The 72,089-nt window shown below is 40.7% G+C and overlaps 4 protein-coding genes across 4 annotated transcripts in view; 3 read left to right on the top strand and 1 right to left on the bottom strand.

The window, feature by feature from the left end:
- LOC144715147 (LOW protein: F-box/kelch-repeat protein (DUF295)) overlaps window positions 1-1,165 on the top strand; it is a 1,470-nt gene extending 305 nt beyond the window's left edge. The window contains exon 2 of the mRNA XM_078590046.1: window positions 1-1,165. This exon is cut by the window's left edge and continues 40 nt beyond it. Within this exon, the coding sequence (XP_078446172.1) occupies window positions 69-1,016 (948 nt within the window). The 5' untranslated portion in view covers window positions 1-68 and the 3' untranslated portion in view covers window positions 1,017-1,165.
- Window positions 1,166-25,105: 23,940 nt separating this feature from the next.
- On the top strand, window positions 25,106-27,928 carry LOC144714782 (diphthamide synthesis DPH2 family protein). Its single transcript, XM_078589563.1, has 3 exons — window positions 25,106-25,813; window positions 26,926-27,577; window positions 27,760-27,928. Exons 1-3 carry the CDS (start codon window positions 25,154-25,156, stop codon window positions 27,786-27,788), a joined length of 1,341 nt encoding a protein of 446 aa, XP_078445689.1. The 5' UTR covers window positions 25,106-25,153; the 3' UTR covers window positions 27,789-27,928.
- On the bottom strand, window positions 27,914-31,184 carry HOT5 (GroES-like zinc-binding dehydrogenase family protein). The gene is made up of 9 exons (XM_078589564.1): window positions 31,028-31,184; window positions 30,794-30,930; window positions 30,294-30,340; window positions 29,844-30,169; window positions 29,653-29,735; window positions 29,495-29,570; window positions 28,542-28,699; window positions 28,287-28,448; window positions 27,914-28,162 (listed from the first exon to the last, which is right to left on the bottom strand). The coding sequence occupies exons 1-9, from the start codon at window positions 31,059-31,061 to the stop codon at window positions 28,046-28,048; spliced, it is 1,140 nt and encodes a 379-aa protein (XP_078445690.1). The 5' UTR covers window positions 31,062-31,184; the 3' UTR covers window positions 27,914-28,045.
- Window positions 31,185-53,134: 21,950 nt separating this feature from the next.
- Window positions 53,135-56,002, top strand: LOC144715081 (LOW protein: ammonium transporter 1-like protein). Its single transcript, XM_078589963.1, has 9 exons — window positions 53,135-53,417; window positions 53,521-53,580; window positions 53,670-53,717; window positions 53,961-54,093; window positions 54,171-54,247; window positions 54,827-54,922; window positions 55,402-55,472; window positions 55,555-55,645; window positions 55,747-56,002. The coding sequence occupies exons 1-9, from the start codon at window positions 53,166-53,168 to the stop codon at window positions 55,858-55,860; spliced, it is 942 nt and encodes a 313-aa protein (XP_078446089.1). The 5' UTR covers window positions 53,135-53,165; the 3' UTR covers window positions 55,861-56,002.
- The last annotated feature ends 16,087 nt before the right edge of the window (window positions 56,003-72,089 follow it).

Genomic DNA, 72,089 nt, shown 5'->3' with positions numbered 1-72,089 from the left:
ACAACGGCAATCTTCCATCATTTGCGACGCTCGAATCGATCTTCAAAACGATCACAAGAGCTTCTTCCATGTGGCTTGTTCTTCCAGAACGTTACACCGATGGGAGCCATATCCGTTACGAGTTACACGCCCTCTGGCACAGAGAGATTCACGTCTTCCATTTCGACGCCACGGCCAATCGTTCTAACAAGTTCCGTCTCATCGGCACGTCGAGAGGGCATATCATGATGGAGGACGCCCGGAGCCACGCCCACGCCTTTGACGTATTCACGCGTACCACCGCGGAGTTTCCTCGCTCCGTCGTCGAACCCGGCCTGACCTTCGGCGTTTACAGAAAAGCCATCTTGGTGCAACGGAAAACGGGCGACGGTAAAAAACCCGTTTTCGCCGTCGTTCTTCGAAGTGGGCGACCCATATCGGAGCTTGCCTTCGCTCCATTCGGCGCTGAAGCCTGGACGGATATCGCGCTTCCTACCAAACGCTATATCACTGACATCGCCGCGGACGACGACGGAAATCTCTACGTGCTCGCTAATAATTGCCAAGTCTTCGTCTTCGACCTTCACACCCTTCAACTTTCATCCTATCTGGTGTCAGCTCCGGCGAGGAGTCCTTGGTTGCACGGCTATTTACCCCGCCAGAAATACCTCGGTATGATGTCTGACGAGCTTATCATGCTTCGTTCTTGGACTTGCCAGTGTTGCCCGCGTACGTTCGAGGTTTTTCGGTTTCGGGCAAGTGAAAATAACGATGGCGAGTGGGTGAGACTGATTCAGCTGTCTGGGCACGCTATCTTGCTCGGAGACGACGGCTTCGTGGCCTTGCACGTCCGAGAATTCCCTGACGTGATGGCCGATTGCATTTTCTACATCGACTGCCCAGACGGCCGAGGCAAGACCTACGTCACAGTGCTGAACTTGAGGAACGGCGCGAGGGCCTTACGCAGGTTATCTACCGATCGAGCTCCGTGGTTCTGGTTCGTGCCTGGTGCCGTCGCCACTGGCAGTCAGGTTTGAAGTAGGATTTCTTGTACTGGATTGCAAGAGGCGAGAGAGAAGGTAGACTGAAGATATTGTAGGGAAAAAAAGCTCTCTCCTTGTTGATTTCCAAAGAGAACAGAGGGAAAAAGAGATTGAGAGGGATTAGACAAAGGAAGAACTGCTTAATCATTCATCTCATACGTGGCATGCACATTTATCATTCACCAGATGCATAAGATTGATAACATGTTATTTACAATATAACTCTCATGCTTATTGCAATTTTGTTTTGTACTGAAATGATTATAATTGCATGTTACGATAGTAAAAATGAAATATATTTGTCTTTAGTACATATTTAAAATATTTTATTTGACTTTTAGTTTCTCTCTTCATTGATTTTGATTTGTGTTCTCTCAAATTGCTTTGACCAGAGCAAAATGTACTAGCGGTTGTCTTGTTACAAGACGAAATTCTATTATCATACTACGAAATTATATTCCTTATTTTCCTCTAAATCCCCATATTATTCTCCAACCATTATTGTTTAAACCCTATATCAAGTACTATCCTTAGCTCATTACACTTCTGATTTTGGATCTTGTTTTGAGGAGCAAGTTGAATGAAGTGAGGGCCTATATTCTACTCATATTCTCTCATCTCTCCTACCTCTATATTCTCAATTATTTTCCCTCATGACCTCTAAGTATCTACCATTTATTTAGAATTTAAATCAATAGAGATTATCCCCATTTAATCTTGGATTATGAAATCTTCACTCAAGATCACATTTAATCAATATTAAAATCTACTAAAACTCCATTCTAAATAGTTTAAATTAAATCCTCGAACTCTGCCTCTTCTACCCACCATGTACATCATAAGATTGAGGGTCACTATGAATATTATTCTATAAGTTGATTAGAACCAACAGTAGTAATTAAACTAGTAAAATTCAGCTTATAAAACATTGACATTTATCGTGCATTGTTAAAACATTTTATACCACCTTTAAGAAGAATCCTTTTAAAAGAAATTGTAAAGAAATGGAATAGGAAATTTCTGAAATTACTTGAAGAGTTGCATCTATTCTGTATGACCTTTAAAGGTAATATCTGCCAATTCTTAAATTCCAATGATCATGATTAAACCCAACGGGGATGAAAAATATTTGCTTTGTGCACATCAAAATCCTCTACCACCAACACATATTACATATTTATGGATTGAACATAATTTTGATGTCATTCTCGTGGAGTTTATTTTAGTTGTCTTCATTTGGGAGATGTAGCTTCCATGGAGAAATGATATCTTAGGGTTTTGGAACAGATGATACATCAGCACAAAAACTTGTTCCTGACTCGATCATTTAAGTAAGCATCTCCCAAACCATTGTCCTCTAATAAATCTACATTATCTAGGATTTAACAAAACATCCAGTACATTAAAAGGCCAACTCCATATTTATAACTTCTACAATTAAAATCCTCACAAGGTGGTAAATAAAGAGGTAACTATCATAGGCTTATGCAGGATTGGTATCACAATCGACATCAGGCAGGTTGTATTTGATTCGTAATTATAATAATAATTCATTGAGTGATGAAGTATTTTTAATTCTGTTTGATCTGACTGTTTAACAAGTTACTGGGTTCTCAAATCTAGTTTATTATCCCATCTCTTCAATAATTTCTGGGTTTGGACATTTAGATCCGATGGGACTGGACCAAATGGCGACAACCAGCCCACAATTTTAGGGTGGCTAGGTTAGTCAGTCTAGATTTGATTAAACATGACAATAACCGATTTAATTTGTAGTTATTTCCTATTTTTTTAAATTCAGAATCAACATCACCCTCCCACCTTGGCAGGTCCTTGCCATGCCTCGGCTGCAATAGATGGTCCAAATAATACTATGGTCAAGGATACAAAACCGAAGATACATAAGAATTTTAAATATGTGATATCAAAATTATGTGATGTCTTGGATCTGTGATGTTTCAGATTCATTTAAACATATGTAACAATCGAACTTAATATATGGTGGGTGAACCTGTTGTCGCAATACGTAGAGTTCCTCGTATTTCGTTTGAGACTCTTTTTCTTTCTCTCCTTGCTTCTCATTTAGTGTCTTCTGAGACTCTTCTTCATCTCGAATTCTTCTTCACTCTCTCTTCTTCAACATGGTACTTGAAGAATGATGAAGATGAACAATCGTGATACATTCAGTGAAGAAATAAGAGAATAAATAGAGAGAAGAAGAAGGAGAGGGGGAGAGGAGATCGTGGAGATAGTGGAGGTGGTTATTGACCATGTTCGCAAGAGAGAGAGAGATGGAGAATTGCTCTAACATTCCTCCTCAAGCTGGAGCGTATATGTCAGATAGGCCCAGCTTGCCTAAGAAGATGTCGTAGGATGTCACACTTAGTCCTTTAGTAAAGATGTCTGCAAGTTGATTTGCAGATGCTTACATAAGGTGTGGAAATAAGTCCTGCGACGATGGGGTGGCGAATCACATGGCAATCGATTTCGATATGCTTGGTAGGCATGGAGAATGTTTGATTGTTGGCAATGAACATGGCTGCTTGATTGTCACACATCATCGGCATAGCTCCTTTGACTGGAAAACCAAGTTCATATAAAAATTACGTACCCATAACATCTCCGAAGACGTCTCAGCCATCGCTTGATATTCTGCCTATGCACTAGATACCACCCACATCTATACAATAGGCCGTCGTAGACTTACGGTCCTAACGGTCACCAGCAAAACCTGCATTAGAGTACCCAACGACTTGTAGATGACCATGTCACCTGAAGATACGTCCTCGGCTTGGAGCATATTTAAGATATGCAAACAAACGTAGAGGCTTCCCAATGAACCTCTCGAGGGGTATGCATAAACTGGCTCAGAACATTTACAGTAAAGGCAATCTCAAGACGAGTCAACGTAGCATAGATAAGCTTCCCAACGAGATGGCGATATTGTTTGGGATCGGTATACAAGGGAGATGTGGTGCTCCAAAGTTGAGGTTTGTTATCTGTCGGAGATGCATATGGCTTGCATCCAGATAAACCAGCTTCTTGTAAAATATCAAGTATATATTTGCGTTGATTAATGACAAGAGCACTCGGTCGAGATGCAAATTCAATGCCAAGGAAATACTTAGGTTCCCCTAAGTCTCGAATATCAAGATGTTGATGCAGGAAGGTCTTGATATTTTGAATACCCATTTGATCACTGGCCGTGATAATCATGTCATCCACATAGACAGCAAGAACAATACATCCGATCGAGGTAGTCTTGCGAAAGAGAGTGGACTCCACATCACAAGCCACTAGTCCATACATTGAGATGATTTCAGCAAACTTCTCAAACCATGCCCGCAGACTCTGTTTGAGCCCATAAAGAGCACGGCGAAGTGGACATACCTTATCATGTTCCCCCTCAACAAAAAAATCAGGAGGTTGCTCCATATAGATACATTCAGAAAGATCGCCATAGAGAAAAGCATTAGAAACGTCGAGTTGATGCAGCGGCCAGTCATGGTTGACTGCCGTGGATAGAAGAATATGAATAGAATTAAGTCGAACCAATAAAGAGAAGGTTTCCTCATAATCGATGCCATGAACCGGCGAGAAATCCCGAGCAACCAATCAAGCTTTCTATCGATAAATAGTGCCATCCGGATGGTACTTAAGGGTGAATACCCAGAGAAAACTAACAATATTTGTAGAGGTTGGTCGGGCCACGAGCTCCCATGTACCACAACGAATGAGAGCTGAGTAATCTTCTTCAATTGCAGCTTTCCAATGGGGAATCAATAATGCAGCCTTAGGAGATGAAGGAATAGACTCCGCAGCCAAAGCAACGGCGAATGCCTGATAAGGAGCGACAGTCTGGCATAGGAGACCACATAAGAGTAGGGATGTAAAGTACAAGAACGTGTACCTTTCCGAAGAGCGATCGAAAGATGAAGATCATCTGACGACGGAGTGGAGGAGGGCGCAAATTGGTCTTCAATAGGGAGCTCGGGGGAGGATGTGCTAGGAGCGGGCAGAAGAGGAAGAGGTGAAGGCGTCAAAGGTTCTGGTAGTAAAGCTAGGATAGGAGCAGAAGGTAGTGGAAGAGGCAAGTCAGGAGGAGGAGGAAGAGTAGCTAGATCAACAGAGGAAGAAGGAGTAGTTCCTACATGTTTACTAGGAGATGAAGATGTCAGAAAGAAAGGGGTCGTCTCAAGAAAGGTAACATCAGCAGATACAATATATCATCAACTTTCAGGAAGATAGATCCGGTATCCCTTCTCTGTGCGAGAGTAGCCAACAAACATTCCCTTAATTCCCCGTGGAGCCAGTTTAGATTTTGTGGCCGAGTGGTCATGAGCAAAAGCCACAACCAAATATATGAGGTGGTAAGGGAAAAAGTTCTCGCTCTGGACGAAGTTGATGAAGAGGGACGGCACCACCAAGAGGTGTAAAAGGAAGGCGGTTGATGAGAAATGTCGATGTCATAATAGCATCCGCCCAGAACTCATGTGGGACGTTCATCTCATATAGGAGCATACGAGTCATGTCAAGAAAATGTCGATGTTTCCTCTCAGCGACGCCGTTCTGTTGAGAAGTATGGGAGCACGATGTTTGGTGAATAATACCAATTGCCGCACACAAATCTTGAACGTCACGTTGAACAAGTTCTCTGCATTGTCCGTGCAGATGATCATTGGTGTGCACGAGTACTGAGTCAAAATCTCCTAAAGAAACCAGCGGATCATTGGAAGAGCATCGGTGCGATCGACGAGGAGATATACCCAAGACACTCGAGAGTAGTCATCAATGAGAACCATCTAATAGCGAAAACCAAGTTTAGACGGTAAGCGCGAAGGTCCCCAAATATCGCAATGAACTAAATCAAAAGCCTTCACACTAATAGATTCAGTATTTTGAAAGGTAGCACGATGATGTTTTCCCATCTGACATGACTCACAAACAAAATCTTTAACAGTAACCCAAGGAAGAGCTTGACGGAGCTTCGTGATCATAGGATGGCCAAGACGACGGTGCCAGTCAAGAGAGGATGAAGAATTGGAGAGGTGATAGTAAAGTCCAGGGGAGGGGTTATTAGAAATGAGCTCGTAAACACCACCATGAGTCCTACGCCCCAAACCAATATGTGCGCCGGTCCTCAAGTCCTAAAATACACAATGATAGGACAAAAACGTCACAGAGCATAAAATAGCCTCAGTCAATGTACTAATAGATATAAGGTTGACTGGAAAGCCCATAATATAAAGAACATCATGAAGCGGAAGCTGAGATATTGGAGATGCAGTGCCTTTCAAAGTAACCGAACATGATCGCCCATCCGCAACAAAAATTGATTCAGGGTGAGGAAGTGTGGCCAGACGAAAGAGAATAGTGTCATCACCCGTGATGTGACTGGAGGCCACAGAGTCAATAATCCAAGACGTGGAAGAAGTAGAAGAAGAGGCAGTACTTGGACCAGAGGGAGAAGTACCAAGTGTAGTAGTGGTAAGGGCTACGAGATTGGCCAGAGAGCCACCATGCGAGGCGATCGGAGGACCACCATGGGAAGAAGAAGAAGAAGACGAGACATGACGAGGATGTCTAGGTCGATAGCCCCACTTCTGATAGCATTTAGCAGACGAGTGCGTTGGTCGAGAGAAATGGATGCAAGGAGGGCCAACATACTTGCTGCGATGACGAGCAGAAGGGCGATGATCTGATGTTTGAGAAGTGCCATAACTTCTTCCAGGAGTGACCAGAAGTGTAGGGGCGGACGCAAGAAGTGCCGAGGAATCAGATGATGCAATAGGGGTGGACGAAGAAGGTCCCCAGGCAGGAGTAAGGCTGTCCACTCGTTGCGCCACACTAAAAATATCAGCCAGAGAAGGAAGAGTCGCACCACTCGGGATAGAGCCTCGTACCTGAGTACTGATTGCAGCGGGAATGGAGTTAAGGAATATAGAAACCTGTAACTCCTCCCGATAACGTCGTTGCTCCGTGAGATCTAGAGTATATGGCTGATAAACCTGAAGTCGAGAATCACATCCTCGAAGAGTTGCATACACCATCTCGAGAGAGCCCTTTGAACCTTGAAGTTTAAACATCCGCTCAAAGATGTCAATGGTAGAGGCGATGTTACTTTTTGGGCCATATATTCTGAAGAGCTCGTCCCATATCTTCTTTGTCGGAGAGATAATTTGAAGTGAGTCAGCAAAATCTGGAGAGAGCATCTTTAATAACCATGCCGTAGCAGTACGATCACGAGTAATCCAATGTGCATACTACGGATTATTGGGTGACGGTGGATCCTCCATCAGAAGGGACTCATGACGATATATTTGGAGAAATCGATGAAAAATCGCCGACCATGTGATATAATTGGAGACCCTTCTGGAGAAAATAGAATATGGCGCCTGCAACTGTGAGATAAACGGATTGACGGGCCCTGTATTAGCCGGTGCAGACATATGATGAGATGTGGGAGAGAGCAGAATATTCCATGAGAAATTTCTGGAAGATGACGCGCTGAGTATAATCACATCTAGAGGGCCGTTGACGTGAGGAAGAGGAGGTAAGCGACGTGAAGATCTTGGAAGAATGAAGACCCCCTTGAAGAAGAATGAGGATAGGGGAATGGGGAAGAGAAGAAAGAATAAGAGGAAAGTAGAATACCCGGTCGGGAGTAAGTCCGCAGCTGGGAAGAGAAGAGAAATAGAAGATGAATGACAAGAAGGATTAGAAGAGGGTGAAGAAGAGAGTTCGGCCGTGAGATGGAGGCACAGGTGGGAAGAGATTAGAAGAAGGGGGGGGGGTGGCCAAAGAGAAGAATAGAAATGACCATAGAAAACGGAAGGTAGAAGAAGAGAAATGGCCGTAGAAGGGGGGGCGGCGGCCAAGGAGAAGAAGAGAAATGGCCGTAGATGGCGGAACAAGAAGAATCAACGAGGAGAAGAAGAAGAAGAAGAAGAAGAAGAAGAAGAAGAAGAAGAAGAAGAAGAAGAAGAAGAAGAAGAAAGGGGATCCGCCGCCTGGAGCTCTGATACCAACTTGAAGAATGATGAAGTTGAACAATCCTGATACATTCAGGGAAGAAAGAAGAGAATAAATAGAGAGAAGAAGATGAAGAAGGAGAGGGGGAGAGGAGATCGTAGAGATAGTGGAGGTGGTTATTGACCATGTTCACAAGAGAGAGAGAATTGCTCTAACAATGGTATCAGAGCCGCTACTCTCAAATCCTCATGAGGATTATGAGTCTAATGAAGCGATCATGCAACGACTGTGCCACTAGAGAACAAGATCCACTGAGCATTTCCTATTGTCGGCACCAAGCCTTAACCTACAATGAGGTCCACACAATATTGATGAATTTATACTGGATATTCAGAATATTGGAAAGTGTTTAAGGTTCGTTGGATGCACATTGAATGAGTGCACAACAAAATTCATACTTCCTCAAGGCCTCATATCAAAATATGAAGCCTTATACATGAGTATCAACCACAACATGTTACACTTATCTTTCAGTACTGATGTTCTGATACTATGGTAAAAAAAAATTCTGCTATTTAGATGAGAAGAAGAAGATTAAACGTCATCTTTGGCAAATCAAGCATACACCAGATGATGGATATATGTGGCCATCAAGAGAACCACACTACCATGTTTATTTAAGTCCATTGAATAAAATATTTACGTTCATTATTATTCCGTGTGATGTTTATAATGAAGTCCATGAATACATGCAATGACTTAGTGAGTTATGATGACATCATAATACAGTGATCTCTAGTTTTTAAACATGTATTCTAAATATTCCTATTCGAGGATAGTCGAGATGGACATCGAATTATCCGGATAGAATAGCACTAGCTGATCTTACTTATTCGATAAGTATAGCTGATCATGTGGCTGTTAGTGTGGCGACACTAAGGACAGATAGTGGGTGCTCTTTGGAGAAAGAGTTCACTGAATTGATCCGTATGAATCCCTGAATGGTATTATACCTAAACGTCAATTAGGATGATTCAAGTCACGGTTGTATAAGTGATCCACTGACCTGAGACACCAAGGACATCTCGTAAGTAGAGGACTACATTTTGACTGTGATATATTGTTGGGGGACCATCCAGATGACGCCAGGACGGGACGACTCCAGCCACGCCGATCTGCTCGTGCTGATGCTCGCCATCCGGGGTTTAAGTATTCCACGTAAGCATCTTATTTTCGTCTTTTATTTGTTTTGTCTTTTTTGTTATTTTCGTTCTTGGATTTTACGGACTGGGCCGATGTTTGGGTCTCGTCCTTGTTATGTTTTTATTTTGCTTGTAACCATTAAAGAGGGGTCGAACCACGTATCGCGACGGTTCGTCCTCTCCACGATCTCACTTGGCACCTATCCTCACTATATAAGGGATAACATGCCCAAGTGAAGGTTGAGGCATTTGTTGAAGAAATTTCCAAGTTGTCTCCACCATATCGTAGATAGGATCTAGAGAGTAGAGAGGAGTGGCTAGCCTCGCCCACGTCGAGATCACTCCATGGTTAGAGCCTGCGCCGTCACGTCGAGATCACTCTGTGAAGACGTGTTTCAACGCCCGTCGAGACTACTCCGGGTCGCTTAAAGATTCAAGAAACCGTCTCTTCTTGAAGCCAAAGAATCCTCCATCGAGATCACTCCGAAGGTTTCTCAAGGATTCAAGAAGACCCCAACGAGGGAGAAGCGTCGCCAGCTGTTCGCGTCGAGATCACCCTAGGTATGCATTGTCTACATTCCTCCCTCCAAGATTCCGCCAAACGCCAACAAGAGTCTGCTCCCGGCTCAAGAAAACCCCTATTCTTGAGGTTCTTTGGTGGTTAATTTTTAAGAAAGTCTATTTCTTGGAAGTACTCACACCGCCGCTGCTGCCACCTGTTGCCAAACGTCACCGCCGGTCTCCACCTATGCGTGCCCTGGCGCCCATCCGCACCCAGCCCGTGGGGCCTGTGCACGCCCGTCATCCGGTGTCCGCACTGCCCTCTACGTGCGTCTGGCGCCCGCGATTCCCATGCGTGCCCTGCCGTCCGGTGCCTGCGAGCGCCCCCGGCGCCCGTACTCACCCTGCACACGCGGCCCCCGCGCGCGCCCGCCGTCCAGCATCCACACGGCCCTCTGCGTGCGCCCATCCGTTCGGCGCCCGCGATTCCCGTGCGCGCCCCGCCATTTGTCGCCCGCGAGTGCCCCCGGTGCACGCCCACGCCCTACACGCGCGGCCCCTGCACGCGGCCCTCCGTTCGGCGCCCACGCAGTCCCCACCCACGCCCCCCCTCCGTCCGGCGCCCGCGCTCGCCTCAAGCGCCAACCGTGCCTCAGTCTGCTGGACGTCCGCGTGTGCACGCTCCACCCACACGCCATACGATCGTGCGCGGTCGTCCGCCTGCTGCCACGTTGGACTATCATCAAATCAGGTACCTATCCGTCTCCCCTCCGTTATTTCCAGCATTATTATCTACTACAGTGCCGTCACCCCTATCACTTCCTCTACTGAGTGTACACGACATTGTCTATAGGATAGCCAGCTTGTCGAGTGATAGGATTCTTCTTGCGGTAAAGGGTTTTAATCATCGACTTAGACGATGAACATCTTCGGGCCGTTAAACGCCCCTTACTCCTTAGACGTTGTAGTTGGTCCCAAGGGTCAACGGGAGTTTAATCTGATCAATATCTTGATTATTGATTGACGTCGACTTTCCCTCCTTATTGGTGGTTGCCCCATTATTGCTCATCCAAGGGTTTTCTCTCTCAACAGGCATTCGTTCATATTAATTACGAACCCTATCATCTTCTCCTGTGACGTAATATGAGCCGCCCGATCCCGGCACACCATCGTATTACATCATATATGAGTCTCTAATCATTGGATTCAAATAAGTTATAGATTGGATGTAGTAAGAAGCTTACAGAGATGATTGAGTGGTCAAGATGGGATCATCCGCCCTCGGTATATGAGGAGATTGACTCGAGGAAGACGATGCAGGAAAATCCCTGGCCAGGGTAGTGAGGATATTGGAAAAAGGCGTTCTCCAATGATCCCCGTTACGCATCAATACTAATCTAATGATGGATTAGGATTTGACGATAAACCTTGCTCTAAGTCATTCAAGAGTCTCGCGCAGATGCTGGATTATACATATACGGTAACCGACGATGGTAAAGGTTCCATGAGAAAGTTAGAGAGTCTCGCTCGGTATCTTGTAGTCTCGCTCGGTATCTTGTAGAGCACGAGGTGTAGCTTGGCACCCTACGGGCTGGAAACCTAACCTGTCGATTGGGTTAAATCGATCCTTATTTATTTAATCTATATGTTGATATAGTTAATTAATAAAGTTGGTCAATAAATATTATTGGGCCCTTAAAGTTATTAACTAGAACGATACATGGGCTACGAGGGTCACACGCACAAGTTCATAAGAAAATTGGTGGATATATTTTTCTTTGGAAGGTTTTTGAGAAAAACCTCAAGTGAATTATAAAGTGTGAAAGGGGTCTCATTTTAAGCACCCATGCAATCCTCATTTAAGCGCCCCTCCCCTCTCCGCTCTCTTCTACACTCATCCAAGGAAGAGTGTCTTCATGGTGAGGAGATATTCAAGATTCTAAAGAAGAAGTGAAGAAGAAGACGTGGAGATCCAAGTGCCGAGCGATCACGTGGACACTTCTAGAGGTCGGACGTGTGAACAGCTTCAGAACGATCTCAGAGAGGCAAAGTCAAGGGTGGAACGAGTTCCCCAAAAGGTACTACAAATATTTTGTTTGATAGATCGATTGAGAATTGATTGACCATGCTTCCGCATCCATCGAACATGTTTTTCATGGATGAACCAAACCACAAAACCCAACACCAGATACGAGCTTCACAACAGGTGCCTAATATCACACAAAGACTTCATTCATATTTTTCCTCAACAATCTTGCACATTACCCCTCACTAGTACCTAGATAATGTTGCCACACACCTTGTTGTATCAGATGCACAACCTCTATTTCAACCTACGACGTACCAGTGACAAGACAAACTATATGTGGGCTATGTACTAGAGTTGCACATTCTATCCAATGACTCTTCATCTATATCCACTCCTAAACACAATTGTGATCTACATAATGTTTTGTACGCCCCAAACATAACAAAGAATCAACTCTCTATATGACAACTTACCCAAGAAATGATGTTTTTATTGAATTTCATCCGGATTACTGTCTCACGAAGGATCACAAGAAATGGTAACACAAAGGAAGGACTATCATATTCACTTATCACGACAATAAGTGTATCTCAATAGGTGAATCTCATCTACTGATTAGCCTCACCATTTTGGACCCTTATTCCATCAATTTCTGAACTCTGTTTTTGTCTTTTTGGGTTTCTCCTTACAAAAATCCCTCAAAAAGATGTGTCATTCCACTGTATGGAAAAAACAAAACATTTACCCTTTTCTTCTTCCAATCAATTCTTTTCATACTTATAGAACTCATTTAATCCAATTTATGGGGGCAAGCACATGTTTTGTTTCTCTCTATTTTACACTATTATGTTTTATTTATTGATACTTACAACACATTCACCTGGTTCTATCCACTTAAGAAGGAAATTTATCTTATTTCATTTTTTCAATTCCAAAAAAACTTAGACAGCGCAGCAGAAAGATCCAAGTTTTGCTATATGATTGGGGAGGTGAATATCAGTCACTTCATTATAGTATCAAAATGGAAGGCATCCAACATCCTCATAGACCATATCAGAACAAAGTTGCCAAACAGAAATATCAACATATTAGAGATACCATGCTCTATGCATCGATACTTAAAAAAAATACAGAATTAAGCTATTGGAACTGCTGCATACCTCATCAACAAAATGTCAACTCCAATGCTACAAAATTGTTCACCATATGACGTGTTTCACAATTAAACACCACATTATAGATTTTTTAATAAAAATTTGGGCACCTGTCTTTTACAAATGTCAATGTTTGTGCTACAACAAAACTATTCCAATGATCAGAACAATGCGCTTTGGTGGGATACAATGCACAACACAAAGGGTACCGATCTGGCTCTAACCTCAAATTGCATTTATGAATCAAATGGTTTCATTTTCAATGAAAAGGTTTTTTGTCTTTTGATTCTTAAATTATTTTCTCCTTAGTGACTGTCATATTCCACTAGCATAAACCTCTTTCTCATTACCAGCATCTGAACCAACACCTAAAATGGCCCCAACTAACATGTTTTTATTGTCACTCTCTAATCTTCACTTTACCCCAGCTAGATAGTCAAACATATTTCAATCACCACCATTATTCACACCTCCCTGTCATTTTGGTCTTGTGTTAGATATCTACTCTTCATATACACATCAAGTTTAAGTCTCAACAAGAATATCATTTATCTTGATTCCTTACATTGTCCAATACACCACCTGAACCAACTTCAGATTATGCAGCCTTTACTGGCCTCGACTTTTACAAAGATAAGCAACATGAGTACGAAGCACCTAAAAAATCATACTTGGGACCTTTTTCATTAAAGATGGCGCTAAAATAAAATAAATAAAAAATGCAAGTGGGAGGCTGGTGTCCACTTAGGAGGGCCTCTCAACAATTAAAAAACGATGAAAAAATAAAATTACATAAAGACACACGACACAAAGTGAGACGACAATGCCGCTTCTCAAACCTGATAATGGAACTATAGATTCTTCACGTTGGCTCAGGCTCTACGACGTCGCTGACGACGGGTCGGGACTTGATCGACAGGATGATCCTCCATCAATAGTCACCAATGCCTCTATACTCTTATGTTTATGACCCTTTAGGCCCATGTATCATTCAAGTTAATAACTCAAGTGGCCCAATAATAATTATTAACCAACTTTATTAATTATCTATATCAACAGATAGATTAATTAAAAAAATATTTATTTAACCCAATCAATAGGTTAAGTTTCAAGCTCGTGGGATGCCAATCTACACCTCATGCTCTAGAAGATATCAAGTATTATTTCATCTCTCTCATGGAACCTTTACCATTATCGACTACTGTATATGTATTAACCATCATCCGCACAAGACTCTCAAATGAATTAGGGCATGGTTTATTATCAAACCCTAATCCGTCATGGTTTGGTTAATACTGATGTGTGACAGGAATCATCAAAGAATTCCTTCTCTAGTATCCTAAATACCCTGACTAGAGATTTTCCACATCATCATCCTTAAGTCAATCTCATCCTATACAAAGGGTGGATGATCCCGTCTTGACCACTCAATCACATCCGTGAGCTAGTTTGAATCCCTGACTTGTTTGAATCCCATGATTAGAGACTCATAAAATAGGCACAATGTAATCATCCATTCACAATAAGAGTGATAGATGATCTACCTAAATATATTTATGAATGATAAATGTAAAGGGAGAGGCTAACATCCAATCCCTATGTTCTGACGTGATCAAGGCATCTTCTTGATGCAGATTAGCCCCCTCTTTTCTCCATTGATTCTCTCCTAGCACTAAGAATACCAAGAACACACTTGATGGACCTTCAAAATTTCCCGTTCTTTCAAATTTTCTCTCTAAGAGGAAGTGAGCTTAGAGATATTGTTTAGAAAGATAGAGAGCTGAATTTATAGATTCAACCATATGGATGGATATAGGATATAGAGACAAAGCTAGCCTTAAAGTTTTAGCAAAATTAGAAATATGCACTGCCAGATATCAAGCCTAGAAGTTGCATAATTCCTAGGAGTTGATTTTATCCAAGGATTTCTCTCTCTTCATCCTTGCCAACGTTGTCACATTGTTCTGTTTGAGTTTTGTCTCCTCGTGGCACTTTGTTCCATAATTGCCCTAGATTTTTCCTCATCATTTACAATGAACACATCTCGTTGCGGTACATGTTGTGTTCTAAAAAAACAAAAGGCAGAATAACAATATTTCATAATAATAATATTTAAATACAAGAGGAGGTGTGGGATGGCGGCATGGTAGGACATGCCATGTCAACATCCTCTCTCTTCTTCTCTAATATACAGATGACACATCAGCACAATGTGTATCCATGAGAGCCATGTGTCAACGTGGCACCATGTGTCTGTAACGTGTCATTGGCACCGTAACTTTTGACCAGTCAAAATTTAAAGGAAAAAAATTAATTCATTTTTGCTTCGATCCATGCAACTCATTTACTCTGAAGAAAAACAATATTTTTTTGATTGGGCCACATCACTCTTACACTTACACATCAAGAAATAAACTGCTAACAACAAATGTCATAACGGTTTGTCATTAATGATTGGTTATCGCCAATCTTCAATGGTGTTTAATGATTTTCTGAAACCATCCATTATTTTAAACAATTGTTTGTTCGTCTTTTGATGAATCAAACAGCGACACTTGGAATTGCAGAGAAATGCTTTAAAATAGTTCAAATTTTGTATTAAATTAAAATATAAGCTTGAAAATAGAAATAAAAATGCATTTCGACTTAGAAAATCATATATTTAGGAATATAATGTCAAAAAAATCACGAAAAATTATATTATGGCTCAAAAATTTATGTTCTTTCAATGTTTGAAGTCAGAAAAGTCATTAAAATGAATTAAAATATCATTATAAAAAATCTAACCATTTTAAGCTTGATAACACATAATTGATTTAACTTAAATAAACATTTAAATACGATCAGGTTATCCTACGAAAAATATGTATTATCAACCTCCTAGTTCATTATAATGTCCTCACCAACACTTCCACCTATGATGACCTCATCATGGTAATGCTCAACCACATTGGCTGCATAGTCGCAGAGATCTGCATCATTGTCACATACCTCTACATCTTAACTGTTTACCCAATGGCTTTTGGTGATGTCTTCTAAGGGTTGCCCAACCAGATTGGTATCCTCTACCAATTATTAGGTCATATCTGTGGAAGTTCCATCCTGTCATCATTACCCAAGTATGCTCCCTCCAAAAGATTGACCCTTTGGCCATCTCCTCCACCTCCATCGCACAATCTATCTTCTTTGTCATATTCTCTTGTGCGTGGGCTGTTGCCAATCCTTGTAAGGGCCAAATCAGCCTCCCAAGGTTTCAATCATGATGTCACTGATGTCCTCAATCACATTTATCTTTCTCTCTTTCTCTTTCCGTCTCTCTTTCTTTATCTCCCTATCACTCAATCTCTCTCTCTCTCTCTCTCTCTCTCTCTCTCTTTTCTCTCTTTCTTTTTCTCTCTCCTCTCTCTCTCTCCATCTCTCTCCCTCTCTTTTCTCTATCTCTCCCTCACTTTTTCTCTCTCTCTAATGGGGGACCATCCAGCTGACGTCTGGACGGGACGAGTCCAACCACGCCGGGCTGCTCGCGCTGATGGTCGCCATCCGGGGTTTAAGTACTATGCGTAAGCATCCTTATTTTTGTCTTTTATTTGTTTTGCCTTTATGTTATTTTCGTTCTTGGTTTTTACAGACTGAGCCGGTGTTTTGGGCCTCGTCCATATTATGTTTTCCTTTGCTGGTAATCGTTGAAGAGAGGCCGAACCACGTCTCACGACGGTTCGTCCTCTCCATGATCTCACTTGGCACCTATCCTCACTATATAAAGGGATAGCATGCCCAAGTGAAAGTCAGGCAACTGTTGAAGGAAAATTCCAAAGTTGTCTCCTCGTGATCTTAGCGTAGATAGGAATTAGAGTGAAGAGAGAGGTGGCTGATCTCGCCCCACGTTGAGATTACTCCGTGGGATAGAGCCCGCGCCTTCACGTCGAGACCACTCCGTGAAGACGTGTTTCAACTCCTCGTCGAGACTACTCCGTGGTCGCCTAAAGATCCCAAGAAACTCATCATTTCTTGAAGCCAGAAGATTCCTCCGTAGAGACCACTCCGAAGGTGTCTGATGATTCAAGAAGTGCCGCCGTCATCCTCTGCCAAGGTCCACCATCCGCCATCAAAGATTCTCCAGCGGATCAAGAAACCGCCCTCTCCTTTGGGGTTTTCTTGGGTCGTTATTCCTCAAGAACTCCCTTCTTGGAGGCTACCGCTCGCCTTGTGCCGCTGATCCTCCACCACCGTCGTCAGCATCGCCGGCGCCCCGCCCCTCCTCGACAACAGCTGCGCCCCCCCTGCTCCGACTCAGCCCGTCCGCGTGTTCGACTCCGCCTTTGCCCTCCTGGTCCGTAGGTGTGCGTCAGCCCCGCCGCGCCCCGGCTCAGCCAGCCTGTGCAGGCCCGCCCGCACGCCCACATCGCCAGTGTGCGTAGCCCCTCCGCGCGCCCCACTCTGCATGCGTGCGCTTGCCGCTCGCGCGCCTCACCCGTCAACGCGCGCAAACCTGTCCATGCGTCCGGGCCCCAGCTCTGCCTGCGCGCTTCGTCCGCTGCCGTGTGCAGGACCACTCGCGCACCCTGCCTGTTGCTGCGCGCAGGTCCGCCCGCGCGTCCCATTCCCTCGCCGCGCACAAGTCCGCCCCGTGCGCCCAGCTTGTAACCGCGCACCAACTCCGCCCGCGTACTGCCCGCTGCCGCGCGCAGGTCCACCTGTGCGCCCTGCCGTTGCCGCGCGCAGATCTGCTCCACACTCCGTCTGCCGCCGCACGCCGGTCCTAGCTGCGCGCCCGCCTCCGCCACCTCCAGTCCCATCGCCCGCGCGATTGGCATGTCCACCGCCGCGCGCCCGAAGTGTCATCCCCTGCACGCTTGACGTCGTTCGCCAATCACCTTCGTGAATACCCGTCGTTGATCTGCTCATCGATCAACTCACATTTCCGTGGACTATCGACAACAAGGTATCTTCTCGTCTCCCCTCCATTAATTCCAGTATTATTACCGGCCTCTAGTGCCGTCTCCCACTATCTCTTCCTCTGCCCCGGATCTCCTTGAATTGTTTAGGATAGCCACCGTGTCGAGAGGTAGGAACTTTCTTGCGGTAGAAGGTTACTTGTTGACCCTTAGACGGGGAACACCTTTGGGCTGTCAAAAGCCCCTCTCTCGTACCGTCGTAGTTGGTCTCTAGGGGTCATTGGGAGTCTCATCAGATCAATATCTCCTCAGTGTTGTCTTTGTCCGTCGTTCCTCACCAGCAGTCATCTAATATTGTTCATCAAGGGTTTTAAAACCAGCATTCATCTAATATAATTAGACCCAAGTGCAACTCATTATCGCTCCTGTGACGTAATGCGAGCCGTCCGATCCCGGCACACTCTTCGTAGTACATCACTCTCCCTCTCTCTTTCTCCCTCTCCCGCCCTCTCTTTCTCTTTCTCTCTCTCCCTCTATCTTTCTCTCATTCTCCTACTCTCTCTCCCCCTCCTCTCTCACTCACTATCCCCCTTTCTCTCTCCCCCTCCCTCGCTCTCTCTCTCTTTCTCTCTCTCTCTCTCTCTCTTTCTCTCCCTCACTCTTTCTCTCTCTCTCTGTCCTTTTCTCTTTCTCTCTCTCTCTCCCTCTCTCTCTCTTTCTCTCAATCCCTCACTCTTTTTCTCTCGCCCTCTCTCTCCCTCACTCGTTCTCTCTCTCCCTCTCTTTTTCTCTCTCTCCCTCACTCTTTCTCTCTCTCCCTCTCCTTCTCTATCTCTCCCTCATTCTTTCTCTCTCTCCCTCACTCTCTCTCTCTCCCTCTCTTTTTCTCTTTCTCTCTCTCTCCCTATTTCTCTCTACTCACTCTTTCTCTCTCCCTCTGTTTTTCTCTTTCTCTCTCCATATCTCTCTCTCCCTCACTCTTTCTCTCTCTCCCTCCCTTTTTCTCTTTCTCTATCTTTGTCTCTCTCTCTACCTCACTCTTTAGATCTCTCCCTCTCTTTTTCTCTTTCTCTCTCTCGCCTTATTTCTCTCTCCCTCACTCTTTCTCTCTCTCCCTCTCTTTTTCTGTTTCTCTCTACCTCTCCCTCTCTCTTTCTCTCTTTCTCTCTTTCTCTCGTTCTCTTTCTCTCAACCACAATATTGAGTACCTCATCAAGTGGAAGAACAGACCATCAGAATCAGTGACGTGGGAGCGACCCAGATTAGTAGCAATTCGACGACTTGCTACGTGCTTATGAAGCTGCACAACTAGCGTCAACGAGTACCTCATCAAGTGGAAGAACAGACCAGCAGAATCAGTGCTGTGGGAGTGCGACCCAGATTAGTAGCAATTCGACGACCTGCTACGTGCTTATGAAGCTGCGCAACTAGCATCAATGAGTACCTCATCAAGTGGAAGAACAGACCAACAGAATCAGTGACGTGGGAGCACAACTCAGATTAGTAGCAATTTGACGACCTGCTACGTGCTTATGAAGCTGCGCAACTGGTCACGACGAGGGCGTCAACAAGTTCAGGTTGTGGGTGTGTGTAAGGCCCCAAAGTATGTCACATTCCTGCACAAAGGCCTGTGTGATAATTGTGGGGACATGTCAGTGTGATGGACTCCCGATTTGAAGATTGAGTCCTTTAATGAGACGCCACAACACACTATGGGTTGCGACGCCCGACCCTGGTCTTTTAGGCTATCACTCTTATGGTGTGCACGCCCATTGGTGCTTAAGCGCGACAGATCAGGGAAGGCCTATTTGTGCTTGGTGCGGGTCACCGAGAGCTGCCACGCACGTTGGGACATGCGTGGGACATGCAAGCTGGACGGAGGTGACGCGATATTGCATGTGGAGTCATGCGGGCAAGTCGCGCGACCGTGCGTGTGATAGGTGTAAACGCGGGTGATAAATACAAAATGAGACACGTAGTTATACATATTTTCAGGGCATTTTGGGATCATTTTATGTGTATTTTCTCAAATATAATAAGAATTTTACATTTCATGCTCTAAATAGAGCGAACGATAAAATGATGCATTTTAATGTCATTTTTATGCATGTTTTAGGCCTTTAACTATTTTTTAGTTAAAATATATTTAAGACCTTTTTAATTTTATAATGCTCTATTTAGTATGTGTGCTGTTGCAGGGAAGAGAAGGAGGATGGAGAAATTAAGAGAATAAATAAATAGAGAAAAAATTAATGAAGAAGAAACATTTATGCATAAATATAAAAATGGGGCTTATTGGGATGACTAAGGAGCGGACCAAGCACACAAGCCCAAGCCAGCCACAGGCCAGCGAGTATGAGGCTCAAGCCAGCCCACAGCCAACAGGACCTGCACGCCCAACAGGCAAGCCAAAGCCGTCCACACAAGGAGATCAAGCCAACAGATAAGCCCATAGTAGTCAAGTCTCGCGCATGGAGGCCTTCTTATTGGTTCGCGGTGATGATGCGGCTGCGGGACCCATTGATAGGCGAATCAGAAGAAGACAAGGAGGCTTATGAGGAGCTGATGTGGTGCTCACGAGGTACTGATGGGGCATGATCAGGGGTACACAGCTGCAACTTAATCGCAGTCGTTGGACATCTATAAAGAGGATCGGACGACCAGGGGTAGTTCCATCCATTCGTACACCTAGCAGTCGACGCCGGCGGGCGGAGACAGTTTTAGGCCGGTAAGGGGGACCGCCAAGCCACCTAACCACCTATGAGGACCCCCGAGGCTATTCTACTCTATCAGACGACATAAGGGACCTGTCCCAAACCATTAAAAGCGGACGGAGAGCCCCAATTTGAGCAACTCTCGTCGGAAAAAGTAGAAAGGGATGGGGGAGGACTCTCGCAAGTGACCAAACAGCTGGTTGAGGTGTCATGACACGTGTAGAGTGATTAATGGACTCTCGAGAAGATCATGAAGGTCAGAGCATCATCGAGTCTCACCCCAAAAGGGGGAGGAGAGCAGGGGTACCACTAAACTGAGGCTCAGCGGCGGTGACCGACGCCGCCACTCCTGTTCTCTGAATCAGGGCATTCGGTAAAATCTGATCATCATTGATAGATCCCTTTTACATCCACTTTGTTATTAACGGAAACGTTTACCAAACATTTCACCACATACTACATTTGGGATTGATTTTGATTTGCGGATTTTGTTAGGGCATTTCATCAATAAACTAATGTGCTCGATGAATATTATTCAAATTACCTAAGTTTGTACTTTCCAATCTTGTAAATATAAAACATATATAAATATCACTATTACAGACTTCTTTTGGGCACTCTGTCGAACACCTCGCAGTCGTTCGACAGAAATATCCTTTTATCTTGGTTTACTAAAGAGAAATCTTAAAATACATTTATTGACTCTATCGGGCATTCATTGAACACCCGAGGGCGTTTGAAAGAAATAGCCCATACCTTTGATTTTATCGATGTAATCGATATGAAAATCAATCAAAACTAAATATTAATTAAATAATATAGATATATTTCTCTTCCTCAATCTTCTATCAAACATTTAATCAAACACCACTTGGGTGTTCGATTAAATCAACCCATTGATTAGCAATAACAATTATACATAACTATATAGAAGATATATAAACCATATAACTATATAGAACCTTATAACTTCAGAAGTCAATTCTAAAAAAATATAAATCATTTTAAAAATGAAAATCTATCCTAATTCAATGTTCTAGAGGGCATTTTGTCGAACATTAAAGGCGTTTGACAAAACTGTCACTTTGCTCCCTATTTTTTAATTATAAGAATAATTGTAAAACTTAGTATGATAGATATACTATCTATATGGTAAATAATTGTAAAACTTGAATATAGGCAATTATATACATTTTACTTCCTCTTTCCGTCTTAATATTTCTCCTTACTTGTATTTACTTAGTACATTATATTTAACAACTACTTAAAACTCTCTCTTTACCTATCTTTGCAGTACAAAAAAATAATACTCTACCCTCTCTATTCTATCTGAATATATATGTATATATATTTATATATATATTTATCTAGCTACTTATTCTTATTCTTTTATCTTATTAAACTACTTATCTTATTCAACTAATATCACATCTACTTATTAATTACTTAGCTCTTCTTATACTTATTGTTTTTAGTACTATTACTATATTTTATTAACTAGCAACTCATCTATTGAATATAAACTTAAAGGCCAGTCCCTCTGGAGATGACCTTACTCACACTATACAGTTGAGTAAATTTCTATACTTTATTGAAAATTTATTTGATTATAGGAAAATTAAAATTACAATGACAATTAAAAATTATTATGCAATTTGCCTCCGTCAGCGGGTACTGGCTGCACGTGGAGCATTAAGGTTGGGATGGACAGCAGACGGCCAAGCGCCATGCCCACGTGCGAGCGGTGCTTAGCGTCAGGGCCGGCGAGCGCAAGCACGGAGCGACGGGCCTCAAGATGCAAGGGAGACACTACCAAGGCACATGACGCCTTCAGCTTTGGATTCACAATCATGACCGCCCTCGGCAACAAAGACCAGCACTGCCTCCCCGCCACCACTATTGACCTCCACCTGAACCAGTCAACTGTCAATGTTACCAATTCACATTCAAATTGATGATACCAAGGACCGATTATGATATCCAATGGTTGACGCAAACTTGTAGTCATCATCAGCTATCAGTTTTCCTTCAACTTTTCTTAAATAAAATAGACAACCATGTCCACGTCAAAGTCATCCTGAAAAGAAGAATTTGCAGAGAATGAGGAAGGACTTCAGAGAAGTAACAACAAGGCTAACGGTTCCAGGACCAAAGACTGCAAAAATTGAACCTGCTTCATGTATAATGGGATACATTTACATTAAAACCTGCTGCCATTGTAGCAAATTATTAACATTAAAACAGTATATAATGGGATACTTATCTTATTTATTTACTTGAATAAAATATACTTATATCATTTTTGTTTATTATCTAACATATCATTTATTATGCATATTATGAATATCTTACTTAAATATTAGGTATTTTTTAAATAACATTTAATTTTTAGTTGGATAATACTGAAGGAGTAAATTTAAGTAATTAAATTATGTGTTTATTGATGTTCACCAAAATAGGATAAATTGAGTGAAATGAAGCTTTTATTTCATTAAGATTTCAAACGAGATTTTGAACTAAAACAGGGTTGGTTTCCTGAAGATCTTTAAGCAGGCCTAGGCTTATTATATACTTACGGATACACGTTGAAATATAGATTGAAAAGAAGTAACCGAAAAGTATCTATTGTGGAGGCATATCCCTATTTAAGAGGGGAACCCTTATAAAATATAGATGCGAGAAAACTGATTTAAATATTATCCACTGGACCAAGAAGCACTAAAAATATATTAAGATTAAATTGAAATGAATAATTCTGAAATGACTTAACATGATGGAGAGTTTCTTTATTTTTTACCTGACGTCTAATAAAAAAACATGAAATGAATTTGCATATTGCATGTAACCCAATTACACATTCTGTCTCTCATTCAACATGTTATAATAAACTTTTATTCACATAATGAATGTGTGATGCTTACCACGAAGTTAAATGATATTTAAAAAAATTAATGGATTCTGCTATAATAATTATATTATACCTTGAATATCATAACATTTTTATTTTTCTACAAGACTTTCTATAAACACAGAAGCCAATAGAGTTGACTAAATTTCCAAATATTTTAGTTTTAACAGGAGTATTTTATGTTATTTTAATTTTAATTTTGCTATATAATAATTGGTGGATGCTGGTCTTATTGGCCTCCATGCTAAAAATCAGTTCATCAATCTTTTCAATAACTCATGATATCAAGAAGTATAACCAAAACTCTTCATTTAACCATTTAAATAAATAAATTAATCATATCAATGAGATCATCGTGAGGTAAAACCATAAATATGCTTCATTTCACATATATTTTTAAAAAAGTCTTATGATCTCAAAAACATTTATAAATTATATAATATAAGGGTAATATAAGCGAGTCTAATAACTCATTCAACGATCCAATTATTCACTTATCAAGTAAAAAATGTGTACACCAAAACATTATGAAGTTAAATACTATGAGATGTAAGAATTAAAAAAAATAATTTATGATATCTGAATATATTAAGAAGCATTTAAAAATTACTAAAATTTTTAAGTCCTAAACACCAGTGGTCGAATTTTGGTCGACATTATGAATAATTTTAAGAATCATATAATTCTTTTATTATATCAGGAGTCTGATTGACCAAATGACTCTTGATGCAACATTTTATCCAACAAATGAGCTTTATTCCCTCTAATTGTTTCACTATTGCTTCATTTCTTTGAAATGTTTGTATGCATATATTTTAAATCACTTGGCATTATTTGAACATAATTCACAAATGTCCCAAGTCACTTGGCATTAAGAATGATTTCCTCTAATCCTGGTTGTCACATTCGCCACCAGATTGCCCTTTTTATCTCCACCTTCTTGTGGCTTGTCTTTCTTCAGTGCCCCATATCACATTCTTAAACCACATTTCAGATGTGTAGATTTGCTGGAATCAATATATTTCCATGTGCTCTAGTTCCTGAGACCCATTAGGATGAACTAGGCAATAATTCCTTACTTTGAAGTTGAGTTGCCTACTACCAATGACAATGACAAGGGGAAGACAGTAAGTTGCCATCACTCTCTCTCTCTCTCTATCTCTTTCCCTCTCTCTCTCTCTTTGTCTCTCTCCCTTGCTCTCTCTTTCTCTCTCTCCCTCTCTCTCTCTTTATCTCTCTCCATTGCTTTCTCTTTCTTTCTCTCCCTCTCACTCTCTCTGTCTCTCTTCCTTGCTCTCGCTTCTCTCTCTCCCTTACTCTCTCTGTCTCCCTTTTTCTCTGTTTCCCTTTCTCTCTTTCTTTTCTCTCTCTTTTACTCTTTCCCTTTCTCTCTTTCTTTTCTCTCTCCCTTTCTCTCTTTATTTTTCTTTCTCCCTTTTCCTCTCTTTCTTTCTAGCACCCCCTCTCCCTCTCCCCCTTTCCCTCTCTCTCTCCTCTCTCTCCTCTCTCTCCCTATCTCTCTTTCCATTTATCTCTCTCTCTCTCTCTCTCCCTATTTCTCTTTCCATTTATATCTCTCTCCCTCTCTTTCTCTATCTTTCGATTTGTCTCTCTCCCTATCTTCCTATCTCTCTCTCTCTATCTCTCTGTGCAAACGCTACCTTATTCAAGCAAGGCCCATTAAACCCCCCTCCCCAAGGACCCCAACAAAACCCCGCCCCCCAATCTTTCTCCATCCCCATTAGCAGCCGCGGCCATGGAAGAAGCGACCGCCGCGCAACCCCCGCCGCCCGCCGCCGCCGCCGTCGCGGCGAAGCCGCCGCCCCGCCGCTTCGTGAAATCGGCGATCCCCGACTCCATCCTGAACGACGCGGCCCTCAACGCGGCCATCTCCCTCCTTCCCCCCAACTACAACCTCGAGGTCCACAAGTGCGTGCACCGCGTCCGCTCCTCCTCCGCGCGCCGCGTGGCACTCCAATTCCCCGACGGCCTCCTCATCTACGCCCTCCCTCTCGCCGACATCCTCCGCGCCTTCGCCGGCGCCGCCGACGTCCTCGTCCTCGCCGAGCCCACCTACGGCGCGTGCTGCGTCGACGACCTTGCCGCCGCCACCCTCCGCGCCGACCTCCTCATCCACTACGGCCACAGCTGCCTCGTCCCCGTCACCGCCGCCCGCCTCCCCACGCTATACGTCCACGTGGACATCCGCGTCGACGTGGCCCGCCTCATCGCTGCCGTCGCCACCAACTTCGCCCCCGCCCGCACCCCCCGGCTCGTCCTCGCCGGCACCGTCCAGTTCAACCCCGCCGTCCACGCCGCCGCCGCCGCCCTCTCCCGGACCCACCGGTTCGACGTGGTCGTCCCCCAGGCCAAGCCTCTCTCTGCCGGCGAGGTCCTCGGCTGCACCGCCCCCAAGGTAGCGTTCCCAATTATAGTTCCAGATCTTCCGGGACGTGGACGGTGGACAAGACGGGACGATTTTTTGGTCCTAGAACTCTGGAGGGGATGGTTTTTTCCTCCGGGCCGATGAAAAACGTCCGTTCAAAGGTCTCGGGATGAATTGCCATCCCGATTTTCGTCCAACCTCACGGACAGGACGAAAATCCGTCCCGTCGGCATCCCAACTCCCCCCCCCATGATGATGACGATGATGATTACCATGTCAACCATTGTTTCTTCGTCAGTAGACGTGGTCGTTCTGTTCTTTTTGTGTGAATTGTTCGTTCTGTTCGGTTTTCCGAACAGAACGAAAATGAATTCGAACAGAACATTGCGCAGACCCATGTGCGGTTCTTTTGTTTGCTTTGGGTGAATTTTGTTCTAGTTTTGTGCGACGTTGTGCGAATGTGCCCATATTGTTGTTCGTTTTTGAAGAAAAAAAGAACAGAACAAAGAAAAATGCCCTGTGCTGTTCTTTTGTGCGAATTTTTTGTTCGTTTCGAACAAACTGAACAGAACAACCATGTCTATTCGTCAGTTTTATAGTGCATGGATGCAGACGGGACCGTAATTTCGTCCATCCAGGACTTCGGAGGATTGATGGGACCATCGTTTCATCCATGGACTAAATAACTGTCCCGCCTGGGGCCTTGGACAGCAGACGGGATGGTTTCTGCATCCTAGAGGAGTCATATATCCGCCTGAGAGGTCCAGCTGGAATTTGACGCGAGCTGTGCCCCGTGTCAAATCCCGAGTGGCCTCATGTACTCTGGACGGAACGGGACGTGGATGATAATATTTGGGATGGGACGAACTCTGGACAGGATGATTCAACAAACTAAGAATTGGGAAGTAGGATGGGATGATCTTTGTCCTGTCCCGTCCATCCCTGTTGTGGACAATCGTGCACTATAATCATTATCACATTGATGACGTTGACATGGTTGTCTATTTTATTTAAGAAAAAATTAAGGAAATCGACTGTTGACGATGATGATAAGTTGTCCACAACCATTGTTTATCCTAGTTTGTCTTTGGTATGGTCAATTTTCAACACGAGGTGATAACGTTGACGGTTGACTGGTCCAGGTGAAGGTCGATGGCGGTGACGGGGAGGCAGTGCTGGTCTTTGTTGCTGATGGACGGTTCCATCTGGAGGCGATCATGATTGCGAATCCGAAGTTGAAGGCCTTCCGGTATGACCCATATCTTGGGGTGCTGTTCAGGGAGGAGTATGATCATGGCGGGATGAAGGCGGCGAGGCGGCGGGCCGTGGAGGTGGCGCGGGCGGCAAGGCGGTGGGGGGTGGTGCTGGGGACACTAGGCAGGCAGGGGAGTTGCAAGGTGCTGGAGAGAGTGGTGGGGAAGATGGAGGAGAAGGGGATGGAGTACACGGTTGTGCTCGTGTCGGAGCTGTCGCCAGCGAGGCTGGCGCTCTTTGGAGAGTCGGTCGATGCGTGGGTGCAGATCGCCTGCCCGCGGCTGTCCATTGACTGGGGGGAGGCCTTCAACAAGCCGCTTCTCACAACCTTTGAGCTGGAGATTGCCCTGGGTTGTGTTCCTGGCTGGTGGGAGAAAGAGAAGCGTTGTGGGCCCTGCGTCACGTGCGGTTCGGGCTCCGGCACGTGCGCAAAGGACGAGGAGGAAGAAGAAGATTATCCCATGGACTATTATGCCCAGGATGGAGGAGACTGGAACAGTTCATACGCCAAGCACAGACTGCCTGCTCGTTCCTCACGAGGTGAATTCTAGCTCTCAATTATTCAACATTTTTTCTATTTTTCCGATTTTCTTCCATGGTTGGATCAGTAACTCATTCCCATCTGGAATTTTTTCTCTTAATTTGTGAAAAAAAGGATTGAGGCTATTTTGTCACCTTTTTTGACAAAGCTTTTTTGCTGTTTCTGGAACTTGTTTGTCCAGGTGCTCCGTCGGATGGGGGAAAAGGTTGACAAGAGCTGCAGCTGTGAAACTTTTGAAGCTTGGAAGTTCCTGGCAGTGTGTTATTTATAGAGGTGGAGCACATTAAATCGGGTGATGTAATTCAGTTTTTTAGTGAGAGAAGTTGAAACAAATATTAGTTTTAAAAGAAGGGTATGCAGCTTCGAAGTTCCAAGTAAGATTTTAAAGAGGAAAGTGCAACATAAAGGATCCAAGCAGTCTCTAGTCTACGCTTGAGATAAAGACAGAGAGATAGAGAGAGAAAGGCCTAGGGATGAAGGTCGAGGACGCAGCGGAGGCAGTTGCCTTCGTGCATGAGATGGAAGGCTTCATTGATTTCTGCCAAGGTCATGTTATGAGTGATGTACTCGTCCACCTTAATTTCCTACAAGAAAAAAACCCACAAGTTGGTTACATTTTATATAAATCTGGCCCATGACAGGGGCTTCAAAGAGATATTAGATATAAAAGTGAATAAGAAGAGAGGGAGATATAGAGAGAGTGGGAACCTTTTTCATGTACTTATCAACAAGCCATGGGACCTGAGAGCGGCTCTTGAAGCCACCAAACGCCGTACCCTTCCAAACACGCCCAGTGACCAGCTGAAAAGGACGAGTGGAGATCTCCTGTCCGGACGCCGCCACTCCGACGATGACCGAAGTACCCCAGCCCTGATAAAAAATGAGATAGAGAGAGATATAAGTGGAAGCAAGGAATAATGAAGTTGTTTTGCAGAAAATCTAGGAATAATGAGATGATTGAACCTTATGGCAGCACTCGAGGGCAGCCCTCATGACAGAGACGTTCCCAATGCACTCGAAGCTGTAGTCAACGCCCCCGTCGGTAAGGTCAACGAGGACCTGTTGGATGGGCTTGTCATGGTCCTTTGGGTTGACAAACTCCGTCACTCCAAAGTTCTTTGCTGAAAAAACAACCTCATTCATCAGCCATCTTCACATTAATCTCTTTAATTTTAGCCTCAAATCTGAAAACCAGAAATAAACCGATAAAAAACCAAAACCACAAAATAAACCATCCTCTAACGTTTTTTTTTAATTTGATTTTTATGTTGTGTTACTCTTATCCCTGACTTCTCTATCGTCCAATAGCCCACGTGGCCCAAACACCTCACCCCGCCACGTCATACAATACCGTACCTCTTCCTTCTCCATTCCTTCAGCTATCTTCCTTGCAGGCCCAAACGAACTCCAGCTTCAAATCAGTCAACTTTAGGCCAACTCTATTCCCCAATCAAAGGAAATTATTATTATGTTTTTCCCAGCCAAGTCATTTCTTCTTTAATCCCCCATCCATCCGTCTTTCTTCCTTATACTTTCCACCACCTCAGCAAGAAAAGAGAAAACAGAAATTGCTGGTTGGATGAGCTGCGTCTCCCTACACAGAAAACAAATCTGCATTTAGTCTCCTCTAACATTCCCCGACGAAGGAACACTTTACCACATTCCAACGATTCATACACTTCATCTGTTCTTGCCTCCACGTCGTCTCAACCCCAGTAGAAAATGGACACGCATATATAAAGTTTGGAAGCAAAATAAAAGGCGAAATTAGACGGTTTCATTCAGTAATTTTTCCTCTTTTTAGGAGAATATGACTGGCAGGAGTTGAGCAGCAATAAGTCACAAGTGGGTCCTCATAATTAATAAAAATTTTAAATTAGGACGCACAGATTAGGCTATTGAGAGTGGCAGAGTACCAATTTCAAACTTCTTGTTATCAATATCAACGCCGATGACTCTTGAAGCACCCGCTGACTTGGCGCCCTCTGCAACCTGCACAATACAAATGAGAGTTAATGAAGGACCCGAAAAGAAGGATTACGCAGAAAACGAGGAAGGATTTAAGCGAACTAACAGCAAGGCCAACGGTTCCAAGGCCAAAGACTGCAACGATTGAACCTGCTTCAACCTTTGCAGTATTCCAAACAGCACCAAGTCCTGAAGAAGGATTGGCCTTAAGTAACATTGCATAATGCAACTGAGCAATAAGAGAAGAGATTGATGAAAATTAATATAAAAAACTATGATTATCGGTTTGAGAATAACCTGTGGGAACGCCACAACCGAGAAGACAGACTTTGTCAAGAGGTGCTGCTGGATCAATTTTGGCAACACTTACGTCATGCACAACAGTATATTGGCTAAAAGTGGATGTGCCCATAAAATGGTAAATCGGTTTTCCATTGATCGAGAATCGGCTTTTGCGATCATTCATCATTACACCAACTCCAGTAGCCATCCGAACCTTTCCGCACAGGTTTGTCTTTCCTGATTTGCAAAATTTGCACTCCTTGCATTCTGCCTGATAACAAGGTATAACGTGGTCTCCCGGTTGAACTTCAGTCACTCCTTCCCCAACACTTTCGACAATTCTGCGCATAAACACAGGAAGAAAATTTTAGCACACATTCGGAGGAATAGGAAGTATAAAAAAAAATTTCTCTGTTTTGTTATTTTATTCAATTTTTTTTTCTTTCGCAGTTGTGCAAAGCATACCCGGCAGCCTCGTGGCCAAGAATACAAGGGAACAGACCTTCAGGATCCTGGTAACAAATGAAGTATTTCTAAAGGGTTAATAGAATGCAATTTAGAAGAGATAGTGGAATAGAAAAAAGAGGAATTTGTCAATGAGAAGTCCAAGAGTAACAATGAAAATACATCATCACTACCTATGAATGGTAGAAGACAATGGCAATCTCGAATTTATTTTCTAGAAAAAGTCACAATTCAGTTTCATAGCTAGTTGAGAACGGCATTCACGAATCTCATGTAACTCAAGCCAAGAACATAAACAGGTATTATAAATAACCTCGAACACTTGTGTCACTCAAATTATAAATAACCGCGAAAATCCGAAAAAGAAAACTGAAGTATCAATCCCCAAATGAACGCCGCGCAAATTGGGTGCGAAATAGATACGACTGTTCAGCTGCCGATGAGAATCGCGCAAATTGAATCCAAGATAACGCGCAATAAAAATCTCAAAATCAACAGACCTTTCCGCTCCAAGTGTAAGCATCAGTGTGGCAAAGCGCGGTGTACAAAATCTTAATCCGGACTTCCCCAGCCTGCGGTGGAGCGACCTGAACGTCTTCGATCACCAGAGGCTTGTTCGCCTCCCACGCAACGGCAGCTGCATATTTCATATTTTCCAGCATCACGAGAATCAATCCCCCTTAAACGAACACGCATAAATCAAATATAAAAAACGATAATCGAGATGAATTCACCTTTGCAAGTAATGATCTGGCCCTGCGTCGCCATAGAAGATGCCGTAAACAATCGCCAACGACGAGCGAGCTCCCTGAACTGCTCGGCTTCACTCCCCTTCTCATCCTCTTGAACCGTCCAGATACATTTATATATCTCTTTCCCCAACAGCTCCTCGCCTCTCTTCCCCGATCCGAACTTCCACGTACCCAAACGTTTCGACAATTGTCAAAGTACTCTCCAAAAAAAGAAAAAAATATATACTTCTTTTGTAAAATTAATCTTTTCACTATTTAAATTTTTAATGATTAACTTCTAGCATGTTTTTCTTTTTATTATTATTTTAAAGTAAACAATCACTCAGAGAAAATTAACCATTATCATGAACCACAATTATCTCAAAGTTAAGGTGACACAAGGTACCTTAGAGATGGGAGCCAATAGCTTGAATGTTCTGATGTTGAATGACCTTGATTGATGTTGATCTGTAGCTCCACGAGCAGATATGGATAACAAGAGGAGAAGGTGGGGGGGAAGCGGATAAAAGGGAATATGAGATTAGATGGGCACGAGAAGATGTTGATGTGTAATGTGAAAGGGGTGGAGATGAAGTGTGGAAAATTGATTTACATATTGGATGGGACAATGCGTGGGAACTAATGAAGTTAAGAAGAAGGGAGACAACGAGAACCAGATGGGGATGAAGAGGTGAGAAGACGGGGTGGTTCAATGATGGGAATGATGGGTATAAGATGATAGAAAAATAATGGAGATGACAAAGCGTGGAGAAAGGGAAAGGAGGAACCCAAGAGGAGTTCACGATGTTGAAGAAGAGCAGCCGCCGTAGTCGTTCTGTTGATGCTCTGTTGCCGTTATCACCAGAAAATAACTAAGGAATCACTCTTTTCTCACAAAAAACTTCACAATAATTCTCAAGCAAAAGTGTCCATACAAGCAGGCTCATAGCCCTTTTAAAGGAAAAGAAAACATACAGTTGCAAACAAAATAAACTGTAGACAGTTTTAAGGGAAATTGGTTTTGTACTTTTGTGGGGAAAGGTGAGGGAGAGAGGTTGGAGAAAAGTCAATTCAGAAGTTATGGAAGAGAGAGAGAGAGAGAAAGAAAATTAGAGAGGGAAGAGAATGGTGGAGTAGTCACCATAGAAAGGAGGAAAAGTGGGGAAGAGAAGTCAAAGAAAAGGGCTGAGTGAGGAGAGAGAGAGAGGAGAAAAGTCAAAGAAAGGGGCTGATTGAGGAGATAGAAGAAAAGAACTTGAAAGATTAAGAGAAAAGAGAAGGGAGTGAAGAAAGAGGAAAATGCTAAGCATTTCCCATCACTCCTAGGTGCATCCATCTTAGACAATCTTGTTAACTCATTAAATAATTATGTATGAAATTTATGGAGTAATTTTTTATAATAAATATTTTGTTAATTGATTTAATGAATATTAAGTGCAAAATGAAGCTCATCAGTAATTTAGATAAATAAATCATAATTTGTCTAAGATGTATGCACCAAGGTTTAACCAAATCTCTTTCATATTATTTTAGTAGCTCGCCTCTTAAATTAATATAAACTACATAATAATGTATCAATTTAACCCAATCAATAGGTTAGTCGCTAGCTCGTTGGGTTCCAATATACACCTCATGCTCTAGAAGGTATATAGAAGTTTGGCAACTCTTTCATAGGATTTTTTGGTCATCACTAAGCTTTATGTGCATAACCCTATTTATGTATGACACTCCTAGGGAGATTAATGGAATGACTACCTAGCACACCCTAATCGAACATCTCAATCAGTACTGAAAGATTGGAAATTCATCAAAGAATTCTTTCTAGACTACTCGTACTACCTTAGTCAATGACTTCATTGAATCCTCTTCCTAGAGCAGTTTCCTCTTATATTGATGGGAGAATCCAATTTTGACCACACAATCATCTTCAGGGACTTGTTGATGCATCCAATCTATGACATCTTTAATCCCTTAGGAAGTTAGATTTACATTGTAAAAACTTCAATTGTCCATCCACAATATGCCTTTGGTATATTGCCCAATTGAAATCCATCCATGTAGTAACACCTATTTTACAGTCTTATATATGATTTCTAGATAAAATTAACAGATAATGTTTTTATGAATCAGCTCCCATGCATAAATTAATCCTATTTTTATTTCTATCAGTCAGTTTGAAAAGCTCAAGGAATATCAGAAGAGGTTCAGGAGGCTTCATCATAGTCCCAGCATGGGGGACAACTGTAGGGGAAGTACAGTGCAGTTAGAGGCAAATATGGACGCACATGTCCTTTTCTCTTGGATATCAGAATGACTTGTGAGTCTCACAACATATCTAAATTGTTATAATTAGCTTTGCGAGTCAATTTGATACTACAATTGGTCAAGCACCTTGAGACATTTGGACAAGCACCTTGTGTTACTTTAAAAATTCCTAATTTATTTATTATTTTATCTTGAATTTTTATACTACAAAACTAATGGAAATAACTTCTTCAACATACATTCTATCTACATCTAACTCTGTTTACATAATCCACCCTCTCCCTTTCCTTAATTCCCACGGTTAAGCTTAAATTTCTACTTATTATCTCTCTTACTACCATTTCTTTATCTTTATATTTTATTTATTTTATCTCTAATTCAAAATTTTGAAAGTTCATTTTCCATTATCTTTCTAAATACTTATACATCTTAAAATACTATAACTAATTTTTCTCTCAACACTTCCTCTATATAAAAAGTAGCGACACTACTATTTTCTCTTCTATCTTTATCCACTTACTATCTCACATCACTCAGTAATATTCACCTATGTGTTGGCGTAACCATTCTTGATGTTATATCTTTAGTAATTACTAACACCTTTATCATAACAATGTAATTAAACTTAGAGGACTAAATAGCTACCCGACTAGTATCTTTTCTTATCAGGTTTCTGATCTCTTATTCTTTACTAACTCGTAATTAAATCCATCTCTAAAAATCACTCCACTGGGAGATGAATTTACTCAACACTACACATTTACCATCTTTTCTTAGTAAATTTAAATTTTGACAAATCTAATACACCAGTTAATTTGCTTTCATCATTTCTCAGGTCGAAGGAACAATTACACGACTATGACATGAATAAACCTCACTGATACTTATGAACAATGCCTTTTAGGCATGCATATTGATGAATTTATTTAGCACTTCCCTAAAGTGCATTCGCTAGCTGTCTTTTATGTTTTTTATATAAATGGCTACGGGATCAGTCATACTCATCGTATGAATTAGAGAATATAGTATTAATAAATCCATAGATTGAAATTCACTCTCAAATATTATATGAATAAGAATATTTTTATTAAATGTTTAAGGATAAGTGATTGCCGCATTATGATCTTATCATACTTGAATAATCATTGCATATTTTGCTGGACTTCAATATATGCTCTTCAGATCCATGATAAATAAATTTATACCAATGAATATTAAATGATACATTGAATGTGTGATTGAATTGTATATATAATTCCATAACTCATTCTTAGTGGACTTAATATTTGTGGTGGGGATGAGAACTCACAACTGTTACAATGACTGGGTTAGGGACACTAGGGTCAGGAGTTTCCCCACTTTTTACTCCATGCCAAATGCACGTTGAATCAAGCCTCATTGCTCTGCCAAAATCCAATCTTGAATAAGAGTCCTGCTCCCTTCAAGTTGAAGTTTTACTTTGATAACCGCATTCCAAAGAATTACTGCAGCTTTCCCACCCTCTTTTGATGATAATATCAAAAAAAAAGTTGATTACTTTTTTCATGCTAAGGAAATCACTTGTAGTGTTGGGAATTTATGATAATGGAAACTCATCATACGGTCTTTTTAACATACAACTCATTGATCAAAAACTAAAATTCTGAACTCCCTTAAATATATAAGCTTGAGTATGAGGATGAGTAGGGATCAAATACATGAACCGTGAAGATACATTATGAACTCGGCTTCACTCCCTTTCTCATCCTCTTGAACCATCCAGATACATTTATATATCTCTTAAAAATAAGAAAAAAATATACTTCTTTTGTAAAATTGATCTTTTCACTATTTTAATTTTTGATGATTGATTTGGAGAAAATTTTATTTTGTATTTAATTTTTATTGTTTAAATTTTAAATGTTTATTATTTTAAAAGGGTTAAGATTTCTTAGTTATAAGCATTTGACCTTTTTTATTTGGACTGTTCCAACTTATTTTAGTTTTCCTAAGTCATTCAAGAGTCTCATGCGAATGATGGATTATACATATACGATGACAAATGACGGTAAAAGTTTCATGAGAGAGTTCAAACATTATCTGATATCTTCTAGAGCACAAGGTGTAACTTGGCACCCCATAGGATGGAAACTTAACTTTTCAATTGGGTTAAATTGATCCGTAGTTAATGAATCTATATGTTCATAGAGTTAATTAATAAGGTTGCCAATAATTGTTATTGGGCCACTAAATTATTAATTAGAATGATACATGGGCCTAGAGGGTCACACGCATAATATCATAGGGACATATCATAGGGGCATTGATGAGTATATTTTACTTTATGATTTTTTTGAGAAAACGAAGTAAAATATAAATAAGAAAGGGGCATTCATTTCAAGCACCCAGGCTAGCCAAAATTGAGAGCCCACACTTTTCTCCGTTCTGATCTTTTCTCCACTCAATCAATGAGAGTGTCTTCATGGTGAGAAGATCTTCAAGATTTTCAAGTAGAGTTTAAGAAGCAGACGTGGAGATCCAAGAGCAATGTGATCATGTGGGTATTTTGGTCAGGCACATGAATGGCTTTAGAACAATCTTAAAGTGAGAAAGTCAAGGGTGGAACAAGTTCCCTGTAAGTTACATGTGATGTAGTGTTTTAAAGATCAATTTACACTCGATAACAAGCTTCCACATCCATGGAAACCATGTTTTCATGATTGAACCGAGGCCCAGAATCCAACATGTATTCGGCTTTTGATATTTGAACATATAAACCATATATTTATCAAATGTTTTCTTATTCTTATTTTTTATCTATCACCGGTTAGTATATGAAGTATAGTAAAGTCATTAAATAATTATATCTGAAATTGTCTAGAGTAATATTTTGCAATTATTATTTGGTTAATTTATTTAATAGGTGTTAAGTGCATAGAGTACTTATCTGGATTTATCATCTTATCTCTATTCACCAATGATTTAGATGAATACATAATTATCTGCCAAAAAAATACACATCAAGGTTTAACTGAATGTATTTAATATTTAATCAGAAATGCAGGTGGATAAAACGTTGAATAAATTATTAATAGATTATTCTTCGAAATTCATAGTATAAAGAACTTTATTTTCATCCTTATCTCATTCTGCCTGTCCGCATCCTCCTCATGGGCATGCTTGAGATTCAAAGTGTCCATGCCATCAAAAAATTAATGATAATGAAGAAATATTGAGAGAACAAAATTTTTCTTCAGTGATGTTGTTTACTAGAGAGAAAAAAAGATTTCCTAAGATGCCAAAAATAGTTTGGGTATCTGTTGGGCATTCTTGATACAAACAATGTGTAGCTTGGCACACCTCTTGTCGCATAGCCTGGCTAGGTGAATGCTTACTTACAACTATGATGTAGCTAGTCACTGGGGTAATTTGGCCCTATTGTTTTATTAGTTTACCTAATTGATTAACATTAACTACATCAAAAATGGATCAATTTAATTCAACCATTAGATTTTTTTGTTAGCTTTTTGGTCTAAAGAAATTTATCAATTTTTTCAAGGAACCTTTCCATCATTGTGTGTACATATAATCTTATTCATGGATCATACTTGATGTACCCAAAATGAGTTATGCAAGCATACATATTTTAAGACCATTTTGGCATCATTTTTAGTGATATTATCTTCATCTTTAATGGATCTTCTTTTCATGCATTAAATAGGCACCTTTGTTAAAACAACACTATTTAATGTAATCTCTGCATAATTTACAGGCCCACTAATTTTTATTGAAATTATGCTTTAAATATTATTACGTTTAATGAATTTAATTCGTACCTCTAGTATTTTAGTTACATATCGGGGGGATGAAGTAAAAATTTAAGAACAAAATAAAAGATGGTTATACAAAGCACTAGGCAGCTGAGCCAAGTGTGCATCAACACTCAAGCCAGCCACAATTAAGCAAGCATAGGGTGCTAAAGTCCAACCATAGCTAGTGAGAAGCTGATGTCCAAGTAGTAGCACCCAACAGAAACACATAGACAAGGTCAGCTAGAGCAGACGTGGGCATAGACCCTACATACGTGGCCTAGCAAAGAGACAGCCCGCACTTGTGCATTGGGAGGAGGTAAGTCAATTCAATTACCATATTTGGATGGGATTTATATGGTAACCAAGATTTCTAAGATTTTTGCAATGACATTGCCAAAAGTAGTCTGTTTCAGATTTGCATCAGGCTAGTATGAGAATGGAGGAGCAAGATCACGGCCCAAAAAGCTGCAATCTTAAGAAAATAAGAAATAACTTATGATCAGGCTTCAAGCTGATCTAACTTGAAGCCCGAGTCATAATAGGCCGAATCATAAGTGGCATTTTAATCACAGCCGTCTGATCTTCATATGGAGGATGGGATGGTCTACATTACACCTGACTCCTATTTTCTCTTATTTATTTTTCTAAGACTCTTATTGGCCACGACGGCAAACGAGGATGGCGGGTGCCTTAGATAGATGAATCAAATGATGGAAAGCTGATGGGGTATATGACTAGGTACTGACAGGGCTGTAGACATAACTCTATGGGTGCACCATAACTAACAGATTTCTACAGCGATGTCTTAATCACAGCCGTTGGTCCTTACGTGAGGGGAATGGAATGAGTAGGGGCAGATCCATCCATTCTTGACCCTAGTCATCGACTAGGTCGCCAACATGGTGCTTACGGCAAGAGGGACCACTAAGGGTGATCCAACAGCCCCGGGAGGCTTAAAGCGCCCCACACACACACTCAAGCATCTTCTAACGGATAGTTTCAGTGGTGGTAGAGGTGACAGGAGAACCAAACTTCTGATGGAAAGGCCAGTCATGGGAGAGGAGTGACACCTCTCCCATTTCTTGGAAAGCTCAGGACGGCACCGTAGGAGTGCTATAGCTCCATTGATTCATGACAGCACAGTGGAAGGCAAGAAGAGATGAACATCAAGTCAAGGGGGTGGTGACCAACACCCCCATTCTTTGACCACCTAAATTAGGGTGATTTAGGTGAGTTTTTGAACTCCATTGGTATATTGTTACTCGATTATATTATTTGGATACTAGAATCTGATTCAACTCAAGGTTGGACATGTTTTTCTCATCAAGCTTGATAGATTTTTTTGGTGAAGCATTTTATCAGATGCCTAGCATGCATTTGAAATATTCTTGATTCATCATATTTTATATTTAGCTTATAGTACAAACGATAAAGTGATTTTGAGTATTTAAACATGGAAATCTTTGAGTCATTTTGTGCATCATTTTTATAATTTTATCTATATTATACTGTAAATTCGCATTCCGTACATTTATTCTAGAAAAGCTTAAAATCACCATTTCTTTTTACTCAAATTCTACATGATGTTTGAAAGACATTTTTATCCCATTTAGAATATGGTTTGAAATATTATTTCTAATGTCATTAGTTCTCGCACAGGTGGGTATTACATATTATAGCACAGAGTAAAAATTCATTAAATTAAAAAGAGGAGAACAAAAAGGGGATCTTTTAGTGGCCAGAACTGCCATTTGAAGGAGAAAGTCGGCAATCCTCAAGCCAGTCACCAGCTAGTGAGCGCACGACACTCAAGCTGGTCAACACTCGGTGAGTGCTGCTGCACATGGAGCCTCCAATGGCTGGCACACACAGCCTACATAAGGTCCATACAATAGCCTGCACACACATGTAGAAGGGGGAAGTAGACTCTTAATTCAAAGGATACATGGGAATGGCATTTATATAGCGTGACTTGTTTTATAATGTTTTGATATGGGATTAATGATGAACTTTTAAGTTGCAGAATGGCACGGGCGGGGGTGAGAATTTTAGAGATGGATCATGGCCCAACGGGCCACGATCTTAATAAATAGAAAAAAAAATTATGAGCAGGCTTTGAGCTGACCCGGCTTGAAGCCCATGTCATACCCATTCGTTTTAAGTAAACAGATATAATCTCAACCGTCTTATCTTATTAAGGAAGATTAGATAGTGAGATCCCCTTTGTATTTTTAACTCTCTTTCTTTTTCATTGGTAGCCTTCTGATTGGCTGGGCTGAACACGTGGATGTCAGTGCCAAGTATTGAGTGAATTAGAGCACAAGCCGGTGACACGGCAGCTAATGGGGCTGTTGACATGGCAAAGAGGGTTGCACCTAATTAAGAAGGGTCTATGTCTATGATTAAATTTCAGCCATTAACCCCTCATATATGAGATACAAAAACCGAGGGGCAGATACGACATAATTTACCCCTTTGGCCATCATCTTTCTCAAATGGACTGTGATTGCTGACCAGGGGGGGAGTGTCATGGCTGTCACAATGCCTTTAAGGACCCTCCGATGGCCAGTTGATGCAATTGACGGCCAGGGAAGATTCCCCCCCGCCCTCCCCCCCCCCTTCCATGTTTTAAAGCATTTCAGAATTTGGGGTATCTTACTAGTGGAGAAATAAAATGGTGAGAGACACATTCTGGCAAGGGGATGAGTGAAAGGAGGGGGATGCTTCTTTAGTGGGCTCAATGGCTGAAGACGGTGATGGGGGACCATCCGCCAGCCGAGCTTCAAGATCGTCCCATCGCGACCCGCGGGCAACCGCGTCGTGAAGCTCGAGCCGACGCAAGGGACGCAGAATTCAAGTACACGGCCTGAGGAGGGAGTTCCCCCGATCACCCCATCTATCTTTTGGCTTTTCATTATCGCATTATGTCATGTTTTCATTTTCGAACCGTATTCTGTTTATGGCTCGATTAGGGGGTTCCCTCCCCTAATTACGAGCCAACCCTTAGGGTTCCCCACTTATTACCCTCCCCCCCCCCATAAAAGGGAGAGGAGGTGCCCTAGAGGTTGTCGTTGTTGTTTTGATGAAGAATGGAGTTTTCCTTTTCTATTGAATGACTGCTCTCGTTTGTGAAGTCTTGAGCCCGTAGCAACTCGCAAGGAGTGAAGATCCCCTCCCGGGGTGGCGGGATTACTAGGTTGAGGAGGACAAGGACTGGCCGACGCCACCGACTCCTCTCTCCCTCCCCGAAAGAGTCGTCGCCTCAGCCTTCGCCCCGCCGCTCGGTCTTCCTCGACGCAGACCGCAGTTGCTCTTCGCCCCTCTCTGCCTCCGCCGTCACCGAACTCCTCCATCCCGGGGTCGCCGCCACGGACAGCCCGCAGGTCTCCGCCGCCCGTAGACCATCCGCGCGGCCAGGTGCCGCCGACAACCCGGCCGCCGACGAGCTCTGCCGCCGGGACCATGAGGGCGCCGAGTCACGGGCGACCTCCTCGACTCGGCCCCGCTTTGACCCGGGGCAGCCCAACCCGCAACCGAGTTACGACTCAGCCCGCCCCCCTCCCCCCGACTGAGTCAACCCGGTTTTAAGTAAGGGGCTGCGTTCGTAATTCCTTCCCGCGGGGAGGGTATTCCGGACCGTTTACGACATCTCCAGGCTAGGCCGAGCGCCGGCGAGTCCCCGCCGCCGCCGACTGGCCGCGTGCCGCCGCCGCGATCGCGCTGAGCGAGGTGTCGCCGCCGCGCTCCTTTTCGGTCCCGTCTCCGCGCCGCCGACCTCGTCTTCTGTACCGTCTCCGCCGGTCGTCTCCGCGCGCCGCCGCGCTCTTCTCCGTGTCTTTCGCCACCGCCAACGAGCCCGCCGCTTCCACGGTCCGTGTCCCGGGTCCAGGGGACGCCGACGGCCGCCTCTCTCTCGCCTGAACGTCCGCACGACCCTAGTGTCCGCCTCGGCCGCCGCTACTGGTGGGGTTGTGCGTATCCACGCCGATCTCGCGCCCCTTCAATCGCGGTCATACGCATCTTGGCGCCCTCCCTCGACGCCGCCGCGGTTGCCACCGCCATTGGTCCGCACGACACCCGTTGGTCGCGAACCCCCCCGAGCCACGGTGCGTCGACCCAGACGGGCCTGCGCGCCGCCTCATCCCGACGCCCCTCTGGCCGCTAGTCGACCCGCCCCGACGCTATCCGAGCACCGCCGGCCGACGCCCACCGCCTCCTCCCGTCTCGGCACCGCTCCTGCACCACTTCCGTCTTCGGTCCACCGCGATCTACCGGACCTCGGTCCGCAGGTCAATTCGCTACCCCTTGCGTGTTAGTATTTCTTCGATATATCCATTGCCCTTACATACCTGATCCGTGGGGTTGGTGAGCGATTATCCCACCCTATTCCCTCCAACCCTACCACCGGGATAGACTGTCCTGTCAGTGATGTCCGCACCCGCGTGTGCTTCATTGCCAACTATCCATTGCCCTTACGTACCTGATCCGTGGGGTTGGTGAGCGATTATCCCACCCTATTCCCTCCAACCCTACCACCGGGATAGACTGTCATGTCAGGGATGTCCGCACCCGCGTGTTCTCCGTAATTTATCGGGTCATCGGGAGTCGAATCGTACGTGGCCCGTACGGATCGCTGGCCAGGCCCTCGTCTTACTCAGTCATGGATTGTGCTTCTCGTTATTTTGTAATTGCATCATTTAACATCGTCGCCGAACTGCATTCACCTATGTCGACGGTCCTTCACCGTGTGTTGCGACACGAGCCACCGATCCCGGCTGACGTGTTGCATCAGACGGCTTTAGGCATAACTGAGGAAGACATGGATCTGCACTATCGTGGAGGAAGATGAGCAGGGACACAAACTAGAGGCTAGGGGGTGGTGATAAGCACCCTGACCCCTGCTTGCCACAATCAGGGTACATACAACATCTCTCATGACTCTATCTGGTTGATAAATTTTGGCAAGAACATGTGAGGTGACATTAGTTTTCATTAAAAAAAGAATCGAGTAGAGTTTGCTAAGATTCCAAGGACAGTTTTCATATGGGTATTGTATCCAAAATCTGGTGTGCACTTGAAGCTTCTAAGCGAATTAAACAATTTTCAGTCAATCTCCTCTTTATATATATATTTCATATATATATATGCTTCCTAAATATATTTCCTATATTAAATGTATTACTATCCATCTAGGATAACCATACATATAAAAATTGTAAATACAAACTAATATTCATCTTCTTAATATTCTTAATCCTTCTACCTCTTCTCTCTTTCTCTAAAACGACCTAACTAACCCCTTAATTTTCTTCTGAATTAGATAACCCCTGTTATTCTTAAATTCTAAACATCCAGTCTATTAATATATACACACATTTCTCTCTCCTCTTATTATTATCTCCTCTATTTAAGTTCTTCTAAAATTTAATGAAAACTTTATTTTCTATCTATCTAGTTAACTGGACTATCTTAATCTTTGCACTATCTTTCTGCTTACTTCTCTTAATAATTAATGAATCCCTATTCTTCTAGTTATTCTTCTAATTCTTCCTAAAAGGATATATATATATATATATATATATTCTTTTAGTCCATACCATTCCTCCACTTATAATACCCACTTTCTTCTATCATAAGTTATACTTCCTCTCTCTTTCATTCCTTTCCTTACGTCTTGCTAAACTAAATATTACTATCCTAAATTCTTACATCTTATTACCATAAAATCTTATTTTATATATAACTATCATCATTATCTAAGTAAAATCTTAATATCTATAATCATTACATCCATCTCTTATTTTATATATAACTAAGCATTAACTAAATAAATAGCCTCATATCTTCTATTAATGATATTCTGTTATTTTATCTATCTCACTAATCTTCCTTACTTCTTCCACAACCTACATTAACATCACCCATAATTACAATACCATTAATTCAATACAAATATCCTACTTCTTTGCTATGTCTAATATCTATAAAGAATATATAAATAAATTCCCATATTATCTCTCTCTAGTGCTTTCTCAAACCATATACCCTCATTACTATTACACATTATTTTAGTTTTCTCATCCATTTAATATTTCATCCACCTACTAATTACTTATCACTTACTATATTGTTCTTATAGTTATTACTTCTCTTTAACTACAACTCAAATATCGATTTCTCTCTGAAGGCTAGTCCCAGTGGAGACAAATTTGCTCCTACTACACGCCTGAGTGAATTTCTATTTTTATAAAATTTATTTGATTTAGGAAAATTAAAATTACAAAGAAGGTTCAGTCAAATACGTAATTTTCCTTTATCAATAAAAAATACTAAAATTCAGAATAATATAATTATAAAATACCCTTAACAAAATGAAATATAATTACTTACCTCTTTGTTACTCTTATTAATCCTCTCTCTATTCTCTCAGGCTCCTCTCGATATCTAATTAAATAAAATCTTATAAATTAGATAGTATATATTCTCACATATCTCTCTCTTAATCTTAAACTCCTAGCATTTATAAATATTTCTATATCTCATTAATCTATTTCTAATTAAATAATCTCTTCATTACTATTGTTAACGTTCTTATCCCCTTTCTTCTTCATGTTTTTTTTCTTAAATCCTACTAAAATAAATACTCCTATTGATTAACCTCTTACCTATTAATCCTCCTTCCATTACTATAATCTATATACTCTATCCCACATATAATCTAAGTATTAATTAAAATAATTAATATCATGATAAATATTCAACTAATAATAGTTCAATATTAATCTCTGTGTCTTATTAGTCTTAATCGATGCTTACACTCTAAAGATAATTCTGCTACTAACTAGATTAATATCATCCTGACTTAAATTTAAATTTTTGTTGTAATTTTAATTTTCCAACAATCAAATAAATTTTTAAAATATAGAAACTTACTCAGATATGTATAGTTGTGAGTAAGGTCGCATCCACAGGGACTGGCTTTTAGGTATATATTCAATAATTGGGTTAATAATTAATAAGATATAATAATAATAATACTAAAGATAATAAGAATAATTAAGTAATTAGTAAGTAGAGAAAATACTAGTTTAATAAGATAAATAGAGAAGAGAAAATATCTAAGATTATATATATATGTACTGGAGATACTAAGAATAATAAAGAATTGAAGAGCTTAGATGTTATATTTAAGACGGGTAATAAGATAGATAAGAATTGAATAAGAATTGAATAAGAATGACTAGTTTACTAAAAATTAAGAATAAGAATATGTTGAAGAAGCTAGATAAATATATTAAGAGAGGATGAAAGGGTTAGAGTAGTATTTACATATACTAAGAAGATAAGTGAAGGGAGAGCATTCATTAATTATTGAACTATAATATACTAAGTATAAGTATAGAGAGATGTTAAGATGGAAGAAACAGATTACTAGAGGCAATGAGGGACTAGATATGTATATAATCACCTATAGTTGAGGAGAATACGTTATATAGTTATAATATTTACTACACAGATAGTATATCTATCGTAATAAGTTTTTTAAATTATTCTTATAGTCGAAATATGGAGTAAAGGGACAGTTCTGTCGAATGCCCTTAAGGTCTTCGACAAAATGCCCTATAGAATATCAAAATAGGATAGATTTTATCTTTTTATATTTTCTATTTTTTATTAGAGTTTATATAATCAATTTTGATAATCAATGGGTCCATTTAGTTAAACACCCGAGAGGTGTTCGACGAAATGCCTGATAGAAGATCGAAACGTAAGAGATGTATAATATACTTAGTTATATTATGATTTTTATAAGTATCTTATATTGGTATTGTAGAGGAAATCAAAGGTGAGGGGGTATTTCTATCGAACCCCCGTGAGGTGTGATAATCTCAATTTTAGGGTTCAAATTTGTCGTTGGTAATTGAGTATATTCAATAAAAATATATTTAATTGTACTTAAAAATACTTAGTTAGTGATGAGTATGGATCATATCCACAGGGAACGATGATTAAGGAATTATTTTCTTATACTAGTGATGATTGACGAGAAGATCGACGGAAACAATATTAGAGGATGTTAGCTAGTGATATCGATAAAAGTTCGTAAGTTATAAGTTAAATTAACTTAAAGAGAAGAGTGAGCGATTGTGATGGATGTCACGATGAACAACGGTATAAATGAGGATTGTTGTTGGATATGGAGTGCTATGATGGCGAGGATGGAGAGACAAGAAGCGAGAGTAAAATGAGAGTGCAAAGTTGATGATAGACCCTAATTATGTTAACTATGACGTCATGAAAGAGACAACGTAAGGCGAGGATACTTACCTTGGATCCTTACGTTTCGCTAGGATCATTGGGATTTATGAGTGACAGTAGGCTCCCCTCTTCTCCAATCTTCTCCCCACACACCCAAGACACCAAGAACACTCTTGATGGATCTCAAAACTCACTATCTTTCAATCAGCCCACAAGAGTAGGAAGCAAGTTCAAGATGATTTTTACAACGATCCAGGTCTCTATTTATAGATCAGAGGTATGGTTAGAAAGAGGAGGGGAAGATGAAGCAACGTTGAAAATTTTAGCTCATTCAGAGTGGTAGATTAAAAGTAATGGCCGTTTGAAGTTCAAGCAATCCTAGCCTTTATTTTCTTCTCTCTCCTCATCCATGTCATCGGTTTTGTGCCTGTTAAGAAGTCAAAGCACTTGATATTCTGTGGCTTTTTGTATTCCGTGGCTTTTTGTATTCCGTGGCTTTTTGTATTCCGTGGCTTTTTGTATTCCATGGATTTTCGTATTACGTGCCACATGTACATGACAAAAGGACAAAAACCAAAGAAAAAACCTCTTTCTCGACGCTGACGTGGCGGCATATCAGCGCGCCACGTCATCCTATGCCATAAAAAGCCAAAGCTACTAAAATTTCATATTAAATAAAATAAAATGCCAAAAAATATGTAATATATATATATTGACTCATAAAAATCACATCTTTCCAAATTTAATGTCAACCAATTCCAGAAAAATCATACTCTGCCTCAAAAATTATATTATTTTAGAATATATTGTTAGAAAACTCCCAAAAAATACAGAACATTTATAAATTTGTTCTAAAAATAGATTTAATCATTTTAAGCTCGATAACATGCAAATATGAGTAATTTAATGCATAAAACACGTAAATATAATAATATAAGGCACTAGAAATGAATGTTATCAAGGTGTTCGACAGAATGCCCAATAAAAGTCGGGTATGAGGTATGTATTTGTATTTTTAACTTTTATAAAGTTTAGATAGTGGAACTTACGTAAAAATCAAGCAAATAATCATCGAACATGTGTAGTGTTTGATGAAATGTCACAAAGAGTTCTCGGTACCAAATTCAACAAAAATACGAGAACTAAGTTGATTCAACTTGAAATTAAGCATATAGAGTGATGGAAAACATGAAAATTAGCCGAGGAAACACATAAAATAACCTGAATTTCCCTTATTTGAAAAGAAGGGGTGGCAGCGCCGATTGCCACTGTCAAGCTTCAATTTAGGGATCCCCTTTCTCTTCTCCTCAGTTTGGTGCGAATTCAGGCTGCTTCTGAGCTTCTTCAGATCCTTCCTTGCTGTCCACAATTGCCGGCATTGTCGTCACGCCGTAGCTTGCTTCCAAACGTGGAAGGGATCTCCACTGTCCTATGGACTTATGGTCAAAAGATCATCAAATTGGGGGCTCTCGGCCCCTTTTTAATTGCCTGGGAGGGATCTCCCAAGCCGTCCAATGGAGGGGGACGGCCTTGGGGGTCCTCTCGGGCAGTTGGATTGCCCAGCAGTCCCCCCTCGCCGGCTGATAACACACGAATTCAGTTGTAAAATGATATAAATATGTGTTATCTAGGGGTATTAAAGTGGTTTAAATGCATATTCTCATATGGAATTATCATTTATCTGCATTAGAACCACTTATTGAGCACTAAATCAAAATGAAGTTAATTTGGCGAGTATATGATTTTTCTGATTTTCTTTGGGTATTCTTCCAATACATTTTGATATCAGATTATATTTATGCATTTCACAAAAGGCTTATTTGAGTCAAAATATTTTAGTTGATATGTTTCAGCAGGAGATTGGACAATTTTGGAGGAAAAAATTCGGAGAAGAAGAGCCAAAACGAGCACAGAACACGAGGAGGCGGAGGAGAGAGAAAATGATAAAGTGGGGAGACAGCCCACTTTGAACCCCATATCTCGCAACTCCACCGTTGGGTCACGCTCAAATTTTGATTGTGAGTTTTTCACTTCATATACTTTCAATCCAACGGTGGAAATTGCCAGAAAATATCTAGAACTCTTGTAATGAAGGGACTGAGGGCAAACGGGAAAGGACTTTACCCTTTCACCCAAGGTACTTAAACCTTTTTTTTTATTATTTTCTCTCTGCCTATTCTAGAGTCTTCCATCCACGGCTGAGTAGACAGAGGAGGAAGTTCTTGGATCAAACAAGGTTCTGAGTTTATTTCATTGCATTTTCTGGTCTTGATTTCTAGATTGTATTCTTCTAAATCGCCTTGGCTCGGGCGAAATGTTCTGGCCCTTTCTAGGAATCAAAACTGATTTTGATTGAGATGAATATTGAGCCCTGAATACAAAAATGAACTAAAAATTAGATAGATTTCATTTCCTTATAGTTTAAAAGTTAGACACCTCCTAAAGCTCTTGATAAAATTGAATCAGCTCCTATATAGATTATCCTTCCCACTTACATTATCTTAGTCCTTACTCTATTTCTGACTTCTTGATCTTGATTTCAAGATCAAGAAGCCTAAATAGATTTCTCATAAATACAATCCTAATTTCTTTTTACCCATCCTGAGGTTCTTGATCTTCTTGACAAGATAAAGAAATCCTATTATCTCCTATTATCTCCTAAATATTCCTCTCCCAACTTCAGCTCAAAATCCACTAATCAGATTGAACATCTCATTACCTACTAAGCCTCTCTTGGACGATCCCTGATATTCACACTATACATATAAGTATTGGGGTAAGTTTATAAATTGAATTGCATATTCTGAATTTCACAATGACTGTAATTAAGGCATATTAATCACTCAAAATTCAGTTTATCACCGGCCAAAAATGGCCTCCAGCCGCCGACGTTGACGACCAGGGATGAGTGAGGATAAAAGTGCCCCTGGCCATCCAATCTTGCTAATCTTGGTCCAACGGCTAAATCAATGTGGATGGGGGGTGCACTAAATCACAACCGTGGTTCCAGATAATTTAGTGCACCCCCCGTCCACATCAGCATTTGTGTAGGAAGCCCACGCCACCTCTGCGTTCTTTGATTTGTTTGCCGAGGGTCTCGTGATCCGTGTCACCCCCCCCTTGCCAATAGGAGGGCCTGAAAAAGAAAGAAATTATACTTTAAATCAATCGAATAGATCTCTATCGTCTGATCTTCTTTAAGAAGATCTGACAGATGAGATCGTATCTGTCTACTTAAAATGGACCAAAAAGACAGGATTCGGGCGGGTTGCCTTGAAGCCCAGTCTTACTTTCTTGTCATTTCCTTTACATCGCGTCCCATTGGGATGCGATCTCTTTATCGTTCACTGGCGCGGTCTGATGAGAGGGTAAAAGACAATGGGGAATCTAATCCTACATTGAAGGTTTTTAAAAGTTGGAACGCTATATAAATGTTAGCTGGGTTAATATTATGAAATCAAATAAAAGCCATACCTCTCCTTTTGAGTGTGCGATCCTCATGGGACTCTTTGTGGGCCTGTGTTTCCCCTCATGTAGCCTGCTTGGGCTTGCCAGCCGGGCGTGCTGCCCCTTGCTGGCCATGGGGGGGCTTGCGTGCCCCTGCGCACTCGCCTGATGTGGCTGGCTTGCGCGCTGGTGCGCCTGGTCGGCTCCCTAGCCGGCCCATTAATAACCCTTTTATTTAATTTTTATTTACTTTTTTTATCATTCATCCTTCTTTCTCCCTTCAACAATTCTTTCTTTTACTTCAACTTCTTCTCTGCCAAAAACATATAACTGAAATACTAGAAAGAGCATTAAAATTACACTGCCTTAAACATATTTTTACTAAGAAATATTTATAATTGTAGAACATGCATGAAAATGACATAAAATGCATTATTTAATAACTTTTTCTATTTAGTGCATTTCATGAAAAATCTTATAAATTTGGACAAAATACACATGAAATTATCCCGAAATGACTTTAAAATATGTATAATTACACGGCACATTTTGGGTTTATCACTTGTAATACCATAAAATCGTTTTAATATCCTACTTCTTATTATCTTATATTACTCTCTCTACTCCCTGGTCTCCCTAACACTATCCACTATTACTTATTATCTGAAATTATCTCTTCTTTTAATTACTTTCTCTCACTTACTAGTCACTCATCTCATTGTATTATTATCCCTAAGCCTAACTAAATAATTGGGCTCACCTCGAAAGGCCAGTCCCGGAGGAGATGACCTCACTCCTATTATACACATATTTGAGTGAATTTACATAATTACAAATTTTCTATGATACATGCAAATTAATTTTTAAAGACAGTTGTACATTGCAGTATGTTTCCATCAACACTTCGAGGGTGACATATGGAGTGGTTATCACATCCTAATAGGTCATATCAGTCAGTACTAATGCATTAGAAAATCATGAGAGCATCCTTCTTCCTTGGGCAAGGACTTGATTGTATCCTCTTCCTAGAGTTATCTCCTCTTATATGAATGTTGGAAAATTGAATTTGACCATCCAAACATTTTCAGGGTACTTAACGATGCATACACTCTACAATAATTTTAATACCGTAGGAAATCAGATGTACATTGTCAAAATTTCAAAGTTTCATCCACAAGATGCCTTTAATGCCTTGAAAACTTGAAAGTCATAAACAGAATTACACTTATTTTACAACCTTACACATGCCAAGGTAATCTAAAGAGAGATTATATCAATTATGGAGTGAAAAAACAAACTACATTGCATGGTAAAGGGTCTTTTAATCACTAGAATTTTTAACACATCTAAACAGCAAAGGTAAATAATATTATGAATTAAACTGCTAATATAAAGAATTTTTATGCTAAATTATCACTCTAAAATTGATGGTAAGTGATTCGAAACAAAACAACTAACCTGATGCAGCCAAAAAAAAGATGGATAAAAGTTCTATCTCAACTTCCAACTGATTCCTCTCCAGGATAAAGCGTTTGATTCAAGCTCATTTTTCTCCATCGTTGAAGTGCCGGTGGAAGTTGAGTTTCATTCAAAATAAAAATATTGGATTTCATATTTCTAATGAATGCAAGCACACTCTTTGGCTCTGCATAGATGTTTCATACAGCACAAAAATTACAAAGTTTATACTGGGGGACTGGAGAATGGGGCGAAAATGCATTCAAATAGGCTCAAACTTTCACCATTGTATTGGAATTGGACAACCATGACTCCCCAATTTTCTCCTTTTTCTTGAGATTGAGGACAAGCTTTCTTGATTTTCATGGGACATGCATGATGATGTTTTCCTTAACTTAAAATGTCAGCTTGGGCTGAGTCAACCTTCATGTCTACGCACACCTACCCAAGCTCTCTAGCATGTTGGCTTATATCGATGTAGTAGTAGCCCGTGCTACACCTGAGGCCCATCGAACCACCTTGCTTGCCTGCTAGCTTGCTACACCTATGACCTAATCTGCTGAAATTGATCATTTGTCTCACTCCTGCTGGCATGTTGGCGAAGTCATCTGACCTGACATTCCCTTTTGTGATCCAATACAGGGATCCAATAAGCCCACTTTTCCTAAAATAAAATGAATATTTAATAATAGATCTGACAAGAAATAATTTGGTTGTGAAATAAATGCTAGAAATATCTATAGGTTATATAAAAATATAGAAACTTATAATAGCTCAAAGGAAAAATTTCATTAACGTCTGATTCATTTTGATGCATTATATTTTCATTATGAGGGGTAAGTTGGTAAAGTATGTGTAGTTATTATGAAATAAAGAGGCAATAATAAAAACAATATTGTTGGATCCCTTTTGCGAGGTTTTAATGCTTGATGAATACTCATTGGCGTTCAAAATCGATTCTTTCGTCATCTTCTTCCAACCTAAATTGAGCTACCAGAAGTGCCAGCCAAGAGCAAAACATATCTTTATACTAGAGGGCTGCTAAGTTAGTGCAACAGACTAACACTAGTTGTTGTCTGCATGTCATCATCATCGCCATCACCACATGCGATGTGGACACAAAATTTTTCAGTACCTAAATGGTAGATGACAGTCCATTAGTTGGTGGGCTTGGGTTGGAACCTTGGCATACCCATTTTTGATGCCCATCAAATGAGAGCTAATATCCAAGTGTGGAACTAGTTTCCCTATGAAGCAACTGTTCTTTGCTGCTCCGATCATTTTTGTGTACAATCAATTGCATCTCACTCTGCATTTCATCGAGCAGTTATTGATAGTGAGGTCCTCGATGGGGAAGGGAAGTGTGATATGGTACAATGCTATCACTGAGAACAATGATGTTGGTGGTGAACTCACATTGTATTGGTTATTATTCTGAATTATATGAATGGATGCTTTTTATTTCAGAGCGTCAATTGATGAACATAATTTTTTCCTGGTTTTTGCTGCTGAAGCTGCTTCATACAGCACTTTAGATGCCCGTGGCTAGCAAAGTTTGAGACTTGAATGATTGTAGTCACCATAAAAACATCAAACAATGGACTAATCTTTTGTTAAACCTTTTCATACCTTACTTGTTTTGAGTGTCTAGGTGATTAGATTTATGGCCGCTCCTGGTTAATTAAAACATTGACATTAAACTTCTCACTCCATATTCACAAATTTCTCATTTTTGTTAGCATAATGATATACCTAGAAATAAAAGGTGAGACCATCTATTTCTATAATGGGTAAAGGTTCATAGTGATGAATATTTATTTAAAATTTTAATTTCCAACATTTAATAATCTTACTTTTATGTAAACATAAGTACTATATTACATCACTAATCTAAACAAAGGTCTAGAGAGTGCACTTGAACTTATAGATATTCAAAAATTACCAATTTTTTTAGATGTTAATATAGCACATTATTATGGCCTATGATTTAAATCAAACAACAATAATTAGATGTATGATAATCATGATTTGAAAAAATCACATTGAACCTCAATAATTACATAAAACGTCTTCTTTGAATTATTAAGTTTATAGTAATTCAACACTATACCTATTATGCTTTCGTTATAATATTTCAAAATTAATTTGAATATAGATTTAAGATAATTAGTAATATTAAAATTCTCAATCTACATCCACAAATGTATCTTATTTGTATAATTATTAAACTTCTTGAAATCAAACACGACATCGGTTATTTGTTAAATGGCCAAATGATCTAATTCATGTACAGTCGTGTATATGTTTCAAACTTCCAGTATTTTAAAAGGCAAGTTATGACTACATAATTATCATATATAATGTAAATATTTTATCGATGATGTCTAGTTTGCGTAACAAATTTTCTGGATATTCCATATTACATCATTAAATTCTCATCTGGTGACATCAATTTATTACGATTCATGATTAACTCAAATCGTTATAGTTCAAAATTCTTATTTCTGAGTTGAAAATTCTTCATATATGTCTTTGCCAAAATAAATTACTGATAAAAAATATACTTGGGGAACATTCTTTATTTCTCCTTTTCTTAATTTCATTCTTAAAGAAGTCATAATTTAATATCAAATTAAATATTAATAGACTCATCTGAAATAAGGTTCATGATTGAAAATTCATAAGTTAGAAATTAAAATTCCAATCGGCGATCGGATCAGCCCTATATACTAGTCAAATCTTTCGATCAGACTCGATTCGATCGGATCGGATCGCCGGGCCAACGGCAAAATGGACGGTGAGGATGCGATCAACTCTAGGGACGAGGGACGGTGTAGATTGTATAATTACAGTAGAGTGGTAGTTATAGGGAGAACAGACTGATATTTTTGGCGGTTGCAGCGAGAGTTCAAGAGCAGGCTATGGCGGCTCTTCGATTTACCCCTTCTTCTCTTCCATGCTCGACGAGCTCTCGATTCCGCTCTTCTTCGCCTCTCTCTGCGACGTGCAGATGGCCTGTAGATGTCATCGCTCACGTTTTCTTGATCAGATCGGTTCGAAGAAGAGCCCCGAGAATTCGACGACGGCCACTGATCGGCTGCGCCTTGGCGGAATCGGACTCGCCGAAGTCCATCGATCAGCAGGGCCTCCGTCCTCTCCTTCAAGAGATCGCCGTGAGAATCAGTTCGTAGTTTTTATATTTTTTTAGTTTGACTGAGGTGGTGAAGGTAATTTTGGATTTTGATTCTAGGGCGGTGTTAAATTTGCTTTTTGCAGGAAAGTTTCAAGCTCCCTGCGGAGTATTTGGAGAAGTTGCCGCAGGACCTTCGGATCGATGTAGGGATATGATACTTTCACGCATTTTTGTGTGTTTTAGAGGAATATTGCCGTTTTCTGCTGACACTAAGTTCCGAATTTGTCGTTAGCTTAACGACGCTGCCTTCGATCTCGCAAATGGACCTGTTCTTGATGAGGTTAGTCTTGCTGTTTCGGAAGAAAGTTGGCTTTATCTGCTTGACCTTTACCCCATTTACCATGTCCATAGTGAAATGTTCAGAAGTTCATTCCAACGGTTGACTATTTAAATTTGCATTAATCCATTTTATTATGGCCCCAGCCTGCATACTTCTCGATCATCTACTCCTCTCATACCTACTGTTTTGGGCTTTGAAAAGCTTCTCAATAGATCTGAAAGCTCCCCTCCTTGATGTTTCCAGTGTGGCCAGGAAGTGGGGGGATTGTTTTCTTCGCTTGCACGATCATGGGAAAAAGCTGAAACTTCGACTTCTTCTAGCATTGCAAGCGAGCTGCCTCTTTTAGAAGCTAATTTAAATGACAGTGTGAAATCAGGCAAGGCCTGGGCAGCCAATTTCCTTGCGTTTCTGGGTATTAATTATGTCCGTATTCATCATTTTCTCGTTCTACAGCAACCGGAAGACGACTGTTGTCGGCAGGAAGGAGATTTCAGGGCATGGGACATTATGGAAATGGGGAGCTCCTAAGGGTACGTACTTATTTAAAGACGGCCCTTTTCTTCATTACAACAACTTTAGAAGTTCATGAACTTCTTTCTGGAATTTTTTTTTTAATTTTAATAAAATCCACGTCTTTTTATAAGATCATACTTAGGCTCTCCTCCGGATCGGGCCATTTGAGTATTGCTTAAATTACAACTGCTGAGGCTTTCTTTGTGTGATTTTCTTTGATCATAGGATCAGTTTTCTCGTCCTCCTTGCTAATACTTAGATTTCAGATATTGGGTTTCTGTTGGTTCAGGAGCTTTGGAGAAGTAAATTTTTATTTGACTTCTGTTCATAAAGGTTCTTGGTCAAGTTTTTTTTGATATTTCATAGATGCCATAATAACCCATTCAATGTTAGAAGTATTTTCTAAACAATTTAAGAATTCATATACTTGATGACAATACTTTTATCTTGAAAAAAAAAAAAAGATCATCTGAGATCAGTAATCAATCCAAAGATAGGAATTCTAATAACGCAAGACTTCCAGAGCCTTGATCCGGAAGTTTTATGCCAATCTTCCACATCTTGGTTTTCGATTCAGATGAAATTATTTTTATCAGATTGGTAGAGCTATGGTCGAGGCTGGAAAAGTCCTATCCGCAAGTCCAGCAACTTCAGCAGGCCAGAAGCCACAAACAGAAGTCAAGATGTTCAAGGTAACCCGTTTCTGCCTTTCTTCTTTGTGTAGCCCACGCATCTTTGATTTGGTGTTCAATATTTTTAGGAGTTTCAGGCTCTCTTATTTTAACCAAACGTCGACCAAGCCATCTATGTATCCATGAATTATACAAAGCCCGACATCAGTCGGGATATTTTTGTCATTTTATTCAGGACAGTTTCCCTTTATATAGTTGTAGGCCTCCCATGAGTCGAGACTCAAGTCAAGAAGATGTAGAGAGTTGGTGGCTTCAGCACGAGAGATCTTCCCTGAGAGGTACAGGGATGATCTGGGGCTGAAGCAAACACTGCTTTGCCATTACCTTTCTATTTTCTTTTACCATCGTTCCATCATTCCCTCGCTTTCTCTTAAAGCATCATCCTTGATAGAGAACTAAATCAATGTCACTATAATTGAAATGACCTTCCTCGATATATTTTTGGAGCCCATTCTTGATGATGGTCTACTGGCTTGCAGTTTGGGGATTTGCAAGTGAAGTTGACTCCACAAAAGGCCAACATTGGCGCTGCTATAGGTTTAGGCTTTGGGTATGTAAACCTTCTTCGTTTTTTTATCAGACTATCATTTTATTATTAGATTATTCATTTTAAATTCATTTTATATTCGTAGCATTCTTTCCTGGGTGCTGGGCCAAGGGGTTCAGAGCATACCTGAGAGCTCATTGCAGTATGCAAATGACAACGCCCTACTGCTGGCCAAAGTAAGCTCTCAAAGTCAACGCTTTCTATCCAATGATGAACATCATTTCTCTTTTGTTTCTATTTTCGGACATCTGTATTGTTTCCTATCTGTCTATTGCAGTCTCTGAGGGGAGCTTTGCTGGCCATGACTTATTCCAGTGCTGTATTGTCTTCGTTCACTGCCGTTGGGTTGGTGCTCTTGAGCAGGCAGTTGAGCGACACCAAAGATAAGTGACATTATATGTTTGCCTTCTAGTTTCTTGTGATCATGTATGGCTTTGACCTTTATCTATAGTCCATACGTTCAGATGGTCGGGGTTTTGGTACATTAGTTTGCTGCAGCTAATATAATAAAGAAGATGCGATTTCTCTCTGAACCACTTTTCTTATTTAAGAAATTTCTTCAATATTCTTATGTTACGACCCCCATCTTATCTAGGGTTATTTTCTTCTTTTTTTCTGCCATGAGCATTTTTGTGCTTTCTGTTTTGGTTAGACTTCCCTTTATATAGATTTAGCCCCCCATATCGAAGTGCAGGAAATAAAAATTTAAGATTTTCATCATGGTGAATGATCTTACTGCCATCATCTCCCTTCCTATACCCTGTCTCCAGATAAGAACACGTTCTTCTTATCAATTTACGATCAATGTTCTAAAAGATTCTTCATTCGGTAAACTTAAAATTCTCTATAAGAACCTTGAAAATTTAAAAAACTATTTCAAAAAGTTGCATCGATTCAAATTTTCAAAATTTTTCATGGAATGGGAAACTGTTGATAATGCCCAAAATTTGATAAGGAAATTTTCCTCTTGTTTGGTTTAGAGTATAGAGCGGTTAGTGACATAGAGTTTGATGTCTTTTTTATGCCCATCTGTTTCACTTCCTATCCGCTCCCTTATAGGATTTCACTAATCCCTTGTGTTTTTCCTCTGATGGGACTTTTATGTGGGCCTTGACTAATATTTTTCTTCCCCTCTTTAATCTTCCTTTCTTCCTCTTTGGGAAATTTCTCCTCTCGAGCCCTCCCCTTGAATCATATTGGGATTCTTTCCTTGTTACTTGTTAGTCTCTCTTTTCTTTTCTTCTTCAACCCCTCAACTAAAACCTCTGTCAAAGTCTCAGCTGATTTCATTTCAGTGCGAGTCATTGGAATGAGATAGGATTTTTTTTTAATATAAGATTACTCCTCGAAGAAGTCTTATTTCTTTACTGGTGTGATCAACTGAGTGAGTAGCCGTTATGTTTATGTCCTTTACTCGAAATTTTTTAGCTGATAATTCCAGCGTTCATATAGTTGTCGACAGACCATTCTATGGTATCAATATCTTGTGGCTGGGAAGCTTGAGACTGGGCATTGGTGACATTTTGCTCAAAATTGAACCCCCAAAACTGATATGTTCATGAAGGGTATTGGTTGATGATAAGCAATTTGATCGATAATTCCAAATGAATCTTGATTGTTGATGGCTGAATAATTCATTGCCAACCTAAGAAGATCATTTTCCTTAGGGTTGAAGGTATGGCATTTTATTATGTGTAAGCGTTTGTATGAAAGTTCCAATTATTGGAATCATAAATGAATGGTCAACCCTCGGTCAAGACCTTTTGAGTTAGGCCAACTCTAGTTCAGCATCAGAAGACGTTAAGACCATCACAAGATTTCAAGAAAGAACAAATAACCAATTTAAATTAAATTTGAAGGTTTCCTCTACCAATGGTTGAGTTTTTAGATCAGCTGAACTATATTTGGGATATAAAATGACATAGAATATGTGCAAATGTATGGTTTGATCCATATTTACAGAAGTATTTAAATATTCTATAGATCCAAAAGTATGTATTCTTTTGTTTTTTCTTATGAGGCTTTTCTTTCTATTTTCTTACGATGCATCTTCTATTTCGTATTGTGATGCTTCTTCCTTTTTCGTTTCTTCTTCATACCGGTCTTTCTTTTTCTTCTAACAGGCTCCCTCTTTTTCTTCTGCATCCTTTCTTTGTATTCTTCGTTTGCTCATTCCATTCTTATTCCTTTATCTCTTTATCCTATTCCTAATTTTTATCTTCTTCTTTTTGATCTTTTTTTTAATATAGCACAATGGTGGATGGGGTTTCAAATGTTTTCATTGGGCATCATTCTGTACTTTGATTGGTTCATGAATATATATAAGGGTGAGTTCTTAAAAAGCATTTTTATTAAATTATTTCAAGCACTAAACTATTTCTTGAGAGGTGATTTTGAGGTATTTTATTATGATAGAATGGAATAAGGTGATTCATCCCGCAAGCTGAATTGGGTACAAGTGTCTAAAGAAATTGAGTTGAAAGAGAGCAGTGCAAATAATAGGAAAGGAAAAATTGGTATGAATACATGCAATGTGTTAAGTGTACTTTACATCTGGGGGATGAGATAAGTACGCCTAGAACATTTTCAATGCCACCGTAGAACTGAAAAAATATAAAAGCATCACTCCATTCTGGAGACATCTTCAAAATTACTATAAAGTGCAAAATAGGCTGAAGGGTGAGGGATTCAAGTGATGACCCAACAGTTTGTAGCATATTTCTTTGACAAGTTAGTCTGCAAAAAGAAATACTTTACTGGCTGCACACCCAAATGAACAAAAAAGAAGAACTAGTGTGGTCCATACGCTTGTCTGATTCGCGTTAAAATATTGTTAGGAAGACGTACTTCCATTATTGAGCCTTTTTATCATATCAGTGCTCTTTTTATGTTCAAACTAACTTTACTATTCTCGGTTCTTATATGCTATCCTTCTACGAGCTAGGCTTGAATTCTAAGCTTCAGCGAGCTATTCTTAAAGAAAGGCTATTACGAGTAAGCCCTCCTTTGGAAATCAACCTTATGATTTCAATTTTTTGGAGTGTTGAACGTGTGTTGAGTTATGAATTGGAACGATGCATGTGTTTTGGCTATAGCTCATTTCATGTACAGAAAAAATCAACAGCCATTTAAAAGCTCAATTTTTTATCAACAACAGTTGTACTGGTCAACATGCTCGTCGTCCCCACTGTCATCTTTCCCATCCACAGTCTGTTCTCCTTCTACGACGGTCGCACTTTGAAACGGGATGAAGAATTTATTATAAATCAAACCATAGGTATTTCATTGGTTAATATGGGTAAACAAAAATCTGAAACTGATAGAAGAAAATTACAAAATATCTTGATGAGAATCAATTGGAGAAATCCATTTCTTGACATAATACTATTCTTGTGAGCGAAGGTAAAAAAATTATTATGATTTATTTGTTCTTGATTACTTCACATCGACTTGAGGGTCCAACTCCACAGCATTGCTGGAGTCCATGTTGTATATTTAATTTTCTTTTCTATCTTTTTTTCGTCCAACAAGCGCAATAAGTTCATAAACCCGGGATTATTTTTGTTACACAGCGCAAAACAAGGAAGATACATCATACTTACACTGGGTAGATCTCGATGAAATAGTTATCTAGCTGCAACAGCGCAAACAAAAAGAGAAAACTCATTTTCTCTAAAACGACAAAAAAGCTCTTCTTCTCCAAGTTATCGAGAAACGCTACAGACGAGCTCCAAAACCTCTGCCTCCTCGATCTGGAATGAGCCAGAACCACGCAGGGAAAGGGGTAGATAACGGTAGAGAGAAATTATCGCTATTCCTCACGTTCACCGCCACGATATCGATATTTCCTTGGCGATACTGGCTGCTAACGAAGTAGACGCAATCAGCCAAAACTCCACAGAATTCTCTCAAATTCAACGCTACGAAGCCGTCTTCTCCAAGCATGATAGCGTGCCCGGCTAGGTCCTTCATCTTCACCCACTCCCTCCCATTATTCTGCCTTCTCGGCAACCAAAACACCTCAAAAATGACCGGACGATATTCGCAAATCCAGGACCGGAGCAGGATAAGCTCGCCAGACATCATGCCGAGGTATTTCTCGCAGTAAGAGTAGCCCCCGCCTCCGCTCCCTTCTCCGGCGGTGGAGCAGGATAAGATGAATGTTCCATGCTGCGAAGATCAAAGACGAAGACTTGGCCATTACTAGCGAGCGCGTAGAGCTTTCCGTCGTCGTCGGAGGTGATATCCTCGAAACTCCATGCATGGCCGGCCATGAGATTTGTCCAGACTGATAGAGTGATCCTCACCGTAGATTCCAAATCCAACGTTTAGTTTCCTATTTCGTGCAGGATTAAGTCGCAGCCGTCGGATCTGTGGAGTTATGACGGCATCCACAAAGCCACGTCTGAGGAAGTGGGGCCCGACGGTTGTAACTGCTATCTTTAGACTTGTGTTCGTTTAAATGCTCCTGTGAAGGATGCTGTGTGTGTGCGAAATACGCTGTGTTTTCTTCTTTCCTTAAGTGTGTGCTTTTGTTCTTGGTTCTCCCTCCGTCTCTGTGTGGCTTGGCTTGAAGCAGGTCGTTCCTTGAGAGCCTTTGTGCTTACAAGTGGTATCAGAGCCAGTCTGATTCCAAGGACCTGTCGCAATGCCGAAGCGTGGAGAACCATCAACTCAAGGAGAGATGAACACGATCGACGACTCGACGAGGAAACTCGAGGTCGTTGTTCCAACACCGCTGACGCAGCTCTCAGCGACAAACTACCAGCACTGGGCTATGAGGATGGAGGTGCATCTCGACGCCCAGAATCTGTGGGATGTTGTAGCCGGAGCGGAGACGAATCGACAGAAAGACAGGCTGGCTCTTTCTGCCATGCTTGCTGCGATTCCAGAAGCATCAGGAGTGCAGCTGGATATCAAGAAGAGTGCAAAGGAGAACTGGGAGATCATCAGATCGTTCCATGTGGGGATTGATCGGCTCGCCCAGTCCAGAGCTCAAGGCTTGCGTCGAGAGTTCGAGAATCTTACCATGAAGAAGGAGGATAAGATCGGTGATTTCACTGACAAATTCACAAGAACAGTGTTCGAGCTAAGGCAATGTGGTGACAACATTGAAGATCGAGAAGCTGTGAGAAAGCTGTTCGTTCCATGCCCCCAGTGCGACACGCTTACGCTCACTCTGGAGCAATTCGGTGATATGGACACCATGTCACTTGTGGAAGCTATTGGATCTCTCAAGATCCACGAGATGCGTCTTGCTGAACGAGATGCAAGGGAAGAAGAGCAGGCACTGTTAACTAGAGCTATGAATCATATGAAGAAAACCAAACCTTCCGAAGGACAGACCTCAAGAGGACGAGGACGCGGAAGGGGCAGAGGCAGAGGTCGAGGCAGAAGCAAAAATTCCCAAAATGACGACCAGAAACAAGATGAAGAGAAGAAACCGTTTGATAAATCAAAGGTGCGGTGCTATAACTGTCAAAAATTTGGGCATTTTGCAGATGAGTGCACGAATGAAAAGAAGCGAAGAGTTCGTGAAGAGGCTGGAAATATAACAGTGGAGGAATCAAAGTTGCTTATGATGTTCACTGAGGCCGTTTTTTTGCAAGAAACCACGGAGGAAAGCCAAGTTTGGTATCTTGACACAGGCGCAAGCTCTCATATGACGTGTAAGAAATCTTTCTTCCACTCTTTGGATGAGAATCACTGTGGTTTGGTGAAATTTGGGGATGGCTCGTCCATCAAATTTGAAGGGAAAGGCTCTGTCTTTGTTCACAATTCAGATGGTGATGCGTTAAAGCTAGAAGAAGTGCTATATGTGCCAGATCTCAGGGCTAATATCCTTACTTTGGGAAAACTGGACGAAGCTGAATTCAAGTGCTCCTTAAGTGGAGGCTTTCTTACCATAACCGATGATGTGGGCAAGCTATTTGCTAGAGTAAAGAAGACGTGTGGCAGTATGTATGTCCTAAAATTATTTGTTTCCGAAATCTGCCAGTTAACACAGGAAGAAGAGAAGCAAGTGTGGCTGTGGCATTCCAGATTGTGTCATCAAAATTTTCGAAGAATAGATGATATGAGAAGAAGCAGCATGGTTATGGGCTTACCACCAGTTCATTTTTCTGATAAATTATGCAGGACTTGTGTTGCTGGAAAGAAAATTCGAAACTCCTTTGCAAAGTCCTCATCTTTCCGAGCCACTAAAAGACTGGAGCTGCTACATGGTGACTTATGTGGACCTATTCAACCATCAACAATCGGGGGCAACAGGTACTTCCTATTGCTTGTTGATGATTTCTCACGTTTAATGTGGGTGGCCTTTCTGAAAGAAAAATCAGAGGCATTCAGTGCTTTCAAAAGATTCATAAGTCTTGCGGAATCAGAATGTGGTGAAAAAGTGAAATGTCTCAGAACAGATCGTGGAGGTGAATTCAACTCTGAAGAGTTTAAGCTGTTCTGTGATGCAAATGGGATAAAGCGACACCTCACTGCTCCATACTCCCCGCAGCAAAATGGAGTTGTGGAAAGGAGGAACAGAACCATCATGTCCCTTGTCAGATGCATGCTGAAAGAGAAACAATTGCCTCTGGAGCTGTGGGCAGAAGCAGTTAACACGTGTGTGTATGTTCTCAACAGATCATCCAACAAAAGTCTCCAAGGTACAACTCCTTATGAAATGTGGTGTGGAAGAAAGCCAAACGTGGAGCATCTTCGTGTATTTGGATCAATTGCCCATGTCAAGCACACGAAGAAATCAGGCAAGCTTGATGACAGAAGCAGTGTCATGATATTTATTGGCTATGAACTGGGTACTAAAGCATACAGGTGTCTGGATCCAAGTACATTCAAAGTGGTTATCAGTAGAGATGTCATCTTTGAAGAAACAGAGAAATGGGATTTTGGTCAACAAGCGAGGGATGATTTCAATCTTACTTTTATTCCAGTAAATAACTCATTGTTTGAGTCTTCCACAGCTGCTGAAGATTCAAATGAAATCATGCCCCAACTTGAAGACATTGATCGAGATCACCCCTTTGATGAAGAAGAACAATCTGAAAGGATGCGCTCCATTCAGTCTATCTATGAAACAACTGAAGAAGTGGTAAATGATGAATCTTGTTTTCTTTCAAGTGACGAGCCTTCATCATACACAGCAGCAGCTCAGAGTGAAGTATGGAGAAAGGCTATGAATGAGGAAATAACAGCCATTGAAAATAACTCCACATGGGAACTGGTGAAGCCAACTTTGAAGTGCAAGCCAATTGGAGCAAAGTGGGTGTTTAGAATCAAAAGAAACTCTGAAGGAGAAGTAACCAGGCATAAAGCACGATTGGTGGCAAAAGGCTATAGTCAAAGGAAGGGAGTAGACTTTGATGAAGTGTTCTCACTAGTTGCGAGACTAGAATCTATTAGAATCCTCATGGCTCTAGCAGCTCAATCTAAGTGGAAATTACATCACTTGGATGTTAAATCAGCTTTCTTGAATGGTGAAATCAAGGAAGAAATCTATGTGGTTCAACCAGAAGGCTTTGTGATAAAAGGCAAAGAAGATTATGTCCTTAAGCTAAAAAAGGCACTAAACGTGCTCAAACAAGCCCCAAGGGCGTGGAACTCAAAACTGGACGAGGCGTTGACCAGAATTGGGTTCAGAAGGAGCACAAGTGATCATGCAGTGTATATCTCATCAGTAAATCAAAACACTTTGTTGGTGGGAGTCTATGTGGATGATTTAATCATCACCGGATCAAGTGCTGAAGATATTAACAAGTTCAAACATTCCATGGAAACATTGTTTGACATGACTGACTTTGGTTTGCTCAGTTCATATCTGGGCATTGAAGTGCAACAGAGGAATTCCGAGATCAGGATATCCCAAAGTTTATATGCTTTAAAAATTCTTGATGAGTTTAATATGCAGAATTGTAACTCATCCAAGACACCCATGGAGTTTCGACTGAAATTAAGCAGAGAAGAAGAAGGGGACGAGGTGGATCCTACACTGTTCAGAAAGCTAATTGGGTGCTTGAGGTATCTAACACTCACTCGGCCCGACTTAGTTTTTTCTGTCAGTTACCTGAGCAGGTTCATGAATAGACCGAGCTCAACTCATATGTCAGCTGCCAAGAGAATCTTGAGATATGTGAAAGGCTCCATCGATCTCGGACTGGTGTATAAACACGAGGAAGTGTGTAAGGTAATCGGATATTGTGACAGTGATTACGCAGGTGATGTGGATGACCGGAAGAGCACATCTGGACTAATTTTCTTTTATGGATCTAAACCGATTGTCTGGAACTGCTGCAAGCAACCTGTGATAGCTTTGTCATCCTGCGAGGCCGAGTATATATCTGCCACCGCAGCAGCTTGTCAGGGAGTTTGGATTAGTCGCTTCATAGACGAACTCCTTGGTAAGCATCAACAAAAGTTCGAGATGTGTATTGACAACAAGTCGGCGATTGAAATCAGCCGAAATCCAGTTCATCATGGGCGAACGAAACACATTGATGTCCGCTACCATTTCATCAGAAACCTGGTTGAAGAAAAGAAGGTGGAGTTGAAGCATGTATGCACTGACGATCAACTCGCGGACATACTCACCAAACCTCTCAGTGTTAGAAGATTTGAGGAGCTCCGCAAACAGATTGGGATCTCGCCGGTGAAAGCAGGCTCGGATCAAGGAGGAGATTGATAGAGTGATCCTCACCGTAGATTCCAAATCCAACGTTTAGTTTCCTATTTCGTGCAGGATTAAGTCGCAGCCGTCGGATCTGTGGAGTTATGACGGCATCCACAAAGCCACGTCTGAGGAAGTGGGGCCCGACGGTTGTAACTGCTATCTTTAGACTTGTGTTCGTTTAAATGCTCCTGTGAAGGATGCTGTGTGTGTGCGAAATACGCTGTGTGTTTTCTTCTTTCCTTAAGTGTGTGCTTTTGTTCTTGGTTCTCCCTCCGTCTCTGTGTGGCTTGGCTTGAAGCAGGTCGTTCCTTGAGAGCCTTTGTGCTTACACAGACTTGGGCGTTGGTCGAGGCGAAGGCAAGCTCTGAACTTGAACGTTCTCTTCCTCTTCTGAGAACCGCTGCCCAGACTGGCTTGTTAACAGTTCCTGCTCTCCTTTGCACCAAGATGGCTTTCTTGTAAACGCCGAAGCTCAGGCCTGGTTTAACGACGGAGAGGGAATTTGTAGCCGGTTCTTGTTAAAGGGTCGAGCGCGTGGAGTCCGCTCAGGCCGTCTTCCATCATTATCCGCCCTCTCGACGTGTCGATAATGTGAAACTTAGCGGAGGGATTCGCTGTGTTGGCGAATTGGTAGTTCTGCAGCGTTCCCTGCAAAAAACCATACAACTCAAAGCAGAAATGGCTTCCGTCGTTGCTCGGGTGAGGAAGAACAAGCCACATGGAGTTCTATTTTGGGATCATGAAATTTCTGAGAGTGTGTAGGAATTCAAATTCATCGGGCGTTGGTGAATATCTGATTGAGTTATGCTGAAGATGTGTGGAAATGATACGGACACGGATGCTGGCTGGTGAAGAGGAAGAGAGCAATCTTTAGAGATCCGATTGAATCATTGGAGTTGGGCTATAAGATTGGTCTTGGAAGAGCAAAGACTGAGGAAGGAGCGGATGAGGTTTTGACAAGACAGCGCTAAAAGATCTGAACGCAGATTGCAAGAACAGCAGGAATAAATAACGACCCAGGTGGATCGGCACTGGTGAGTAAAATATCACTAGTGGACGCTAAGTAATGATAGTGGCAATATATTATAAAATTGACGGAAGACGAGTGCAGATGAGATAAATGAGTCCTCTAGAAACAGTCAGTCTGTGTCCTGACCGTATATCTATTATCTTGAAGTCGATCTCGGATCAAAATTCGTTGTTTTTAATCCTAATTCAGTAAAAATCAATCTATAGTTTAACATTTGTGACACTATAACTGAGGCAGGAACAAACTATGCATCAAGTTTTACAGTTCTATTCTACCTGAAATACTGCACCATTCGGCACCGAATGTTTTTAATAAAAGTAGCTTACTATAAAAATAACTAATGAATGAGATATATGATTTTCTTAAGATAAAATTCAGATCAAGACAAAGTACTCTTAAGGAAACTATGAGTAATATTGCAAGATAATGTATTACCACTTGAATTGTCATACTTAATAAACAAAGAATAAATAATAATTAATTTCAATACATATATATATCTATCAAATCATTAAATTTACGAAAATGTATTTTGGTGGATACGAAAAAAGAAGCTTGACATTCAAAGAGAAAAGTCTTGAATTTCAATCTGAATTTGAACATCGCATCTCAAGCTAGTGTTTGCCCATCCAATATCTAATAGATAACTGAAATTGGATATCCATGTAAATCGAAATGACTTATGATATCAGATATCACATAATATCAAATATTCACCCTCTACCAGATATCAGGACAGATATCGTGGGGCCAGGACATGGCAGATGACTTTATCGGATGTTGGATCCGAGATCTGATGTAAAATTCAGATATCTGCACCACAGATTGGCATCCGAATATCAGTATTTGATACCCATTGAAAAAATAAGCACCATGAATCCTTATGGAACATAGAAAAGTAAAAAAAGCAGTATAAATCATTTCAAAGAAATATGAATAAAAATCCGTTGTGCTTCATCCATTGTGTGATATGTACAACATGCTCTGTAATGTTGTGCTTCATGGTCAGTGGCAATGGGCCCAATTTAGTTCAGGTCACATTTTGTCTTATCTACTTATTATTTGAAACTGTCTATCTTAATTAAATATTAATAAAATACATTAACAAATCTTAAATATTGTCAAAATAAGCCTATATACATAACTCATAAAGCTTAATTATGTCTTTAAATGTTTCCTAGTAAAATTAACTTATTCAAATTATTTTGCTACTTATATGTAGGATACCAAAGAGATCTGATGTCCCACCCTGATATCTGATATCTTCATCCAATCCATAAACTGAAGAGCTATACCAATATCAAGACTGATAACGATACCACAATATCAATAAAGAAGGATATTGGATAACCCATTTTTCATATCCAGGTCAGTATTTTTGACACTATCAAGCTGACGAAGGCAAACTCTATTTCAAAAAGTTACATCTGGGACATATATACAAGGATATCAATATTTAGTAATTAAAAATATCTGTTTATCCAGGGCAGTTTTCCACGTCAAGTCATTTTGAAAATAAAAATAAATGAAGGTCAAATTTTAGCTCCAAATACTAGGAAGCAAGTACCAAATCATAGATTCAGAATCAATTAGAACACTGTAGTTGAGATAAAGAAAAAATTTATAATTTCAACCTATAATTCTTTTTAAAGTATTCTATTTTGGTAATGGTTTGTAAGACTGGCATAAAGGGCCTCTATCTAATTGAATCTGTTTTATGCGATTCTTCGGGTACAAAGGATGTTGTAAGGGTGGAGATCCAAAATAGTAATAAACAAATCATAAATAAGTGATAAAATATCTTAATTGCCTGAAATTCTGAAACATTGGTGTAGAAAAAAGGTTTTTTGTAGTCTATAGAAAAGCATAATATTGGTGTTTTATTTAATGTGAATTCTAATCATGTTGTTAGGGATTAAGCTTATGTAAAACATTTATAATTGTCTTTCTAAAAGAAACTAGTATGAAATGTATGAGAAAGGGGTCAATCCATAAGGAATTTCAATATAAAATATGAAGCGTACTTAGTTAATTTTTTGAGACCAAATTAAATGTGAGAGAGATGACATGATGATGAGAGAAATTCAGAGGAATTTTTGGGTTCTGCAGGCCTTGAGATGGATGAAGAAATAAAAAATGATACGCATCGGAAGACATTAGCAAAATAAAATGGCACCATAAAAAACATTAAATTGAATAACCTGTGCACTGATCCCATCCTTGATTTCTTGGATCCCGAAGCTAGACGAGTTGAGCTGCTCAAGTGTGCAACATCTAGACGTATCCACATGGTCCTCGGCACATTGGATCTCCTCTCTAGGAGCCCCATTCTACTTCCATCATCATTGTTATGCCATCCTGATCATATCGGGCATGGAGAAGAGTCATGGGGAGAAGGGAGAAGAAGGGGAAGACCCTAAGCCATTCTGGCATGGGTGAATTTCATTCAGAGCCTGCCCTATTTATACTACCTGGGTATTTTTCATAGAACCCCCAAAACTTAAGTATATCTTTTGACGTCCAAAAAGACCATTTGCGTGTGACCCTCTAGGCCCATGTATCAGTCTAGTTAACGACTCCAACGGCCTAATAACCTTTGTTGGCCTTCCAAATTAATTAATTGTATCATCATATAAATTAATCAATGGTGGATTGATTTAACCTAATGGACAGGTTGAGTCTCTAGAAGGTACACATGAGTGTGAATTGATTCACTCATAGAACTTGTTCGTCATCGGTTATCGTATACGTATAGTCCCTCGTCCACAAGACATTCCTTCGGCGAGTTAGGGTATGGTCAACTGTTAAACCCTAATTGGTCATCTGATTTAGTACTGATGCATTCAGAAATTAGCGGAGAACTCTTCTCTGATATTTCACTACCTTGGCCAAGGACTTTGTTGAATCACCTTCCTTGAGCTAACATCTCTTATATCGAGGGTGGATGATCCCATCTTGGCCACTCAATTGTCTTCGTGAACTTCTTGATGCACCCTAACTAAGAATATTTAGAATCCCATGATTAGGGACGCTTAGGTCATAGTCAAAGTAAAACTGTCTGTCCACAAGACATCTTTGGTGTCTCAAGTCTAAGGACCACTTACACAAACATGATGTGAATCGACCTGATTGACAGTTTGATATAATACCATTCAGGAATTTGTACGTATCAATTCAATGAACTCTTTCCACTAAAGAGCATCCACCATCTATCCTTAGTGTCTCCATACTAATGGCTACGGGATCGACCATACTCATCATATGAGTGTGACTAGATAGTGCTATTCTATCTAGATACTTCAATGTCCTTCTCGCGTATCCTTTGAATATGAATGTTTAGAACACACGCTTAAATACTAGCGATTTCCAGATTATGATCTCATCAGAATTCACTAATTTGATCATGTATTCATGGACTTAATTATAAACATTATAATGAATATGTTCTATTAATGAACATGGAACGAGATGTGGAATGTGTGATTGGCTTATTTCCATATATTATTTCCATTAGAGGTTCTGTCCCATGTCATTAAAGAGGCTCATTTTGGGAGACCTTTATGACGAGAAGAAGAGAGAGAGAGAGACACCACCTATCCTACTACACTTGTAATGCCTAGGACAATGCCTTAGGAGTATTGGAGTCAGGAGAATTTGTGGAGGCGGAGAGGAGTGTGAGGGGATGGCAGGGAGAGGGGGAGGAACGGGTCTATTATATTATTTCTTTCTGCTTGGTTACTTGCTTTTGATTGAAATTTGAATTTGTTGGATGCATTTTTTTTTTTTTTCATCATATAGTATATTCGTGTTGCATGTCTTCTTGGAGCACCTAGTATCTATTCAAAATTGCTCATCTATTTATATAAGTTCATGGAAATTCATACTTATATTTATGTATCAAAGTTTTAAAAAGATACATTTCTTCTTTCGGTCTCTTTTGGTCGTTCGATCGAGCAGCTCTTGGGTGTTGGCAGACTTGTTTTTATTTCTCCTAATTTTCACCCATAAATATAATATTAAAATAGTATATATTAAATATATAATATAGGTATGAAAATCACGTTCTACTAGTATCGACGACCTTATAATCATATTTACACTTCTTTCTCCTACTGGCCGTTTATTTTCTCTCAATCTCTCTCTTCCCTTATTTAGCTAGCTAGTCAATTATATCATACTCTTAATAAACTTGCCAAAATCTCCTAAGATACTTATATATATCTATTCCCTTAATCTGCATCTTAATAGATATATAATTCTGTGTTTCTCCTATCTAAGATATCACTTACTATAAGTTAACTAGATAACCTTCTATCCTCTATCCATAGTAATTTACTACCTACTATATTTTATCTTCTCTAGTTCTTATGTACATTAACATCCCCCATGAATATAATATTCATACCTGTTTTCAATTATATTACTTATTATCTTTAACATTTATAACTACTATTATAAATATCTGATGTTTCATCTATCTAATTCCTTCATCTATTTGGTATTTTCTCACTCACTAACTACTTAAAACTTACTATACTTATTCTATTTATTATTATCATTATTACCCCTTAACTACTCAACTATTAAATACGCATCTAAAGGCCAGTCCCTGTGGAGACGACCTTGCTTTAACTATACCTCTTAGTGAGTTTTATATATTTTTATCAATTTACTTGATTTAGGAAAATTAAATTGCAATGACATTAAAAATTTATACACAATTTGCCTCCATCAATGATCATGTAAATTTATAAAGAATAATTCATTTGGAATTATTCAAATTTTTACTTTTTAAACACTCTTTCCGTGAGTATTATTTGTATACACCTAAATAAATCTTACGAGTTAGTGATGGGCAAGGGTCGAAGTTTTCCTTCAGAAATCTCTAGTGGGGATAAAATGCCTTTTCCAAGTTGTAATTAGAGAAGAGATGAAAAATAAGAGAATCATAAATATTTGAATTATATTTAATGTATAGAATTGGGAGAACTTAGATGATTATGATGCATAGATTGGTGGATGATGTCTATGCTTGAATGTGAATGAATGGAAGAAGACCAATGTATTAGAAATCATGGATGATGTCAAGAAAAGGATCATGAAATAACAATCCATGAAAAGTGAATCCACCGAAATTTTAATATTTTGTAGGGATCAAGGCGTAGAATGATCATGGGACAGTCCCTCCACTTCTATTTTGCTTTCTAATTTTTATCGATGACATATGACATGAAAACTTGATGGGTCTTCAAGAAACTTTCATTCACTTGGCCTAATAGAGCAAGAAAATTTTCAGGAAGATTTTACATGACTCAGGAGTATACAATAGTGTCACATTGTCAAATCCCGAGCTAGGTCTCGTGCTCGAATCTGGCCTGTGCCAGCCTCAGTGTTCAGAGCAAAACACTAAGCAGCCTTGATCTCTTGCAGCGGAAGTCTTTGCAAATGCTTAAGATCGCATAGAGGGGGATAGATGAGATGGTGCGGACGCAGCGCCGTCAGGGAATATGGTCATTGCATTCATATCATGAAATGTTACATCGTAGTTGGGACAATTAGATTGGGGAAGATGAGGGTTGATACAACAAATGAGACGCGGCGCCTTGCGCCAAGGTAGCGTCACCTCTCCGCCTCGAGGATGCCGCTCCATGTGCGTGCGCCTGCTCTGCTGCTACTCATGTGCCTCGGGCCGAGCGCCGCGCGCCCGTGAGCGTGGTGATCACACACGCCATCCCTGCCTTGACGATTACACACACCACCAGGACCCTCGTTGACTCCTTTGCGCACAGCCTTTACGCGACGCCATTGCATTTGACGCTTCAAGCTGGGCGCAACGCACCTAGCATTACCCCCAAGAGCACTACGCGTCCTCTATGCTGCCTCGGTGCTCTCAGTGCGCCACATGCCTTAGACTCCTGGCGGGATGTCTCCCGACCCTACGCCCCGCACACGTAATGTGCGTGCTGCCCGTGCGGCCACTGCATGACACCCCGCACAACTCCGCGCATTGCACCCATAGCATGCTGCCCAGCTTGCGCATCCCGCGCCTGCGCGGTGCTTGGTGCTTGGCGCGCACGCTCTCATGCTTGTCGGCCCGTGCGCATAGCACGCGTGGGCTTCACCTGATCCGTCCCACCTTGGGTGTGGACAGGCACGCACGCCGTCTGTCGTGTATCACCACATATAGGGGCGATGGCCTAAAAGATCAGGTTTGGACATCGCTACCCATAATGACTTAGTCCTTTAATATCGTGAGTCTACAACGTGAATACACCCTCCCAATAGGGGCACATGCCTCTAGTCAGGGAATGCCGTCTAGTTAGGGGCTTAACACCCTCCCACAGCCTGAACTTGTCGACGCCCTCGTTGATGCCTAGTGGTCCATTTTATATGCTCGTAGTAGCTCCTCGAACTACCATAAGTCCGAGTCGCCCTCCCAGGTTGCTAATTCGGCTTATCTGTTCTTCCACTTGATTAGGTACTCAATCTTGTGATAGCGACCGTGACGTCCTCCCCGGTCAATTTCCTTCTTCGCCAGGACTGCTTCTACTTCTTGATTGAAATGCGCTCGCACGTTTGCGGCGCAAGTTGGTGCTGGTTCCTCGCCGTGTCTTCGGAATCTGGTACATATTTCTTTAGAAACGACACATGGAAGACCAGATGGACTGCCAGCTGACGGGAAATGTTGAGCCGGTAGGCAACCCGTCCGATCTTACAAATAACCAATTACACCAAAAGATGTAGTCAATACACCCAAAACTACACCGGTTACCCAAGTTAATTCTCGAGGTTTTTCAAATCCACTAGTGAGATACCCACAAAATACGTGCAAAGCAACGTCACAAGGGTACCAGACCCTTGTGATGTTGCTTTGCTTGCTTCGTCTTCATCATCTACGAGTTGGTCTTCAACA

Source organism: Wolffia australiana, chromosome 18, assembly GCF_029677425.1.
Source record: "Wolffia australiana isolate 7733 chromosome 18, ASM2967742v1".
NCBI classification, from domain to species: Eukaryota; Viridiplantae; Streptophyta; class Magnoliopsida; order Alismatales; family Araceae; genus Wolffia; species Wolffia australiana.
This window is presented reverse-complemented; position numbering and strand designations above follow the sequence as displayed.

What these genes read in the sequence shown, in the direction of transcription:
- LOC144715081 (XM_078589963.1), top strand. Translation starts at nt 53,166, where the DNA reads ATGGCGGCTCTTCGATTTACCCCTTCTTCTCTTCCATGCTCGACGAGC. An exon ending in CGCAGGACCTTCGGATCGAT is followed by an intron (nt 53,581 to 53,669) that starts GTAGGGATATGA and finishes ATTTGTCGTTAG; the next exon opens with CTTAACGACGCTGCCTTCGA. An exon ending in ATGGACCTGTTCTTGATGAG is followed by an intron (nt 53,718 to 53,960) that starts GTTAGTCTTGCT and finishes TGATGTTTCCAG; the next exon opens with TGTGGCCAGGAAGTGGGGGG.
- LOC144714782 (XM_078589563.1), top strand. Translation starts at nt 25,154, where the DNA reads ATGGAAGAAGCGACCGCCGCGCAACCCCCGCCGCCCGCCGCCGCCGCC. An exon ending in TCGGCTGCACCGCCCCCAAG is followed by an intron (nt 25,814 to 26,925) that starts GTAGCGTTCCCA and finishes TGACTGGTCCAG; the next exon opens with GTGAAGGTCGATGGCGGTGA. An exon ending in GCCTGCTCGTTCCTCACGAG is followed by an intron (nt 27,578 to 27,759) that starts GTGAATTCTAGC and finishes TTGTTTGTCCAG; the next exon opens with GTGCTCCGTCGGATGGGGGA.
- HOT5 (XM_078589564.1), bottom strand. Translation starts at nt 31,061, where the DNA reads ATGGCGACGCAGGGCCAGATCATTACTTGCAAAG. An exon ending in CCAGATCATTACTTGCAAAG is followed by an intron (nt 30,931 to 31,027) that starts GTGAATTCATCT and finishes TGAAATATGCAG; the next exon opens with CTGCCGTTGCGTGGGAGGCG. An exon ending in CTTACACTTGGAGCGGAAAG is followed by an intron (nt 30,341 to 30,793) that starts GTCTGTTGATTT and finishes ATTTGTTACCAG; the next exon opens with GATCCTGAAGGTCTGTTCCC.